Here is a 72089-nt window from a genome sequence, read left to right on the forward strand (position 1 = left end):
TGAATCGGGACTACCTGACGGCAGTCCTTCGCGTAATGCCCCGTCTTGCCACACCTGTGGCACCCACTATCAGCTCGACACACACCAGAATGACCCTTGCCACACTTCCCATAAGTGCGGCTCTGCTGACCCCCGGTCCTAGTATCAGCGGTCTTAGACCGCTTCGGCGCCGGCTGAGACTGTGCCGGGGCCTGCCGCTGCTCCCTCAACTATAGCTCAATCTCTAACTCACGCCGTCTGGCGGCCTTCTGCAACTCTAGAAGAGTATCACATCGCTGGGTGGACACAAACTGACGGATATCCGTCTTGAGCATGCTCAGATAACGGGTCATCTGAGCCTGCTCTGAAGCAAACTCCGGGCAAAACATCGCCCTCTCAGTGAACATACGGGAGATCTCCGTCACCGACTCCCCATCCTGTCTCAAACTCAGAAACTCCTGTGCCAAACGTTCCCGCTCAACCCGCGACATGTAACGGGCGCGAAACATGTCCCTGAACTGCTCCCAAGTAACAGCAGCTCTCTGATCATCAGTGTACGACCCAGTCGCAAGTCTCCACCAGTCCTTGGCCCCAGACCTAAGCAGGTTCAGAGCACACCTGACCTTCTGGTCAGCAGGACACGAGCAGGTGAAGAAACACCCCTCCACATCTGAAATCCATCTCATAGCCTTGATGGGATCCTACGTCCCATCAAAAGCTAGGGCTTTCTTTAGTTATTCATGAAGGGATTTTGGTATGCGAGCTAGATCTGAAGTTGAAACTTCAGATCTGAACCTCTTTTGAGTCCTAAGTCCATAAAGTTTCCAGCTTTTGCAAGGATGAGACTCTCCTATGGTGTAAAGCTCCATTAGAAGCTTAGATTGGTCATTTAGAGCCTTTAGGGCCTTGCATGTGTGTAAAGTTTGCAACTTTACGTGTTAAACATGCCTTAGAAGCTTGGATCTGTAATCTGGAACCTTGGCATGGTTTAAAAAGTGTCTGCATGGATGAAGGTCTGCAAGGACTCGGCGAGTTGCATAGTCAACTCGGCGAGTCATATGAAGATGGTCGTGAACTCGTCGAGTTGATGAACAAACTCGGCGAGTCCGTTGAAGATTGCCTTGAACTCGGAGACTCGTTCGAAGACTCGGCGAGTCGGCTAGGGTTTCTCCCAATTCTTGGACACGTATGAACTCGGCGAGTTAAAGGGGAACTCGACGAGCCAATCAAGGATTTCACGACTTCTCGAGTTCAGGAAGGACTCGACGAGTCGGTGAACTGCACTCGACGAGTCGAGTCAACATGGACTGTTGACTTTGACTGTGGACTTTGACTTTGACCAAGAGTCAACCAGTTGACTTCTGAGGGTATTCTGGTAATTTGGAGATTTATGAAAAAGGGTTTTATGGTAACTATAGGTGGTGGAGTTCGTGTTGGTAATCCGGGAGTTGAGCTTTCTAGTTTCAGACGAAAGTTTCAAGGTGAGTTATCCTCACTATACTAAGGGGTCTAAGGCACCAAGGCCGGCCCATTGAATATGTTATTCTAGCAGTGTTAGATGTTGAGTATAAGTTAGTGTTGCATGCTAGTAGTTATGTCAGTTAGGTAGACCTGTAGGACTACCTGTGATGTTATATGATTATTGCATGCTCAGTGGTTATTTGGTATGTTATATGTTATGTGGGATGGGTTTAAGGTTGTACTGCTCCGTGCGGTAGCCAACAGACCTTAGGAGCATTCTAGTTACGGGCTAAAGGGAGACTCGTACTGTGGGCTCGGGAGCATTCCAGTTACGGGCTAAAGGGAGACTCGTACTGTGGGCTCGGGAGCATTCCAGTTACGGGCTAAAGGGAGACTCGTACTGTGGGCTCATGGGTAATCCAGTCTGTAAAGCTGGGGACCCATTACATGTTTTTCAGCTTGTTATGATATGTTTATATGGACTGTATGTGTATCGGTATTTTGGGGGAACTCACTAAGCTCTCGGGCTTACAGTTTCAGTTTATTGTTTCAGGTACATCAGGGGATCGCGGCAAGGCGAAGGCGTGATCGTACAGCTCCTTATGTTTTGTCTATGTTTCTGGGGAAACTCTGATATTATACATTTTGAAAACAAAGTTGTAATGATTATCCCAACCGTCGGGTATTATTAATATTTTTCCTTTTAGACTTCACGTTGAAGGTCTACTCGACGAGTTGGCGCTATGACTCGTCGAGTAGCAGCGGGCCAGGACACGTCAATTAATGAGTGACTCGTCGAGTCGGCATGGGACTCGACGAGTAGGAGCTGGCAGTGAAAACCCTAATTTTCAGGGTTTTTACACCCTATATATTGGACCATTAGCGCCTCCCACTGTCCTCTATCACCCTCTTGAGACCCAGAAACCCTAATTGTTGTGAGTGAGAGCTTGGAGAGTGTTTTGGAGCTTTGGGGAGTGACTTTTGTGAAGGAGACTTGTAGATCAAGAGGCTAGCATCAAGATTTCCGTGTGGATCCAGAGTCTACTTCAGTTTGGGCACGCTTTGGAGGTAACCAACTGTTACCTTAACCTCTTTTTCTTCTAGAATCATTCATATGTGAAAACTAGGGCTTTCTTTAGTTATTCATGAAGGGATTTTGGTATGAGAGCTAGATCAGAAGTTGAAACTTCAGATCTGAACCTCTTTTGAGTCCTAAGTCCATAAAGTTTCCAGCTTTTGCAAGGATGAGATTCTCCTATGGTGTAAAGCTCCATTAGAAGCTTAGATTGGTAATTAGAGCCTTTAGGGCCTTGCATGTGTGTAAAGTTTGCAACTTTACGTGTTAAACATGCCTTAGAAGCTTGGATCTGTAATCTGGAACCTTGGCATGGTTTAAAAAGTGTCTGCATGGATGAAGGTCTACAAGGACTCGGCGAGTTGCATAGTCAACTCGGCGAGTCATATGAAGATGGTCGTGAACTCGTCGAGTTGGTGAACAAACTCGGCGAGTCCGTTGAAGATTGCCTTGAACTCGGCGAGTCGTTCGAAGACTCGGCGAGTCGTCTAGGGTTTCTCCCAATTCTTGGACACGTATGAACTCGGCGAGTTAAAGGGGAACTCGACGAGCCAATCAAGGATTTCACGACTTCTCGAGTTCAGGAAGGACTCGACGAGTCGGTGAACTGCACTCGACGAGTCGAGTCAAGATGGACTGTTGACTTTGACTGTGGACTTTGACTTTGACCAAGAATTGACCAGTTGACTTCTGAGGGTATTCTGGTAATTTGGAGATTTATGAAAAAGGGTTTTATGGTAACTATAGGTGGTGGAGTTCGTGTTGGTAATCCGGGAGTTGAGCTTTCTAGTTTCAGACGACAGTTGCAAGGTGAGTTATCCTCACTATACTAAGGGGTCTAAGGCACCAAGGCCGGCCCATTGGATATGTTATTCTAGCTGTGTTAGATGTTGAGTATAAGTTAGTGTTGCATGCTAGTAGTTATGTCAGTTAGGTAGACCTGTAGGACTACCTGTGATGTTATATGATTATTGCATGCTGAGTGGTTATGTGGTATGTTATATGTTATGTGGGATGGGTTGAGGTTGTACTGCTCCGTGCGGTAGCCAACAGACCTTAGGAGCATTCCAGTTACGGGCTAAAGGGAGACTCGTACTGTGGGCTCGGGAGCATTCCAGTTACGGGCTAAAGGGAGACTCGTACTGTGGGCTCAGGGGTAATCCAGTCTGTAAAGCTGGGGACCCATTACATGTTTTTCAGCTTGTTATGATATTTTTATATGGACTGTATGTGTATCGGTATTTTGGGGGAACTCACTACGCTCTCGGGCTTACAGTTTTAGTTTATTGTTTCAGGTACATCAGGGGATCGCGGCAAGGCGAAGGCGTGATCGTACATCTCCTCATGTTTTGTCTATGTTTCTGGGAAAACTCTGATATTATACATTTTGAAAACAAAGTTGTAATGATTTTTAATGGTTTGAAATGTTTTTAAAAGTTTAAATTGGTTTGAATTTTTGGGTGTTAAAAATTTAGTTATTGTCTTAGACACCTAATCCAACAATAAATCCCTATGAACTTTGGTACAAAAAGAAACCAAACTTAGGATATCTTAAAGTTTTAGGTTGTCGGGCTGTTATAAGGCTGATTGAACCAAAAATGAAGACTTTGGGTGAAAGATGGATTGATTGTATCTTCATTGGATATGCTGAGCATTCCAAGGCTTATAGGTTTTATATTATGGAACCCAATGCATATGTTTCAGTTAATACAGTTATAGAATCTAAAGATGTAATATTTGATTAAATCGTTTTTCATCCATATCTAGACCTAAGGATCTGGTTCCTAGTTCCAGTGGAGCTACTAAGGAAGTTGTACCTAATTAGAATGAATCACCTTAGCTTAAGCAAAAGAAAAAGGAAAGGTAAATCATTTGGTAATGATTTTTAGCTTTACCTAGTTGAGGGTTCTAGAGATGAAATTGCAAATAATTATTCATATTGTTTTAATGTTGAAGAAGATCCTAAAACATTTGATGAAGCAATGAAATCTCAAGATGTTGCTTTCTGGAAAGAAGAAATAAATTATGAGATGGATTCTACTATGGTAAATAATACTTGGGTGTTGTATGATCTACCTTCTGGATGCAAACCTTTGGGTTGCAAGTGGATATTCAAAAGGAAGATGAAAATTAATGGATCAATTGACAAGTTTAAAGCTTTATTGGTTATTCAAGGCTTTAGACAAAGACCTTTCACTAACTACTTTCATACATGTGCTCCAGTTGCTTGTATATTTACCATTAGATTATTAATTACCTTAGTAGCAATTCATAATCTAGTCATTTACTAAATGGATGTTAATATAACATTCTTGAATTGTGATTTGGAGGAGGACATATATGAAACAACTTGATGGTTTATTATGCCTGGAAATGAGCATAAAGTGTGTAAGTTGGTTAAATTGTTGTATGGGTTGAAACAAGTACCAAAATAGTGGCATCAAAAGTTTGATGATGTTGTTTTGTCACATGGTTTCAGGTTGAATCAATCACAAAAGTGTGTGTGTGTGTATATATATATATATATATATATATATATATATATATATATATATATTAAATTTGATGAGTTTGGTAAAGGAATGATCACATGCTTGTATGTAGATGATATGTTGATCTTTGGCACTGATCAAGGGTAAGTTGACTTGACCAAAGAGTTTTTATCATATCAGTTCTCTATGAAGGATATGGGGGAGGCATAAGTGATTCTTGGAATAAGAATCAAATGTGAGAATCAAGGAATCTCAATTTCACAGTCTCATTACATTGAGAAAGTGCTTAAGAAGTTTAATTGTTTAGATTGTTCTCTTGTGAGTACTCATTTTGATCCAAGTATGAAACTTGTGCCAAATACTGTGAAGCAGTTTCACAACTAGAATATTCAAAGGTCATTGGGTGTTTGATGTATGTTATGATCAACACAAGGCCTGATATTGCATTTGTTGTAGGAAAGCTAAGTAGGTTTACTAGCAATCTTGGTTCTCATCATTGGTAAGTAGTAAGGAGGGTGTTGAAGTATCTTAAGAAACCCATGAACTTTGGCTTGACATATGTAGGGTTTCCTTTAGTCATTTAAGGATATTCAGATGCTATTTGGATTACCAACATTGAGTACCGCTCTTCTACAAGTGGTTGGGTGTTTCTTCTTGGTGGAGGTGTCATTTCACGGGCTTTTAAGAAACAAACATGCATCCCAAATTCAACAATGGAATCTGAATTTGTAGCCTTTGTAGCTGCTGGAAAGTAAGCAGAATCGTTGAGGAATTTGATTTATGAAATTCCTTTGTGGCCAAATCCTATATCACCTATTTCTATACATTGTGATAGTGATGCCATCTTTAGGTGTTAGGCACAACATGGTATGTGAGCTCATTACTAATGGTATCATTTATATTGAGTTTGTTTGATCTCAACAAAACTTAGTTGATCACTTGATGAAGGGGTTAGCTAGAGACTTGGTAAAGAAGTCAGTTATTATGACATCCCCAATTTTAAGGCCATTTCAACTTTTTGTTTATGATTTATTTGAAATAGAGTTTATTTATAAATGCAAAATTTGGTTCCGTAAAAGTATTTTTTGAAGAAAATGTTTTTCATTGATTTATTAAAACTTGGGATGTCATAACTGATACAAAACATAAGCATAAACTTTACAGACCTTACAATAATTATACTGATGGCCTAGAACTCCTTGAATCTCTCAACATAGTGTACCTTCAATCCATTAACAGTGATACATAGAAACTGAGTGGGTCAGGTTGGGGAACCTGGTGAGCACATAGGATTTTCAACCCACAAATATATAGTTGTATATTTTATTTTACACAATTAACCCAATTACACATTCCCATTCTTCTCACTCCCTGATCCTAAGATGATGATCGTGATGGACCTATCCTAAAGGATCTCTGTGAGTATATAATATTACTATGGGGGTTCCGTAGCAATATATGTTAATAAGGCAATCCTGAAGAGGAATAGAGTACCCGAATGTTCATCTTTTCTTTTCCCTGAAAAGTATGATCATTAACACCCCAACCGGTGTTCCATCAGACTACCTAGAATAGTTAGTGGTCATCATCTATACTCTATTAGATGACTGGTCCCGGTAGTATAATGTGTGGCCTCTCACCATTACTTTATTTTATTCCCTAAAACTTTTACTACCCAATGTGAATACGATAAAGTAATTTATATAAAATCAAATCATATTATAGCACAAATATCAAGTACACAGATAGCAAGCACATATAACATTTAATATATACTTTATATCTATGTGTAACCTAAAAGTAACTATGCACTCACTTGACTTAGGTGGGTGACTGGTGATCTGGGTAGAGTTTTGCCTAACACCTTAGATGTTTCCTTAACGTGACCTAAGTATGATTAATACATAATCTTAGTTTAATGATCCTGGTTACTAATAGTAGTTTAGATTCATCACTAATCCCAATGTATACATAAAGATCTATCAAATAAGGATCAGTCAGGCATGACAGTTGGGAGGCAGGATCATTTCGGCATAATAGTTTTTCTGAAATCCAACAACCAAGCCAACGTGACCATTTTAGACACCTCTCCCCTAAGTAGATCAATCAATATAATGACTTGGAATTACTGATAAGTCTTATGCATAGGTTCATAATAACGACATATGACTATAAATATAAGTTACACTAAAAACAAAAGAGTGTAGCTTAACTTACATAGGTTTTAGCGAAAAATCGAGAAAATGCACGGCAGGACTCTGAAACCGAAAGCTCTACTTTTTGGACACCTCGACCCCTCAAAACCTTACTAAATACCCTAAGGAACCTCACAAAAATCAGACATAAGAATAGAAGAAAAGTTAGAGAGGTTTGGAGTTGAATTGTGAGGAATGAGCCATGAATTTGGAACTATAAATAGGCAATAAGCAGGTGCACGGTGAGTAGGGCCAATATGCGCGCCTCACATCTTGGCCTGCTGGCTCCCATGCTTGCTTGCCACGTGTCGATGAATCCCTGGTCCACCTCACCCCTTTCTAGAACATGCCATGTTTTGGCATGTCGTTGATCCACGTGTTGGATTTTCATGGTGCCACGTCACCATGTCTCATGCAAAGTTCGGCCATTGACCATGCCACGTGTCGCCTCCAGAACGTGCCACATCATCGCGTACGATTTTCTAGATTTACAAAATGATGTAACTTCTTCATATGAGCTACGTTTTTGGCGTTATTTATATCTCCGTAAAGCTCTCGACGAGATCTACAACTTTCGTTTAGACACCGTCAGCTAACTTTTACTTTATTTTTGAAGTTATATTTTTAACATGCTTAGACTGTTAAAGTCCGTTAAAAATTCATAACTCTCTCATACAATATCCGTTCTCGACTATCTTTATATCGGCGAAATCATATGGGAGAGATCTTCAACTCTCGTTAAGAATGTTTTTCTAACAATCAACCGATCTCTACTTCGGTTTCTAAGTCGTATATTGTTGCGCTAAAACTTCGAAAAATCATAACTTCCCCTTACGAAGTCAGCTTTGGACGTCCTCTATATGAATGCTCTCGGTTTAATGACTACTATGGATTTTGTTTAGATCACTTAGGCTAAAAAGTAATTTATCAAAAATTCACTTTTTATGATACGCAGACATGTGCCATTTTATTCGCGAAACTTCGAATAAGCATAACTTCTTCATATGAAGTCGGATTTTAGCGTTCTTTATATGTACGGAATCCTTATCACATATACTATAACTTATGTTAAGTTTATTTGTCCTAAATAATCTTCTATTAAAAGTCATTTTTAACGCTTATTATCTCTAAATTGACTAGCTCGAATCCGTGGGCGTTACAGTTATAGGGATGTGTTTAAGGCCCACTTGATATATCTATGGGTGAGATACCCAATTCCTTTCTAATACAATGTTAGAAGTTGAATTCAATATGGAAAGCTTGCTTATGGAAATTGGAACACATTTATTTTACTACATCCCAAGGTATGTGATTATAACATGTATAGTTATAGTAGGTTGATTAAGTTCATAATAGTTCTTTTGAAAAAGTGCATTAACAGGTGCATGATATAGAAGGGCTACCTATCAGAGTGCGAAGTATTGTCGCTTGAAGAAGCTTGGGCTAGGCTTTTTATACACTTATGAATGGATAGGGAGACATGGTTGTAATAGTGTCAAGTATGAAACATTAGATATTGTGTTTAACTTATGTGTATGATATCTTCAGTTACTAAAATGAGTTGAAGGCTTCAATCCTTAGGACACCCTAATTCTCGGGTATTTGAAATGTGTATTGTAATAATGCGGAAATTCAATCTTCAAGATATTTTCATTTATGCATGAGTTTGTTTTTGTGCTTGTTTTTGGTTAATGAAGGATTACACTAAAATGGGGCAGGAATGTTAGTGATTTTAGTGTTATCAACATATTTTAGTGTAGTTAATATTGCTAGTGAGACAAGTTGAGTTTTGTTTGCTTTCTGAGATTGGAGGTGTGGGGTGCACACTCAAAAAGTCTAATGTGAACTCAGGTATACGGGGGTCTGAGGGCAGCTCCCTTGGGTATAGGGTTCCAAGGGTAAGAGCCCTTTGCGCTTGGCGGGGTCTAGGGGAAGCGCCCCTAGCAGGGTCCAAGGGGCAGAGCCCCTAACTCATGATGATGTCAGATTCGGTTATGTCTAAATAACCATATTTCAACCATCTTTTTGGCGCCACAAACGGATGTAACCCCCGTAAACCAAACTTCAACCGATTTTCTATTGATATATAAAGTTGATTGAAGTTCCAAAATTCAGTTGGAACATATACAAATGAAAATAGATCATTCAATCTTTATGTCTCTCAAAACGACACATCAAGCAAAGGTATTTTGTGTTTTACAATTCGAATTAGGCCTGTAATTCGAATTGGTTTTGCTCTTGGATTATCTTTTTGCTCTTGGATTATCTCACTTCTCAATCCGTGTAGCCTGGACAATAAGGACGATTTACAAATTTTGGAAAGTGTTTGGAAACACAATCCTTGAATCTATCCGAGTTATATATATTGTTATTATGATTCCTTTATTTTCTAACATAAACTATTTTTTTGTCTTCTCATGCATCATTAATAACTTATGTACAATTAGTTAAATGACTGCAAAATACCCAACATTGGGGATCTTTTTAAGTTCTTTCTTTACCTTCTTTGCAAATAAATTAAAAGCAATACAAAACTTACAAGATTTTATTTACTCAACTAAATTTAAAAGATGTAAAATATATGCAAAATTAAAGTTAGGCTTGACAATTTAGTTGAAGTCCATCATGTGTGCTAAATAACCACATACATTGTTTCCTAAAGGATCACATTCTTCGACAATAGATGGTGTATTATATTGTTTGTTTGTTCTCATGAAATTGTGTCGAAATATAAAAGTAATTTTTCTCACAAGTATTTGGCGAGTTCGTTTGCGATCTAAATTCTAAAATTGATTACACGTAAAATATGTTTGCGAGACCATAATAAGCTAACCTTATGAACCATTGAATTATGGATGCAAAAGAGTCAAGCTACATGTGAGCTATTTGGTATCAACTCGTTAAACGCTCGACTTGATATCGATTTTAAAAGAGTCCAAGTTGAGGTCGAATTTAATATTAGACTTGTTTATTAAATGAGCTCGAGCTCAAGTTTGTGTTATTAAGCTCGATTAGGATCGCGAGCCTATATATAATATAAAATTTTATTTTTATTTTTATATATTAAAATAAATAAATATTTAGTAAACATCATCTTTTGAAATTAAATTATACCACATATGAGCCGAGCCCAAACACATATAATTCTTCACGAGCTGATCTCGAGTTCGATACCATAATAAATGACCTGAACTAAAAGCCCCAAAACATTTAGACGAGCCGAACTCGAGGTTGATCAGGCTCAAGCTCGTCTTGGCTCGTTTACAACCCGTACAATTAATCAATAATTTTCCATGTTACTTCACATAGTTGCATGGTTATTTTCTAGTAGAAGAAGATTGGTGGATTTTCAGTGCAAATCGGCCAAATACAGTCATTTTAATAAAGGGAAATCTTCGATTAAGTCCCAATATTTTTGGTCAAGTTAAGGTTTAATCCCAACATTTATTTTTTGAACAAAAAAATTCCGATTATCTATTTTTATATCATAATCTTTCATTTTATGTTGAAAAAACATAACGATTGTTTCACTAATTTGGGCAAAATATAAAATAATCGGGACTTTTCCTGTTCAAAAAATAAAAATTAAGATTAAACCGTAAACTAGCTTAAAATATTATGACTATCTCAAGGATTTTTCTTTAATAAATATCAAAGATTGTTCTTTAATAAATATCTTATAAAAGATGATGTTTGTAACTTGGTTTGGTGTTTTAAGAAGAATAGGAATATTCTTATAGGTTCTAATTCTTCATTTATAGCTTTGATCCCAAACCTGAATGATCCCAAATTTATTGTTGATTTTAGGCCTATAAGACTTATACGATGTCAATATAAAATCATTGGTAAATTACTTGCAAATCATTTGGCTATGGTTATTGATTCGATAGTAAGTAAGGAACAATCTGCTTTTATTAAAGGTCATCAGATTCTTGATGGTCATTTGATATTAAGTGATATTATTGCGTATTATAAGTGTTGCAAGAAAAAATCTTATGGTTTTCAAAGTGAACTTTGAGAAAGAATATGATTCCCTTTCCTGGGATTTTCTTTTTCAAGTCATGAATAAGATGGGTTTCACTGAAGTTTGGTGTGATTGGGTTAAAGCGACGTTGATTTCCTCTAGAGCTTCAATTCTTGTGAACGGGACCCCTACTGAGGAATTTCAAGTTCAACGAGGTCTTAGGCAGGGAGACCCTCTATCTCCTATTCTTTTTGTTATGGCTATGGAATGTTTTCATTTAGGTTTGTATGAAGCTAGCAGATCTCGAATTTTCAAAAGAGTTTCGATTGGAAATTCTGAATTGGAAATTTCTCATATTTTATACACTGATGATGCTATCCTTTTATGTGATTTGGAGGTGGATAACGCTAGAAAAACTATGAGTATGCTTTCAGCCTTTCAGCTTGCTTCTGGTCTAAAAATTTACTTATCTAAAAGTAAGTTATCAGGGATTGGAGTGGATTTTGATTGCGTTCAAATGGTTGTTGGAATGATAGGGTGTAGTGCTATCCGTTTTCCTTTTTTATACCAGTTGGAGGTAATATGAATAAGATGGCATCCTAGAATTTTCTAATTGACAAATTTGTGCGGAAATATTCTTCTTCGAAAGCTAAACTTCTTTCCATTGACAGTCGTTTGACTTTACTTATGTTCTTGATGGGCAGTATGGACATATATCCAATGTCTATTTGTAAGGTCCCTTATTCGGTTCTTAAAGTTCTTGAAGTGTTACGTGCCGGATTTTTTTGGGGTGCAGACATTGGTGAAAAGAAAATACATTGGATCTCTTGGAATCACGTTCTTAACTCTAATGAATCAGGAGGGTTAGGGATTAGCAGCTTGGTTGCTTTTGATAGAGCTTTACTTTACCGGTGGAAATGGTGTTTTTTATAATTCTTGGATTCTTTGTGGGCTAAGGTGGTGTATAGTTTACATTTTTATATAACATGGGATGTGGTTGGATCTAATTGATTTGGGGCGTTTAGTCCCCGGGTGAATATGAGTAAATGCATTCATTATTTGAAAATGAAAGGTTTTAATCTTGATGATTATTATGTTAAAAAAGTGAGCAATGGGCTAGCTACTAGTTTTTGGCTTGATTATTGGACAAGTTTAGGCTTGCTAAAAGATCTTTTTCCGCACGTCTTTGTGCTTGATTCTTCATCAACAACGTGTATTGCTGATAGGAATTCGCCAGAGAAGCTTTTAGCTGCATTTGGTAGATTACCAAGAGTGGGAGCTCCGAAATCTCAATGGAGTGCGTTGTGCTCTTTAATTCATAAGTATGTCTTCATGGAGGTTCCTGATAGATTTGTGTGGGATTTAGAGCTTCATGGTGATTTTTCGGTCTCTTCTACTAGGAAATTCATTGATTCTTGCTTGTTGATTGGCTCTCCTATTGCTACCAGATGGAATCATTTGATCCCAATAAAAGTAAATGTCCTTATTTGGAGAATTGAGCGGGATAAATTTCCTACAAGATTAAATCTTAGAGATAAAGGGATTTATTTAGATTCATTTCTTTGCTCTTTATGTTCGTATGTTGGGGAGTCTACATAACATATTTTCTCTTCGTGTAGCGTTTTAAAGTCGATTTGGAGTATGATTGCAACTTGGTGGAATCTAATTACCCCTCCTAATCTAACCGTGGCTTCAATTTTGTCTTGGGCTGACGTGTTAAAGATTGATCAGAAGTCCAAGTTGAAGTTTGAAGCGGTCATTGATGTTGCTTTTTGGTGTATTTGGAGTTTTCGCAACAAAATCGTTTTCGGAAAGGTAAAGCCTAGAAAAGATGAGTTATTTGATGATATTCGTCATGTTTCCTATTTTTGGATTTCGAATAGAAGTAGGAAAAATATCAAATCAAATAGCACAAAACAAAGTGGAATAACTCTCCAATTTTATTGAGAAAATATAACTCTAAAAACTCAATATTGTTTTCTGCATAGTTCCATGCCTCGGTATATATATATATATATATATATATATATATATATATATATATATTCCAAAACTACCAACTTGTAGAATAAGATTAGGAAACTTAAACCAACTTGCTTAAGCTTCAAGTTTACTTGGACTCCAAGTCCTACATGACTTAGGATTCCAACAATCACCCCCGAATCTCTAAGTCCTTTTAGAGACTTCTTCGATCCCGATCAAGCTTCGCATTTCCTTGAGCTTGGTTCGAGCTAGTGGTTTTGTAAGAATATCCGCCCTTTGTTCTTCACTGATAATGTATTCCACCTCCACCTGATTGTTTTCAACACAATTACGAATAAAGTGAAACCTCGTGTGAATGTGTTTACTCCTTCCATGAAAAACGGGATTCTTCGTTAGTTCGATAGACAACTTGTTATCAGCTCTAAGAACCACTTTCTCTTGCGCCTTATTCATGATTTCTCTAAGCAAATCTTGAAGCCATATTGTTTGACATGCAGTCGTCGTGGCCGCCATGAATTCCGCCTCGCAAGATGATAAAGCAACGATATCTTGCTTTTGCGAACACCATGTAATTGGAGATGACCCGTAGTAGAAAATGTGACCGGTTGTGCTTTTTCCGTCATCCGGGTCAACATTGTGACTACTATCACTATAACCAATAAGTCGCCTTTGTCCCATCCTCTCGTACTTGATTATGTATCCCGTTGTTCCTCGTAAGTACCTTAGAATGTGTTTGATTGCACCACCATGTGATTCTCTTGGACTTTGCATGTATCGGCTAACAACTCCAACCGCATATGCCATATCGGGTCTTGTTTGCAAGAGATATCTAAGACATCCTACCACCTTCCGATATTGTGTCGGGTCGATTTCAGGTTTATCTTTGGCCTTCGACAATTTATTTCCCGGTTCCATTGGAATGTGGGTAGGATTTCAATCATGTAAACCGGCTTCTTTTAGAATGCGTTGAGCATATGCTTCTTGCTTAGTAATCCCTGCTTCCTCTTGCTTAACTTCAATGCCAAGGTAATACGTCAATATTCCAAGATCCGACATCTCAATGTTCTTGGACATCTCTAATTTTAGCCTCTTGATCATGCTCAAATTTGTACCTGTGACAAATAAATCATCAACATAAATTGCTAAAATTAGCAAGTTAGATCCTTCACTTTTCCTGTACACCGATGGTTCTTTCATGCACTTTTGAAATTTCATACTCTTCAAAATCCCGTCAAGCTTCGTGTTCCATGCTCGAGGTGCTTGTCTTAGACCATATAGTGCTTTTGTAAGGCGATATACTTTATTCTCGTTGCCTTTCTTTATATAGCCTTCCGGTTGCGATATGTAAATGGTTTCCTTTAATTCTCCATGTAAGAATGTCGTTTTAACATCTAAGTGGTGAAGCTCCCACCCATGAGTAGCAGCTAGCTAAGGCTATAAGAAATCGGATGGTTTCGATTCGAGCTACCGGTGCAACTACTTCTTAAAAATCAATACCGGGTTGTTGCACCTACCCTTTAGCAACCAACCTTGCCTTGTATTTATTAATGGTGCCGTCTGCAGTTTTCTTCAATTTGAACACCCACTTGAGTCCAATTGGCTTCACCTCCATAGGCTTGTTCACGATAGTTAAAGTATTATTCTTGTTTATCGAATTAATTTCCGCATCCATGGCTTTAACCCACTCTGGTTCTTTCTTCGCTTCTTCAACCGATACCGGCTTGTCATTGGTTGTTAGAAGGAGTTGTTCGAGATTATCAAGATCAAGCTCATAATCTTGAAATCGTCTTGGAGGTACTCTTGTTCTCGAGGGCCTTTAGTTTGCAGTTCCTTGTTGAACATTATTATTAACCGGACTTGGTTGTTCATTTGGATCATTATTTACACCGTTTCCTTGGTTGTTGTTCGTCTCGTCTCTCGGATAGTCCCATGGTATTATTAATGAGCCCGGTTCTTCAATGTTGGTTCCTGTTTCTTTAAACCAATCCCACCCTTTGGTTTCATCAAAAATAACATCTCGACTTACGATTATTTTGTGTCATTGGGTTAAATAATCGATAAGCTTTCGTACCCGGTTCGGAACCAACATGCAGTAGTGGTTTTGATCTTGCATCCAACTTCTTTAGATTAACCGGTTCAACTTTTGCATGTGCTAGACACCCAAATATACGGACATTTTCTAAATTCGGTTTTCTTTTATACAACTTTTCGTATGGAGTTGTATCACCAAGGACTCTTGTGTAAACGCGATTGATTAGATTTGTAGAGTGATTTACCGCTTCTCCCCATAAGTAGTTTAGAACATGCATTGCCTTCATTATACTTCGTGTCATGTCCATAAGTGTTCGGTTTCCGCGTTCCACAATTCCCTTCTGTTGTAGAGAGTATGGGGCGGTAACACTACTACAAAACCGATAATAGAGTACTGTTAAAATAGGTATTATAATACGGTTATGTGGCCGTATTCTAAGGGGGGAGTTTCCTATTTGAAGCTTTAATAGAGTACGGTTATACAACCATACTCTATAAGTACAATAGAATACTGTTCTTTATAAACAACCGTATTTTATAACTAGAAAATTTATTAAAAAAAATAGATTGCAGTTTTGTGTGGCTGAGACATGTTACTGAGTTTGGGCTTGTGATCACTATCTATCAAATTGATTCAAGCTTCATACCTGAAGAGAACTAAGTCCCGCTCAGAAAATAATAGGAATAATCAAGCCATAATCATAACTAAATTGACAGATCTTACTGCAAGATTGAAGCAACTGGAAAATTCAAATTGGATGTAAATGTTAAAGTTAGATGATTGTTGGCTTGTCGCAAAGCAAAATTTACACTTCATTGTACCACAATTAAGGTTGCAATTTCATCAGATCAATGTAAGCAACAAGGGTAACTAGAAATTCTAATCTATCTATGCTAATCTACAGCTTCAGGCATTCCTTGGATAAGAATTTGAGATTTCAATGATGTGTTATGTTGGTCGCTCTCTTTAAGTCATTCCAATTTCCTTTCTGAGATTAAGTCCCTTGCTTCATCATAACATAAATCATTCAGCCATATAATTAAAGTCACCTTAAAAGAAAACCATATATGCCTCATATATCGTTGACAAACCATCATCCAGATACTATTAAGAGCAACACCGGTTAAAATAAAAACATGTCAATGAAAGAATGTACCCACATATGCTACACAAAGAATTTGAATCGAAGATCACAGTCTGCATGCCTAAATGATCCACATCCAAAGGGAGTTGTTTCCGACCATCCTAAAGAGAATCAAGATATCTCGGGAAGCGGAAGAGACTGCTTAGGATGAATGTCTGGGTAACAAAGACGAGGAGGTGTAGTCAAGGAGATAACTCAATGTAAAATAAAAAATAAGTTGAGCACGCAAAAAAGTAAGATAAGAATAGGAATGGTAGCATACTTACCCGCCGAAGTAAAAGACATTGCCCGAAATATACATAATCAAAATTGTAATTGCAACGATTTCCGGCCTCTTGATCTGTAGAAAAGTGATAATTCACAAACCACATAATCTGAATTTGGCGATTGTGGTCCACAGACCCTTAACAAATCTCATCCTGAACATTAAATTGAAACTATATGTCATGTTTTAAGTAAGCTAAAACAAAGATTACCTTAGCTTCCCCTCATTTTTTAATCAAAACCACATGATAATGCATGCCTCCATTACCTCCAACAAACACCAGATTAACTATTACTTTTAGAGAAAAGACTTCCTGCAGCCATAGTGAAGGAAATTGATAATATAATAAAGAGATAACATCTCACAAAGTGGAATTGAACAACTTTTTGATTAGGCTTTTCTTCCTGTAATAGTTGATCTGCAACAAAACAGCCACACAAGCTAACGACATATATAGACATTATATCAAACAGTTGGTCTACAATAAAGCAACTGCAAATACTTTATGCACAATATCTTTGATTTTTTCCCTTATCTTGGTTGACTAATGAACCTGAAGTGAATCAAAAGGAAACCAAGAACAAGTTCAAAATTGAAAAATGAGTACTAATTCCATGAAACAGTATTTTAGACGTTACCCACATCGATCGAGAAGAAGGTCCGATCAGTGGTTCCATCTCTATTATTCACCCCCAGATATGCATTGTCGCCGTTAATGATCAAAAGTTCCTAAACGAACCATGGATTTTAGTGCAAATGAGGGGGGATAGACGATAGTTGATGAAGGAAGAACCCTAAACAAACCCCTATGCGTTTGAGTAAATATTTGAGAGTGGGGGTTAGGATGTGGGTAGGGAGCGGGAAAATGAAACTTTGCTTTAGTGGGAAATTGAAAATTTCATTTTAAACGCTAAGAAAATATGGCTAACCTAACCAGCCGTTTTTATGTAGTTTTTCTAGATAAACACCAAATATATTACTATCCTTTGTTTCTCAACCATACTTTATGTCCTTCCCGAAACCCATTTCTGATTATATAATACCGAATCCATTATAACAGTATTATATTTAGAGTTTTCTATTAGCCCTTTTGTAGTAGTGTAAGGTGGCGTTTGACTCCGTTTTGATCACAAAAAGAATTAAACTCGAGAGAAGTAAACTCACCTCCTCGATCATTTCTAAACACTTTCAAAGGCTTTCCAATTTCATTCTCCACCAAAGCTTTAAATTTTTTGAAGTGTGTAAACGCGTCACTCTTTTCTTTCATGAGATAAATCCACATAAATCGTGAAAAATCATCAATTAGTGTAAAAATATACCGATTTTGACCCTTGGTTACCGGCGTGACCGGACCGCATAAATCACCATGAACTAGTTCCAATGGTCTTTTTGCTTTGTATGTTGTCATAGTCGGGAATGACTTTCTTGTTTGCTTGCCCACCAAGCAAGACTCACACAATTGATTCTCGTGATCAAATTTGGGTAACCCTTTGACTAAACCTTTCTTGAACATCCTTTTCATTGACTCGAAATTGATGTGCCCAAGTCTCGCATGCCATCGTCATGTATCTTCACTTAGTCTTGAATGAAGGCAGATAGGTACAACAATTTGTAATTTTATTTTATAGAGGCGGTTTGGAATTCTTTGTACCTTCATTAATAAGCAATTATCGGCATCGTGCATGGTCAAATAGTAGTCTTTCATTCGAATATCACACCAGGCTTCGGTTGCTTGTCCGAGACTAATAATATTGTTCTTGAGATCCGATATGTAGTAAATCTCCGTCATCAGCCTTTGTTGACCCCTCTTGCCTTGGAAAAGTATAACACCTTTTCCTTTGATTTTTACACACGAATTATCTCCAAATTTAACCCTCCCGGTTATGCCTTCATCAAATTCGGAGAAAAATGACCGATTTCCCGTCATGTGATTGTTTGCCCCAATCCAAGTACCACACATCGTTGTCTTGTGAGTCGTATCGAGACGGTATCACCTTTTCTTCGTTTAAAAATACGGTCTCGTCGGTATCGTAATATTCGGCAAAATTACTTTCTTGTAAGTTTTTAATTCGATCCGGACATTGAGATGCGAAGTGGCCCGGTTTATCGCACCGGTAATAAATAATTTTGGACCGGTCTTTTTTTGGTTTGTGGTTCGGATCAGAATTAGAATTGGGCTTCCCACCTTGGGCTTGTGTTGAATTTTTTGATTTATTTCTGTATGGGTTGTGATTGGATTTGGGCCCATTTGAACTTTTTGATCCAGCTGACCCAGATCCGGATCCGTCTCTTTGATTATACCCACCCGATCCACCAGCCCCTTTCCATTTGCCCTTCGTCGCTCCATGGTTCTTCCGATTCGAGCTTCCATCATGGTCGACGAACAGAGCCCTCGTCTGATCCTCACCACCGATCTCGTCCTCCCTAATCCGCTCCTCATATGCCTTAAGTCTTCCCACAACATCCTCGAAGCCGATTGTCTTCAAGTCCAGTACTTGTTCCAAGGAAGCGACAATATGGATGAAGTTTCTCGGTACCGATTTTAGAAATTTCTTGACCATCTTGTATTCTTCAACCGATTCACCAAGGGATGCTACTTCAGATGCGATTCTAGCTAGTTTCCTTGCAAACGAGTCGATCGATTCCGAGTCAGTCATCCTCAATTGGTCGAATTCTGCCATCAAGGTTTGTAACCTTGCCTCCTTTACACGATCTGCACCTACATGACTTGTTTTGATTGCTTCCCAGAGTTGTTTTGCAATTTCCACATCGCCGATCTGCATAATCAGGGATTCAGGGATTGCCTGATACAAAAGCCCCATTGCCAGGTAGTTTTTCTCTTCATTCTCTTCTGTTCTTGGGTCAATTATACTCCATGCCTTATGAATTCTTAGCACAACCTTCATACGCAGGGAGAAAACTGTGTAATTTATGGAATTAAGCATGGTACATTGAACTAACGTTGATCCAATTTCCTTCACACTCACCGGAGCAGGTCCTCCGTCTCCCCCTGCATCAGCCATGTTGACCTGACTCGTCATGTAAGTCCCCAAAATGCTTGTGTATTAATCAGATCCAATTGATGGTGCGGAATCCCAATCAATTGGATGATGTCATATCAAATAGAAGAGAAGAATAACTTGAATCTTCAATGTATTGAATAGATTGGAATGATGCTCCTTTACATGAGATTCACACACACAAAACCTCTCTCTAGTTTCTCTCTCTAGAATACCTTACCCCCTCTTGTTCATTCTCTACTCCTCACCCCTTACACCTATATTTATATGGAACATGGTCCGAACACAGTTCACGGTCGTGATTGGGTTTACGGCCGTAAACCCGTTTACGGCCGTAAACACCTACCTAGCCGTAAACACATAAAATATTACATAAAAATACAATTTGCTAGAAAAGTAAAGTATAAACCATATTTTGACCCAACAATCTCCCCCTTGGTTTATAGCTTTCTTTTCTTTTCTTAAATGACCCAACAAACTCCCCCTTGGTTTATAGCTTTCTTTTCTTAATTGACCCAACAAGCTCCCCCTAAAAAGTAGCTGGCTTTTCTTGTCAATCTTCATCGAGAGCTTGGCTTCAGCATTAATCTTCAAATTCTTCACAACTTCAAGATGAACTTGATGAATCTTCAATGAATGACTTCATCTTGAGCAGTTGGGCTTTTCTTCAGAATTTGACATTGAACGCACATTGGGTGAGGAGGCTTCTTGTACTGATTCTTGAAAGATAGCACTTTCAGCTTGAGAATCTTCAGAGAGAACATCAGAGAGAACAAATCTTCTGGATCACTTCAGCAGGTTCAAGATAGCAGCAGACTGATTGAGGAGGCTTCAATGCAATCCGTCACATAATCTTCAATTTCTTAATTTTCTGATTTTTGTTTGGTTTTTAAATTTTTTTTAATTCTCCCCTAATTTTTAAATTAGAAGAACACTATGAACAAACTTAACAAAAACAAAAATAATAGCTAACTTTAAGAGTGATTTGGGATCAAAGTTTTTAGACAGCCTTTATCCGTTTATCAGTACCTTTCCCTTCATGAATAGATCTGGTCAATCGCCGGTATTGTGGTCCACTTAAACACGAGAGATTGTGACAAAATTAGGACATACTATAAGTGACAAGACAATGTGATCCTAAGTTCCTAGATAATATTCCTTAAGGACCATTCAACTGACGACGACCAAAGATATTGTTGTCCACCTAAATTGAGCAGCGAGATCTACAGACAACCTAGTGATTGTTCAATTTTAAATGTACTAGAACATGTTTCCCGCTTCCTGACATACCCCAATAATCAGGAACTTCCAAAGTACTCCTTACTTTAGGTGAGCAGACAATTATTATGAGAGAAGTCAGATTTAGAGTGCATATGCTATACACCCAGGTCGGATCTCTTCCAATCTCGTAGAGGGTGAAACATATGACTAACCAGATTTAGAGGGATTAAGAAGTAGAATGGTGCATATGTTGTGTACCAGGTCGGATGTATTTCAATCACGCAAAGGAGACAGCATATGACTAACAGACAGGAAGAATTGCATAGATAGAAAATGCAGAGAAATAGAATTACATATGTCACAGTCCAGGTCGGATGTATTTCAATCACGCAGAGGAGGCAACATATGACTAACAGAAAGAAAGCAAGAAAATAATTTCCTACAGACCTACTTTATCGGAATTCCCCAGTCGCCCCATCAATACCGGAATTAAGGACAAAGTCCGTACATCGAGGAAGAGTTAAACCACAGTTCTAGATACAGATTATTTTAGTGTAACCGGTGGATTATCATGTATATCTCCCTGCTCAACCTATCTGAGCGTCGTATTGTCAGGCTAAATGGATCTATCTAGGTCAAGATTTTTCAAGTCTCTAGATTCTTTAAGTTCATTAATGCCTAGTCAAGTCCATTTTAATCTTTCGTGCCTACCAGCGCATCGAACACAGAGCCTAGACAATTCAGATTCAGTCCCTTACACAGATTCAGATTGCCTGTTATCACATGATTATATCACTTCCCAAAACATCTCCCTCAAGCACATTTCATTAACACCATATTTTTGGATTTTCTGATTTTCTAATGTTTTTGGATTTTTGAGATTTTCAATTTTTTTGTTTAGTTTTTATTTCTCCCCCTAAATTTGTGCATAGGAGAGAAACGAAAGTAAATGCGCAAATTTAAACTATCCTAAAACAAAAATTAGTCTTTAAAGCGAACCAGCTTAACAAAAAACTCAGGAGTATAGATAAGAAAACTCAAACCGTAACTCACCGATTGAATTTGCATCCAGAAGGTCTGAGAACAGCACGCGTAATCTCAGAACAGATCCGAAAATTCTTCATGTCATTAAGCACTAACCCCGTTTGTGATCTCTTCCTTTCTTCCTTTCCCGCAAAGGACGCATACTCTCAAATAATGTTCTGAGTGTTGTATAGTTGAGAGATGCCTCCTATCATGTGCCTGGAACAACCACTACCAACAAACCGAAGTCTGATGATATGCCTTCATAGGTGCTCCGACACAGAGCGGGATTAGTTGGTCTTTGGAACCCAGTCCATTTTGAAACTGGGTCGACCTTTGTCATCTACGCAAGATACATTCTCCCATGACATGTCCTGTTTATCACAAACAGAAGATGTAGAAATATTAGAGTCATTAGTTGATTTGGGAGATTGAACCTTCGAAACGCATTTGTAGTTGGGTTTAACCCATTTCTTTTTAGATATGATGGGTGGCTCAGTACTTGCTTTTGAGCTTGATGTCGGCCGTTGAGATGACTTTGACCTAACCGGTCTTTGTTTCACTGGAGCATCTCTTGGATTGGGCTTCTTGGCCGACATTTCCTTCTTGCCCTTGGGATTCGGATTCTTGGCCTTCTGCGCGTTCCAGTCATCCCGACTCAGCAATTTGTAGCAAGTTGTGGAGTTAGGCCAATGTGGTTTATGTGTTGTTCAGATGATAAGCTAATATAAACTTCATCATAACAACTTGGCAAGGAGTTTCAGACCATGTCAATGGCCAACTCCTCGTCAAAATGCACATTGAGCTTAACAAGGCACTCCACGTATCTTTGCATTCTCTACACGTTATTGCAGACAGACTCTCCCTATTTCATCTTGCAAGCCATGAGGAACTTGACCACTTCAAATTTCTCTTGACGAGCTCTCTTGTGGTACTTTTCCACAAGGTCATTGTTCATCTCAAATGGCTAGTAGTCCCCATAGAACCTTTGCAGTTCAGCTGTCATTGTGGCGACCATGATGCACATAACTTTTGTTGCATCGTCGTCGTGTTTCTTGTAGGAGGCTAGTTGTTCTAGAGTAGATTTGGCTTCACCGATTTCAATGAGTTCCTTTCCAAGGACATATTCTTTGCCCTCGAATCGAAGATCCATCTTGATATTGCGCATCAAATCATTATAGTTGGTGCCATCAAATGTCACTTTGGATACGATAGAGAGTAGGTAGAAACCCGAGTTGTGGGTTGACGATGAGGGAGCAGAAGCATCACCAGGAGTAGACATCTATATAGAGAATAACAGTTTTAGTTAGATGACAATAATCCTTAATATTTTAACCCATAATACATGATTATGGCTAGGATCCAAAATAAAATTTCACAACTAAGAATAGGGATGCCGTAATCTTATTGCGAATTTTATGAAGGTAGGTAAAGGTAATTTACCAATTTCAAACTATGAAATTCCTAGATCTTTTGAGATTCATTGAGTCTATCAATGTCATGTTTAATATCAAATTATGCTCTTCTATTTGTGACTGGGATACTGAGGATCACAAACAAGATGTGAATAACCATACAAATATGTTTAGCATTCTCGATGTCATTTATCATCTCGTATTAATGTGCCGGTTAACCACACGCGCTCCATTAATCAACGATAAGTTTCAAGATACCCATTATTTCTCTTTATAGTCACTATTAGTGTGTCGGTTAACCATACACGCTCCACTAACTACTATAAAGCATAATGTGTTATTTTATGGATTAACATACTTTTCACATTTTTTCTAAAGTAACTAAGAGTGGGATTTAAAAAAACAATTTAGTTACTTTTATATCATTATACTTATTAATGAAGTTATTTGTCATATCAGATCCGTTCTGATAATGACCCTCCACCAAACAAGGAAACGGTGGGTAAGAGTGGACACCCATTCAACTACCATTTTATAGACAGTTTCCTTATACCCCTTTATAGTTCAATTTTCTGAATGAGGCATACTAGCGATTCTACTGACTAAATCTTATACATATAATAATTAACTTTTAATATATTAAATATAAGGTGTATTTTAAAAACTTTTCAAAATACTAGGTTTAAATTAAATTTTCAAAATTTTCAAAATTAATTTAATTTAAAATAAACCAATTATGTTTTAATCATTATCTTTTAATTAATCAAATAATTAAATGTAATTGAAACATAAGGATAATTCACAAATTCAAGATACAGATATCTAATTACTAAGATAATTATTCAGATTTACATACAATTAAAAAACATTATCTAAAGTAATTATTCTAATCAATTTATGAATTAAGAAAAAACAATTTTAGCTGATCTGAGGGTCCACCACGTCATGGCAGACAATTTCCATGTCGTGGTCGAACGAAAAAAGATGTGTATTCGAAGATCACCATGTCTTGGCAGAAGAACACCATGCCATGGTGTTGCAACAGAATGGCGATTTTGTTTTTCCTCATTTGGGTTTTGTTCAAGTTCAAGCAATGTGCATTCAATAGTTAGACAACCATACGCTATGATACCACTGATGGGTTTTACATGCATTAACGCGGATAAACCCTTAACACTTAAGGGTACATGCAACCTATTAGATCTAGTCATCACTCTATTCGTGTAACGTGCTATTGAACAACAAGAACCCTATAACCCTAGGTATTTTCAAAATTAAAAAGAGAAAAAAATACATTTTTTATTGTTGTAGCAAACATTCAAAACAATCCTTCTCGTAGTTGCTTGGAAACTAGCACTACAAATGGCGTGCCTCTGATGGTTCACACCCAACATTAGCAACTAGGAAACTTGAAGAGATGATAGGGGAGAGACAAAAATTTGGCTATCTCTTTGTAAGGAGGAGTGGTTGAAATTTATGAATCCAGGGAGGTGTTTATATAGCTTAAGGAAACTTGGGGCCAAAGCTAGGGTTTTTGGGATAAGGCCTAGATTAATTAATATAATAATCAAGTTGCATTAACTTCTTATCCTTACCCTATGGACGAAAATTCTAGGCTTACCCTAGCCACTTTTTTTCCACTTCATTCCATGAGGTTCTACAGCCTTCCTTCTTCAACTTTCAATAAATAACCAAACAGTCTCTGCACTTTTAATTAATCCAATTAATCCCAAAATTAATTCTAATTAATTTCTGATTAATTTTTAATTAAATATTACTATTTCTAATTAATATATTATTGCCATAATATATCAACAAATTCATTTATTTCTATTTATTAATCATATAATAAACAAATAAATTAGTCTCTCTCTCTCTCTAAAAGTCATCCTATCCAATTACTAGGTTTGAGGTCAACCCAAAATGACTTTGCCAATAGTTCAAGATTATACTAATTTTGTAACACCCAAAAATTCAAACCAATTTAAACTTTTAAAAACATTTCAAACCATTAAAAATCATTACAACTTTGTTTTCAAAATGTATAATATCAGAGTTTTCCCAGAAACATAGACAAAACATGAGGAGCTGTACGATCACGCCTTCGCCTTGCCGCGATCCCCTGATGTACCTGAAACAATAAACTGAAACTGTAAGCCCGAGAGCTTAGTGAGTTCCCCCAAAATACCGATACACATACAGTCCATATAAACATATCATAACAAGCTGAAAAACATGTAATGGGTCCCCAGCTTTACAGACTGGATTACCCCTGAGCCCACAGTACGAGTCTCCCTTTAGCCCGTAACTGGAATGCTCCCGAGCCCACAGTACGAGTCTCCCTTTAGCCTGTAACTGGAATGCTCCTGAGCCCACAGTACGAGTCTCCCTTTAGCCCGTAACTGGAATGTTCCTAAGGTCTGTTGGCTACCGCACGGAGCAGTACAACCTCAACCCATCCCACATAACATAAAACATACCACATAACCACTGAGCATGCAATAATCATATAACATCACAGGTAGTCCTACAGGTCTACCTAACTGACATAACTACTAGCATGCAACACTAACTTATACTCAACATCTAACACTGCTAGAATAACATATTCAATGGGCCGGCCTTGGTGCCTTAGACCCCTTAGTATAGTGAGGATAACTCACCTTGCAACTGTCGTCTGAAACTAGAAAGCTCAACTCCCGGATTACCAACACGAACTCCACCACCTATAGTTACCATAAAACCCTTTTTCATAAATCTCCAAATTACCAGAATACCCTCAGAAGTCAACTGGTCAACTCTTGGTCAAAGTCAAAGTCCACAGTCAAAGTCATCAGTCCATGTTGACTCGACTCGTCGAGTGCAGTTCATCGACTCGTCGAGTCCTTCCTGAACTTGAGAAGTCGTGAAATCCTTGATTGGCTCGTCGAGTTCCCCTTTAACTCGCCGAGTTCATACGTGTCCAAGAATTAGAAGAAACCCTAGCCGACTCGCCGAGTCTTCGAACGACTCGCCGAGTTCAAGGCAATCTTCAATGGACTCGCCGAGTTTGTTCATCAACTCGACGAGTTCACGACCATCTTCATATGACTCGCCGAGTTGACTATGCAACTCGCCGAGTCCTTGCAGACCTTCATCCATGCAGACACTTTTTAAGCCATGCCAAGGTTCCAGATTACAGATCCAAGCTTCTAATGCATGTTTAACACGTAAAGTTGCAAACTTTACACACATGCAAGGCCCTAAAGGCTCTAAATGACCAATCTAAGCTTCTAATGGAGCTTTACACCATAGGAGAGTCTCATCCTTGCAAAAACTGGAAACTTTATGGACTTAGGACTCAAAAGAGGTTCAGATCTGAAGTTTCAACTTCAGATCTAGCTCTCATACCAAAATCCCTTCATGAATAACTAAAGAAAGCCCTAGTTTTCACATATGAATGATTCTAGAAGAAAAAGAGGTTAAGGTAACAGTTGGTTACCTCCAAAACGTGCCCAAACTGAAGTAGACTCTGGATCCACATGGAAATCTTGATGCTAGCCTCTTGATCTACAAGTTTCCTTCACAAAAGTCACTCCCCAAAGCTCCAAAACACTCTCCAAGCTCTCACTCACAGCAATTAGGGTTTCTGGGTCTCAAGAGGGTGATAGAGGACAGTGGGAGGCGCTAATGGTCCAATATATAGGGTGCAAAAACCCTGAAAATTAGGGTTTTCACTGTCAGCTCCTACTCGTCGAGTCCCATGCCGACTCGACGAGTCACTCATTAATTGACGTGTCTTGGCCCGCTGCTACTCGACGAGTCATAGCGCTAACTCGTCGAGTAGACCTTCAACATAAAGTCTAAAAGGAAAAATATTAATAATACCTGACGGTTGGGATGTTACAATTCTCCCCCACTTGACTTAGACTTCGTCCTCGAAGTCAGCTGTAGCGAATAACTCCGGGTAATGCTCCCGCATCTCAGCCTCCGACTCCCACGTCCACTCGGATACCCTCCGATGCTCCCATTGTATCTTTACCAACGGAACCTCCTTGTTGCGCAGGACTATCACTTTTCTTTCCGAAACGGAAATCGGCCTCTCAATATAATTCAGGCGCTCATCAACCTGAATGTCATCCAGTGGCACCACTGCCTCCGGGTCCACAATGCACTTTCGCAACTGCGAAACGTGGAAAGTACTGTGGATCCGACTAAGCTCCTCCGGCAGCTCTAGTCTGTAAGCCACCTTCCCAACCATGACAATGATCCTGAACGGACCAATATATCGGGGACCCAATTTTCCCCTCTTCCTGAAGCGGGTCACACCCTTCCAGGGCAAGACCTTCGGGAGTACCATGTCAACGACCTGAAACTCTAACTCGGATCAGCGTCGGTCAGCGTACCTCTTCTGCCGAATCTGAGCGATCTGCAGCCGCTGTCTAACCTGCTGAATCTTCTCGGTAGTCTGCAAGACCACCTCCGTCCGACCCATCACCCTGTGACCAACCTCACCCCAACAAACCGGGGTGCGACATCTCCGCCGATACAACAGCTCGAATGGCGGGGCGCCAATGCTGGAATGATAGCTGTTGTTGTAGGCGAACTCTGCAAGCGGTAGGTGGGAATCCCAGCTCCCACCGAAATCGATGATACACGCCCTCAACATATCCTCGTGGGTCTGAATGGTCCGCTCGCTCTGACCATCAGTCTGCGGATGGAAGGCTGTGCTGAAGTGCAACCGTGTGCCCAGCTCCTCGTGAAACTTCTGCCAGAAGCGGGAGGTAAACCTGACATCCCGATCAGAGACAATGGAAACGAGAACCCCATGGCGAGACACGATCTCGCAAACGTACATGTCGGCCAATTTTTCGGCCGATGAGCTCTCCCGTATGGCCAAGAAATGGGCACTCTTGGTCAATCGATCCACGATAACCCATATAGCATCAAACCCCTTTGCCGTCCTCGGCAACTTGGTAATAAAATCCATCGTGATATGTTCCCATTTCCACATGGGGATCTCCAGGGGCTGCAGCTTGCCATGCGGCCTCTGATGCTCGGCCTTGACCATCCTACAGGTCAAGCACCTCTCGACGTACCAAGAGATTTCTCGCTTCATGCACGGCCACCAATAGCTCAAACTCAAATCCCGGAACATCTTGGTGGCCCCGGGGTGAAGAAAGAAATGAGACTTATGAGCCTCCTCCATAACCGTCTGCCTAACCCCGCCAGACATCGGAACCCAAACCCGACCGCATCGGGTCAATAATCCCCGACTATCCTGCTCAAACCGTGTATTCTCACCCTTGATCCTCTCCAGCTTCCAATTCTTCGGTCGCATGCCCTCAACATGGGCATCTCTGATCAGACTCACAAGCGGGGAGTCCACTGTTATCCTCATACATACCGCTGGGGTGGAAGACCCAGCTGACTTGCGGCTCAAAGCATCTGTAACCACGTTCGCTTTACCAGGGTGGTAAAGGATCTCGCAATCGTAGTCCTTGACTACATCCAACCACCTGCGCTGCCTCATGTTCAGGTTCGGCTGATCCATGATATGTCTCAAGCTCTTGTGATCCGTGTAAATGGTACAACGGACCCCATAAAGGTAATGTCTCCATATCTTTAGGGCGAATACCACCGCCCCCAACTCCAAGTCTTGCATAGGGTATCTTGTCTCATGCGGCTTCAATTTCCGGGACGCATAAGCTATCACTCATCCTTTCTGCATGAGGACCACCCCTAACCCTGTGATGGATGCATCACAGAACACCACAAAATCCTCAACTCCCTCCGGGAGTGTCAAGAGTGGGGCCTCGCACAAACGTTGTCGGAGGGTCTCAAACGCCCTCTGCTGCTCAGGGCCCCACCGGAAATCCACCCCCTTCCTCGTCAGACGAGTGAGGGGTACCGCAATCTTGAAGAAGTTCGGTATGAATCTCCGGTAGTACCTTGCCAATCCCAAAAAGCTCCTGATGTCTGAGGGAGATTTCGGAACCTCCCACTGCATAACCGCCTCGATTTTGGCCGGATCGACCAAAATCCCCTCTTGGTTAACGAGATGTCCGAGGAATTGGACCTCTCGTAGCCAAAACTCACACTTCGAGAACTTGTCGTACAGCCGTTCTCGTCTCAAAACTCCCAACAACTCCCGCAGATGCTCCTCATGCTGCTCTCGGGTCTTGGAATACACCAAGATATCATCTATAAACACTATGGACGAGCGATCGAGCATCGGTTTACAGACCCGATTCATCAGGTCCATGAACACCGCTGGCGCGTTGGTGAGCCCAAACGGCATCACCACGAACTCGTAATGTCTATAACGAGTTCGAAACGCGGTCTTCTCCACGTCCTCATCTCTGACCCTGACATGATGATACCCAGACCTCAAGTCTATCTTGGAAAACCAAGATGCACCCTGCAACTGATCGAAGAGATCGTCTATCCTCGGGAGTGCGTAATGGTTCTTCACCGTTAATTTATTCAACTCCCGGTGCAACTGATCGAAGAGATTGTCTATCCTCCGGAGTGGGTAATGGTTCTTCACCGTTAATTTATTCAACTCCCGGTAGTCAATGCACATCCGGTGCGAACCGTCCTTCTTCCGGATAAAAAGAATAGGTGCTCCCCATGGAGAACTGCTCGGAAAATGAACTGCTTGCCTAGCAGTTCCTGTAGCTATGACGACAGCTCCTGCATCTCTGGCGGTGCCAATCGGTACGGCGCCTTAGCGATAGGGGCCGCACCTGGCACCAGGTCGATCCTGAACTCGACCTGTCTCTCCGGAGGTATCCCTGGCAACTCCTCCGGAAACACATCTGCAAATTCCCTGACCACCGATACATCTGAAACCGAAATCTGATCCCTGACCCGCGTATCTACCACATACGCTAGATAACCCGCACACCCGTGCTGAATGTACTGCCGAGCCCTGGCAGCTGAACAAAACCCGGACCCCACTCTGGTGCCCTCGCCATATACAATCAGTTCTCCCCCACTTGTGGTTCGAACTACCACTCGCTGGCCCCCGCAATCAATCATAACACCGAACCGACTAAGCCAATCCATGCCTACAATCACGCACACCTCCCCCACGGGGATCAGAATCAAATCTATCGGAAAGGAGACCCTGAAAATCTCCAAATCACACCCTCGATAAACTGAAGAAGCAGAAACCCCGTGTTCGTTGGCGATAGACACTCGCAATGGACACTCTAACTCGCCTACTGGCACACTGAACTCCCTACTAAACGACTGAGATACGAAGGACCGACTCGCCACCGAGTCAAATAAGACCAAAGCAGGCAAAGAGTTCACTAAAAACGTACCTAATCACAGGTACAACAGATAAGTATACAGCAGATATAGAAAATGAGATAAAGGATAGAAACATACCAGCAACCACATCTGGTGCTGCCCTGGCCTCCTCTACGGTCAACTGGAAAGCACGACCCTGAGCCTTCGGAGGCTCTGCCCTGACTGGTCTCCCATCCGTGATCCTCAAGGTAGTCGGTGCTGGAGCATGCGCCGACTTGGCGGCTAGCAACGGACAGTTGGTCTTAATGTAGTCAACCTGATTGCAGTGATAACATAACCTCATACCCTGAATCGGGACTACCTGACGGCAGTCCTTTGCGTAATGCCCCGTCTTGCCACACCTGTGGCACCCACTATCAGCTCGACACACACTAGAATGACCCTTGCCACACTTCCCACAAGTGCGGCTCTGCTGACCCCCTGTCCTAGTATCAGCGGTCTTAGACCGCTTCGGCGCCGGCTGAGACTGTGCCGGGGCCTACCGCTGCTCCCTCAACTATAGCTCAATCTCTAACTCACACCGTCTGGCGGCCTTCTGCAACTCTAGAAGAGTATCACATCGCTGGGTGGACACAAACTGACGGATATCCGTCTTGAGCATGCTCAGATAACGGGTCATCTGAGCCTGCTCTGAAGCAAACTCCGGGCAAAACATCGCCTTCTCAGTGAACATACGGGTGATCTCCGTCACCGACTCCCCATCCTGTCTCAAACTCAGAAACTCCTGTGCCAAACGTTCCCGCTCAACCCGCGACATGTAACGGGCGCGAAACATGTCCCTGAAATGCTCCCAAGTAACAGCAGCTCTCTGATCATCAGTGTACGACCCAGTCGCAAGTCTCCACCAGTCCTTGGCCCCAGACCTAAGCAGGTTCAGAGCATACCTGACCTTCTGTTCAGCAGGACACGAGCAGGTGAAGAAACACCCCTCCACATCTGAAATCCATCTCATAGCCTTGATGGGATCCTACGTCCCATCAAAAGCTAGGGCTTTCTTTAGTTATTCATGAAGGTATTTTGGTATGCGAGCTAGATCTGAAGTTGAAACTTCAGATCTGAACCTCTTTTGAGTCCTAAGTCCATAAAGTTTCCAGCTTTTGCAAGGATGAGACTCTCCTATGGTGTAAAGCTCCATTAGAAGCTTAGATTGGTCATTTAGAGCCTTTAGGGCCTTGCATGTGTGTAAAGTTTGCAACTTTACGTGTTAAACATGCCTTAGAAGCTTGGATCTGTAATCTGGAACCTTGGCATGGCTTAAAAAGTGTCTGCATGGATGAAGGTCTGCAAGGACTCGGCGAGTTGCATAGTCAACTCGGCGAGTCATATGAAGATGGTCGTGAACTCGTCGAGTTGATGAACAAACTCGGCGAGTCCGTTGAAGATTGCCTTGAACTCGGAGACTCGTTCGAAGACTCGGCGAGTTGGCTAGGGTTTCTCCCAATTCTTGGACACGTATGAACTCGGCGAGTTAAAGGGGAACTCGACGAGCCAATCAAGGATTTCACAACTTCTCGAGTTCAGGAAGGACTCGACGAGTCGGTGAACTGCACTCGACGAGTCGAGTCAACATGGACTGTTGACTTTGACTGTGGACTTTGACTTTGACCAAGAGTTAACCAGTTGACTTCTGAGGGTATTCTGGTAATTTGGAGATTTATGAAAAAGGGTTTTATGGTAACTATAGGTGGTGGAGTTCGCGTTGGTAATCCGGGAGTTGAGCTTTCTAGTTTCAGACGACAGTTTCAAGGTGAGTTATCCTCACTATACTAAGGGGTCTAAGGCACCAAGGCCGGACCATTGAATATGTTATTCTAGCAGTGTTAGATGTTGAGTATAAGTTAGTGTTGTATGCTAGTAGTTATGTCAGTTAGGTAGACCTGTAGGACTACCTGTGATGTTATATGATTATTGCATGCTCAGTGGTTATGTGGTATGTTATATGTTATGTGGGATGGGTTTAAGGTTGTACTGCTCCGTGCGGTAGCCAACAGACCTTAGGAGCATTCCAGTTACGGGCTAAAGGGAGACTCGTACTGTGGGCTCGGGAGCATTCCAGTTACGGGCTAAAGGGAGATTCGTACTGTGGGCTCGGGAGCATTCCAGTTACGGGCTAAAGGGAGACTCGTACTGTGGGCTCATGGGTAATCCAGTCTGTAAAGCTGGGGACCCATTACATGTTTTTTAGCTTGTTATGATATGTTTATATGGACTGTATGTGTATCGGTATTTTGGGGGAACTCACTAAGCTCTCGGGCTTACAGTTTCAGTTTATTGTTTCAGGTACATCAGGGGATCGCGGCAAGGCGAAGGCGTGATCGTACAGCTCCTTATGTTTTGTCTATGTTTCTGGGGAAACTCTGATATTATACATTTTGAAAACAAAGTTGTAATGATTATCCCAACCGTCGGGTATTATTAATATTTTTCCTTTTAGACTTCACGTTGAAGGTCTACTCGACGAGTTGGCGCTATGACTCGTCGAGTAGCAGTGGGCCAGGACACGTCAATTAATGAGTGACTCGTCGAGTCGGCATGGGACTCGACGAGTAGGAGATGGCAGTGAAAACCCTAATTTTCAGGGTTTTTACACCCTATATATTGGACCATTAGCGCCTCCCACTGTCCTCTATCACCCTCTTGAGACCCAGAAACCCTAATTGTTGTGAGTGAGAGCTTGGAGAGTGTTTTGGAGCTTTGGGGAGTGACTTTTGTGAAGGAGACTTGTAGATCAAGAGGCTAGCATCAAGATTTCCGTGTGGATCCAGAGTCTACTTCAGTTTGGGCACGCTTTGGAGGTAACCAACTGTTACCTTAACCTCTTTTTCTTCTAGAATCATTCATATGTGAAAACTAGGGCTTTCTTTAGTTATTCATGAAGGGATTTTGGTATGAGAGCTAGATCAGAAGTTGAAACTTCAGATCTGAACCTCTTTTGAGTCCTAAGTCCATAAAGTTTCCAGCTTTTGCAAGGATGAGATTCTTCTATGGTGTAAAGCTCCATTAGAAGCTTATATTGGTAATTAGAGCCTTTAGGGCCTTGCATGTGTGTAAAGTTTGCAACTTTATGTGTTAAACATGCCTTAGAAGCTTGGATCTGTAATCTGGAACCTTGGCATGGTTTAAAAAGTGTCTGCATGGATGAAGGTCTGCAAGGACTCGGCGAGTTGCATAGTCAACTCGGCGAGTCATATGAAGATGGTCGTGAACTCGTCGAGTTGGTGAACAAACTCGGCGAGTCCGTTGAAGATTGCCTTGAACTCGGCGAGTCGTCTAGGGTTTCTCTCAATTCTTGGACACGTATGAACTCGGCGAGTTAAAGGGGAACTCGACGAGCCAATCAAGGATTTCACGACTTCTCGAGTTCAGGAAGGACTCGACGAGTCGGTGAACTGCACTCGACGAGTCGAGTCAACATGGACTGATGACTTTGACTGTGGGCTCGGGAGCATTCCAGTTACGGGCTAAAGGGAGACTCGTACTGTGGGCTCGGGAGCATTCCAGTTACGGGCTAAAGGGAGACTCGTACTGTGGGCTCATGGGTAATCCAGTCTGTAAAGCTGGGGACCCATTACATGTTTTTCAGCTTGTTATGATATTTTTATATGGACTGTATGTGTATCGGTATTTTGGGGGAACTCACTACGCTCTCGGGCTTACAGTTTTAGTTTATTGTTTCAGGTACATCAGGGGATCGCGGCAAGGCGAAGGCGTGATCGTACATCTCCTCATGTTTTGTCTATGTTTCTGGGAAAACTCTGATATTATACATTTTGAAAACAAAGTTGTAATGATTTTTAATGGTTTGAAATGTTTTTAAAAGTTTAAATTGGTTTGAATTTTTGGGTGTTAAAAATTTAGTTATTATCTTAGACACCTAATCCAACAATAAATCCCTATGAACTTTGGTACAAAAAGAAACCAAACTTAGGATATCTTAAAGTTTTAGGTTGTCGGGCTGTTATAAGGCTGATTGAACCAAAAATGAAGACTTTGGGTGAAAGATGGATTGATTGTATCTTCATTGGATATGCTGAGCATTCCAAGGCCTATAGGTTTTATATTATGGAACCCAATGCATATGTTTCAGTTAATACAGTTATAGAATCTAAAGATGTAATATTTGATTAAATCGTTTTTCATCCATATCTAGACCTAAGGATCTGGTTCCTAGTTCCAGTGGAGCTACTAAGGAAGTTGTACCTAATTAGAATGAATCACCTTAGCTTAAGCAAAAGAAAAAGGAAAGGTAAATCATTTGGTAATGATTTTTAGCTTTACCTAGTTGAGGGTTCTAGAGATGAAATTGCAAATAATTATTCGTATTGTTTTAATGTTGAAGAAGATCCTAAAACATTTGATGAAGCAATGAAATCTCAAGATGTTGCTTTCTGGAAAGAAGAAATAAATTATGAGATGGATTCTACTATGGTAAATAATACTTGGGTGTTGTATGATCTACCTTCTGGATGCAAACCTTTGGGTTGCAAGTGGATATTCAAAAGGAAGATGAAAATTAATGGATCAATTGACAAGTTTAAAGCTTTATTGGTTATTCAAGGCTTTAGACAAAGACCTTTCACTAACTACTTTCATACATGTGCTCCAGTTGCTTGTATATCTACCATTAGATTATTAATTACCTTAGTAGCAATTCATAATCTAGTCATTTACTAAATGGATGTTAATATAACATTCTTGAATTGTGATTTGGAGGAGGACATATATGAAACAACTTGATGGTTTATTATGCCTGGAAATGAGCATAAAGTGTGTAAGTTGGTTAAATTGTTGTATGGGTTGAAACAAGTACCAAAATAGTGGCATCAAAAGTTTGATGATGTTGTTTTGTCACATGGTTTCAGGTTGAATCAATCACAAAAGTGTGTGTGTGTGTGTGTATATATATATATATATATATATATATATATATATTAAATTTGATGAGTTTGGTAAAGGAATGATCACATGCTTGTATGTAGATGATATGTTGATCTTTGGCACTGATCAAGGGTAAGTTGACTTGACCAAAGAGTTTTTATCATATCAGTTCTCTATGAAGGATATGGGGGAGGCATAAGTGATTCTTGGAATAAGAATCAAATGTGAGAATCAAGGAATCTCAATTTCACAGTCTCATTACATTGAGAAAGTGCTTAAGAAGTTTAATTGTTTAGATTGTTCTCTTGTGAGTACTCATTTTGATCCAAGTATGAAACTTGTGCCAAATACTGTGAAGCAGTTTCACAACTAGAATATTCAAAGGTCATTGGGTGTTTGATGTATGTTATGATCAACACAAGGCCTGATATTGCATTTGTTGTAGGAAAGCTAAGTAGGTTTACTAGCAATCTTGGTTCTCATCATTGGTAAGTAGTAAGGAGGGTGTTGAAGTATCTTAAGAAACCCATGAACTTTGGCTTGACTTATGTAGGGTTTCCTTTAGTCATTTAAGGATATTCAGATGCTATTTGGATTACCAACATTGAGTACCGCTCTTCTACAAGTGGTTGGGTGTTTCTTCTTGGTGGAGGTATCATTTCACGGGCTTTTAAGAAACAAACATGCATCCCAAATTCAACAATGGAATCTGAATTTGTAGCCTTTGCAGCTGCTGGAAAGTAAGCATAATCGTTGAGGAATTTGATTTATGAAATTCCTTTGTGGCCAAATCCTATATCACCTATTTCTATACATTGTGATAGTGATGCCATCTTTAGGTGTTAGGCACAACATGGTATGTGAGCTCATTACTAATGGTATCATTTATATTGAGTTTGTTTGATCTCAACAAAACTTAGTTGATCACTTGATGAAGGGGTTAGCTAGAGACTTGGTAAAGAAGTCAGTTATTATGACATCCCCAATTTTAAGGCCATTTCAACTTTTTGTTTATGATTTATTTGAAATAGAGTTTATTTATAAATGCAGAATTTGGTTCCGTAAAAGTATTTTTTGAAGAAAATGTTTTTCATTGATTTATTAAAACTTGGGATGTCATAACTGATACAAAACATAAGCATAAACTTTACAGACCTTACAATAATTATACTAATGGCCTAGAACTCCTTGAATCTCTCAACATAGTGTACCTTCAATCCATTAACAGTGATACATAGAAACTGAGTGGGTCAGGTTGGGGAACCTGGTGAGCACATAGGATTTTCAACCCACAAATATATAGTTGTATATTTTATTTTACACAATTAACCCAATTACACATTCCCATTCTTCTCACTCCCTGATCCTAAGATGATGATCGTGATGGACCTATCCTAAAGGATCTCTGTGAGTATATAATATTACTATGGGGGTTCCGTAGCAATATATGTTAATAAGGCAATCCTGAAGAGGAATAGAGTACCCGAATGTTCATCTTTTCTTTTCCCTGAAAAGTATGATCATTAACACCCCAACCGGTGTTCCATCAGACTACCTAGAATAGTTAGTGGTCATCATCTATACTCTATTAGATGACTGGTCCCGGTAGTATAATGTGTGGCCTCTCACCATTACTTTATTTTATTCCCTAAAACTTTTACTACCCAATGTGAATACGATAAAGTAATTTATATAAAATCAAATCATATTATAGCACAAATATCAAGTACACAGATAGCAAGCACATATAACATTTAATATATACTTTATATCTATGTGTAACCTAAAAGTAACTATGCACTCACTTGACTTAGGTGGGTGACTGGTGATCTGGGTAGAGTTTTGCCTAACACCTTAGATGTTTCCTTAACGTGACCTAAGTATGATTAATACATAATCTTAGTTTAATGATCCTGGTTACTAATAGTAGTTTAGATTCATCACTAATCCCATTGTATACATAAAGATCTATCAAATAAGGATCAGTCAGGCATGACAGTTGGGAGGCAGGATCATTTCGGCATAATAGTTTTTCTGAAATCCAACAACCAAGCCAACGTGACCATTTTAGACACCTCTCCCCTAAGTAGATCAATCAATATAATGACTTGGAATTACTGATAAGTCTTATGCATAGGTTCATAATAACGACATATGACTATAAATATAAGTTACACTAAAAACAAAAGAGTGTAGCTTAACTTACATAGGTTTTAGCGAAAAATCGAGAAAATGCACGGCAGGACTCTGAAACCGAAAGCTCTACTTTTTGGACACCTCGACCCCTCAAAACCTTACTAAATACCCTAAGGAACCTCACAAAAATCAGACATAAGAATAGAAGAAAAGTTAGAGAGGTTTGGAGTTGAATTGTGAGGAATGAGCCATGAATTTGGAACTATAAATAGGCAATAAGCAGGTGCACGGTGAGTAGGGCCAATATGCGCGCCTCACATCTTGGCCTGCTGGCTCCAATGCTTGCTTGCCACGTGTCGATGAATCCCTGGTCCACCTCACCCCTTTCTAGAACATGCCATGTTTTGGCATGTCGTTGATCCACGTGTTGGATTTTCATGGTGCCACGTCACCAAGTCTCATGCAAAGTTCGGCCGTTGACCATGCCACGTGTCGCCTCCAGAACGTGCCACATCATCGCGTGCGATTTTCTAGATTTACAAAATGATGTAACTTCTTCATATGAGCTACGTTTTTGGCGTTATTTATATCTCCGTAAAGCTCTCGACGAGATCTACAACTTTCGTTTAGACACCGTCAGCTAACTTTTACTTTATTTTTGAAGTTATATTTTTAACATGCTTAGACTGTTAAAGTCCGTTAAAAATTCATAACTCTCTCATACAATATCCGTTCTCGACTATCTTTATATCGGCGAAATCATATGGGAGAGATCTTCAACTCTCGTTAAGAATGTTTTTCTAACAATCAACCGATCTCTACTTCGGTTTCTAAGTCGTATATTGTTGCGCTAAAACTTCGAAAAATCATAACTTCCCCTTACGAAGTCAGCTTTGGACGTCCTCTATATGAATGCTCTCGGTTTAATGACTACTATGGATTTTGTTTAGATCACTTAGGCTAAAAAGTAATTTATCAAAAATTCACTTTTTATGATACGCAGACATGTGCCATTTTATTCGCGAAACTTCGAATAAGCATAACTTCTTCATATGAAGTCGGATTTTAGCGTTCTTTATATGTACGGAATCCTTATCACATATACTATAACTTATGTTAAGTTTATTTGTCCTAAATAATCTTCTATTAAAAGTCATTTTTAACGCTTATTATCTCTAAATTGACTAGCTCGAATCCGTGGGCGTTACAGTTATAGGGATGTGTTTAAGGCCCACTTGATATATCTATGGGTGAGATACCCAATTCCTTTCTAATACAATGTTAGAAGTTGAATTCAATATGGAAAGCTTGCTTATGGAAATTGGAACACATTTATTTTACTACATCCCAAGGTATGTGATTATAACATGTATAGTTATAGTAGGTTGATTAAGTTCATAATAGTTCTTTTGAAAAAGTGCATTAACAGGTGCATGATATAGAAGGGCTACCTATCAGAGTGCGAAGTATTGTCGCTTGAAGAAGCTTGGGCTAGGCTTTTTATACACTTATGAATGGATAGGGAGACATGGTTGTAATAGTGTCAAGTATGAAACATTAGATATTGTGTTTAACTTATGTGTATGATATCTTCAGTTACTAAAATGAGTTGAAGGCTTCAATCCTTAGGACACCCTAATTCTCGGGTATTTGAAATATGTATTGTAATAATGCGGAAATTCAATCTTCAAGATATTTTCATTTATGCATGAGTTTGTTTTTGTGCTTGTTTTTGGTTAATGAAGGATTACACTAAAATGGGGAAGGAATGTTAGTGATTTTAGTGTTATCAACATATTTTAGTGTAGTTAATATTGCTAGTGAGACAAGTTGAGTTTTGTTTGCTTTCTGAGATTGGAGGTGTGGGGTGCACACTCAAAAAGTCTAATGTGAACTCAGGTATACGGGGGTCCGAGGGCAGCTCCTTTGGGTATAGGGTTCCAAGGGTAAGAGCCCTTTGCGCTTGGCGGGGTCTAGGGGAAGCGCCCCTAGCAGGGTCCAAGGGGCAGAGCCCCTAACTCATGATGATGTTAGATTCGGTTATGTCTAAATAACCATATTTCAACCATCTTTTTGGCGCCACAAACGGATGTAACCCCCGTAAACCAAACTTCAACCGATTTTCTATTGATATATAAAGTTGATTGAAGTTCCAAAATTCAGTTGGAACATATACAAATGAAAATAGATCATTCAATCTTTATGTCTCTCAAAACGACACATCAAGCAAAGGTATTTTGTGTTTTACAATTCGAATTAGGCCTGTAATTCGAATTGGTTTTGCTCTTGGATTATCTTTTTGCTCTTGGATTATCTCACTTCTCAATCCGTGTAGCCTGGACAATAAGGACGATTTACAAATTTTGGAAAGTGTTTGGAAACACAATCCTTGAATCTATCCGAGTTATATATATTGTTATTATGATTCCTTTATTTTCTAACATAAACTATTTTTTTGTCTTCTCATGCATCATTAATAACTTATGTACAATTAGTTAAATGACTGCAAAATACCCAACATTGGGGATCTTTTTAAGTTCTTTCTTTACCTTCTTTGCAAATAAATTAAAAGCAATACAAAACTTACAAGATTTTATTTACTCAACTAAATTTAAAAGATGTAAAATATATGCAAAATTAAAGTTAGGCTTGACAATTTAGTTGAAGTCCATCATGTGTGCTAAATAACCACATACATTGTTTCCTAAAGGATCACATTCTTCGGCAATAGATGGTGTATTATATTGTTTGTTTGTTCTCATGAAATTGTGTCGAAATATAAAAGTAATTTTTCTCACAAGTATTTGGCGAGTTCGTTTGCGAGCTAAATTCTAAAATTGATTACACGTAAAATATGTTTGCGAGACCATAATAAGCTAACCTTATGAACCATTGAATTATGGATGCAAAAGAGTCAAGCTACATGTGAGCTATTTGGTATCAACTCGTTAAACGCTCGACTTGATATCGATTTTAAAAGAGTCCAAGTTGAGGTCGAATTTAATATTAGACTTGTTTATTAAATGAGCTCGAGCTCAAGTTTGTGTTATTAAGCTCGATTAGGATCGCGAGCCTATATATAATATAAAATTTTATTTTTATTTTTATATATTAAAATAAATAAATATTTAGTAAACATCATCTTTTGAAATTAAATTATACCACATATGAGCCGAGCCCAAACACATATAATTCTTCACGAGCTGATCTCGAGTTCGATACCATAATAAATGACCTGAACTAAAAGCCCCAAAACATTTAGACGAGCCGAACTCGAGGTTGATCAGGCTCAAGCTCGTCTTGGCTCGTTTACAACCCGTACAATTAATCAATAATTTTCCATGTTACTTCACATAGTTGCATGGTTATTTTCTAGTAGAAGAAGATTGGTGGATTTTCAGTGCAAATCGGCCAAATACGGTCATTTTAATAAAGGGAAATCTTCGATTAAGTCCCAATATTTTTGGTCAAGTTAAGGTTTAATCCCAACATTTATTTTTTGAACAAAAAAATTCCGATTATCTATTTTTATATCATAATCTTTCATTTTATGTTGAAAAAACATAACGACTGTTTCACTAATTTGGGCAAAATATAAAATAATCGGGACTTTTCCTGTTCAAAAAATAAAAATTAAGATTAAACCGTAAACTAGCTTAAAATATTATGACTATCTCAAGGATTTTTCTTTAATAAATATCAAAGATTGTTCTTTAATAAATATCTTATAAAAGATGATGTTTGTAACTTGGTTTGGTGTTTTAAGAAGAATAGGAATATTCTTATAGGTTCTAATTCTTCATTTATAGCTTTGATCCCAAACCTGAATGATCCCAAATTTATTGTTGATTTTAGGCCTATAAGTCTTATACGATGTCAATATAAAATCATTGGTAAATTACTTGCAAATCATTTGGCTATGGTTATTGATTCGATAGTAAGTAAGGAACAATCTGCTTTTATTAAAGGTCATCAGATTCTTGATGGTCATTTGATATTAAGTGATATTATTGCGTATTATAAGTGTTGCAAGAAAAAATCTTATGGTTTTCAAAGTGAACTTTGAGAAAGCATATGATTCCCTTTCCTGGGATTTTCTTTTTCAAGTCATGAATAAGATGGGTTTCACTGAAGTTTGGTGTGATTGGGTTAAAGCGACGTTGATTTCCTCTAGAGCTTCAATTCTTGTGAACGGGACCCCTACTGAGGAATTTCAAGTTCAACGAGGTCTTAGGCAGGGAGACCCTCTATCTCCTATTCTTTTTGTTATGGCTATGGAAGGTTTTCATTTAGGTTTGTATGAAGCTAGCAGATCTCGAATTTTCAAAAGAGTTTCGATTGGAAATTCTGAATTGGAAATTTCTCATATTTTATACACTGATGATGCTATCCTTTTATGTGATTTGGAGGTGGATAACGCTAGAAAAACTATGAGTATGCTTTCAGCCTTTCAGCTTGCTTCTGGTCTAAAATTTTACTTATCTAAAAGTAAGTTATCAGGGATTGGAGTGGATTTTGATTGCGTTCAAATGGTTGTTGGAATGATAGGGTGTAGTGCTATCCGTTTGCCTTTTTTATACCAGTTGGAGGTAATATGAATAAGATGGCATCCTAGAATTTTCTAATTGACAAATTTGTGCGGAAATATTCTTCTTCGAAAGCTAAACTTCTTTCCATTGACGGTCGTTTGACTTTACTTATGTTCTTGATGGGCAGTATGCACATATATCCAATGTCTATTTGTAAGGTCCCTTATTCGGTTCTTAAAGTTCTTGAAGTGTTACGTGCCGGATTTTTTTGGGGTGCAGACATTGGTGAAAAGAAAATACATTGGATCTCTTGGAATCACGTTCTTAACTCTAATGAATCAGGAGGGTTAGGGATTAGCAGCTTGGTTGCTTTTGATAGAGCTTTACTTTACCGGTGGAAGTGGTGTTTTTTATAATTCTTGGATTCTTTGTGGGCTAAGGTGGTGTATAGTTTACATTTTTCTATAACATGGGATGTGGTTGGATCTAATTGATTTGGGGCGTTTAATCCCCGGGTGAATATGAGTAAATGCATTCATTATTTGAAAATGAAAGGTTTTAATCTTGATGATTATTATGTTAAAAAAGTGAGCAATGGGCTAGCTACTAGTTTTTGGCTAGATTATTGGACAAGTTTAGGCTTGCTAAAAGATCTTTTTCCGCACGTCTTTGTGCTTGATTCTTCATCAACAGCGTGTATTGCTGATAGGAATTCGCCAGAGAAGCTTTTAGCTGCATTTGGTAGATTACCAAGAGTGGGAGCTCCGAAATCTCAATGGAGTGCGTTGTGCTCTTTAATTCATAAGTATGTCTTCATGGAGGTTCCTGATAGATTTGTGTGGGATTTAGAGCTTCATGGTGATTTTTCGGTCTCTTCTACTAGGAAATTCATTGATTCTTGCTTGTTGATTGGCTCTCCTATTGCTACCAGATGGAATCATTTGATCCCAATAAAAGTAAATGTCCTTATTTGGAGAATTGAGCGGGATAAATTTCCTACAAGATTAAATCTTAGAGATAAAGGGATTTATTTAGATTCATTTCTTTGCCCTTTATGTTCGTATGTTGGGGAGTCTACATAACATATTTTCTCTTCGTGTAGCGTTTTAAAGTCGATTTGGAGTATGATTGCAACTTGGTGGAATCTAATTACCCCTCCTAATCTAACCGTGGCTTCGATTTTGTCTTGGGCTGACGTGTTAAAGATTGATCAGAAGTCCAAGTTGAAGTTTGAAGCGGTCATTGATGTTGCTTTTTGGTGTATTTGGAGTTTTCGCAACAAAATCGTTTTCGGAAAGGTAAAGCCTAGAAAAGATGAGTTATTTGATGATATTCGTCATGTTTCCTATTTTTGGATTTCGAATAGAAGTAGGAAAAATATCAAATCAAATAGCACAAAACAAAGTGGAATAACTCTCCAATTTTATTGAGAAAATATAACTCTAAAAACTCAATATTGTTTTCTGCATAGTTCCATGCCTCGGTATATATATATATATATATATATATATATATATATATATATATATATATATATATATATATATATATATATATATATATATATATATTCCAAAACTACCAACTTGTAGAATAAGATTAGGAAACTTAAACCAACTTGCTTAAGCTTCAAGTTTACTTGGACTCCAAGTCCTACATGACTTAGGATTCCAACAATCACCCCCGAATCTCTAAGTCCTTTTAGAGACTTCTTCGATCCCGATCAAGCTTCGCATTTCCTTGAGCTTGGTTCGAGCTAGTGGTTTTGTAAGAATATCCGCCCTTTGTTCTTCACTGATAATGTATTCCACCTCCACCTGATTGTTTTCAACACAATTAGGAATAAAGTGAAACCTCGTGTGAATGTGTTTACTCCTTCCATGAAAAACGGGATTCTTCGTTAGTTCGATAGCCGACTTGTTATCAGCTCTAAGAACCACTTTCTCTTGCGCCTTATTCATGATTTCTCTAAGCAAATCTTGAAGCCATATTGTTTAACATGCAGTCGTCGTGGCCGCCATGAATTCCGCCTCGCAAGATGATAAAGCAACGATATCTTGCTTTTGCGAACACCATGTAATTGGAGATGACCCGTAGTAGAAAATGTGACCGGTTGTGCTTTTTCCGTCATCCGGGTCAACATTGTGACTACTATCACTATAACCAATAAGTCGCCTTTGTCCCATCCTCTCGTACTTGATTATGTATCCCGTTGTTCCTCGTAAGTACCTTAGAATGTGTTTGATTGCACCACCATGTGATTCTCTTGGACTTTGCATGTATCGGCTAACAACTCCAACCGCATATGCCATATCGGGTCTTGTTTGCAAGAGATATCTAAGACATCCTACCACCTTCCGATATTGTGTCGGGTCGATTTCAGGTTTATCTTTGGCCTTCGACAATTTATTTCCCGGTTCCATTGGAATGTGGGTAGGATTTCAATCATGTAAACCGGCTTCTTTTAGAATGCGTTGAGCATATGCTTCTTGCTTAGTAATCCCTGCTTCCTCTTGCTTAACTTCAATGCCAAGGTAATACGTCAATATTCCAAGATCCGACATCTCAATGTTCTTGGACATCTCTAATTTTAGCCTCTTGATCATGCTCAAATTTGTACCTGTGACAAATAAATCATCAACATAAATTGCTAAAATTAGCAAGTTAGATCCTTCACTTTTCCTGTACACCGATGGTTCTTTCATGCACTTTTGAAATTTCATACTCTTCAAAATCCCGTCAAGCTTCGTGTTCCATGCTCGAGGTGCTTGTCTTAGACCATATAGTGCTTTTGTAAGGCGATATACTTTATTCTCGTTGCCTTTCTTTATATAGCCTTCCGGTTGCGATATGTAAATGGTTTCCTTTAATTCTCCATGTAAGAATGTCGTTTTAACATCTAAGTGGTGAAGCTCCCACCCATGAGTAGCAGCTAGCTAAGGCTATAAGAAATCGGATGGTTTCGATTCGAGCTACCGGTGCAACTACTTCTTAAAAATCAATACCGGGTTGTTGCACCTACCCTTTAGCAACCAACCTTGCCTTGTATTTATTAATGGTGCCGTCTGCAGTTTTCTTCAATTTGAACACCCACTTGAGTCCAATTGGCTTCACCTCCATAGGCTTGTTCACGATAGTTAAAGTATTATTCTTGTTTATCGAATTAATTTCCGCATCCATGGCTTTAACCCACTCTGGTTCTTTCTTCGCTTCTTCAACCGATACCGGCTTGTCATTGGTTGTTAGAAGGAGTTGTTCGAGATTATCAAGATCAAGCTCATAATCTTGAAATCGTCTTGGAGGTACTCTTGTTCTCGAGGGCCTTTAGTTTGCAGTTCCTTGTTGAACATTATTATTAACCGGACTTGGTTGTTCATTTGGATCATTATTTACACCGTTTCCTTGGTTGTTGTTCGTCTCGTCTCTCGGATAGTCCCATGGTATTATGAATGAGCCCGGTTCTTCAATGTTGGTTCCTGTTTCTTTAAACCAATCCCACCCTTTGGTTTCATCAAAAATAACATCTCGACTTACGATTATTTTGTGTCATTGGGTTAAATAATCGATAAGCTTTCGTACCCGGTTCGGAACCAACATGCAGTAGTGGTTTTGATCTTGCATCCAACTTCTTTAGATTAACCGGTTCAACTTTTGCATGTGCTAGACACCCAAATATACGGACATTTTCTAAATTCGGTTTTCTTTTATACAACTTTTCGTATGGAGTTGTATCACCAAGGACTCTTGTGTAAACGCGATTGATTAGATTTGTAGAGTGATTTACCGCTTCTCCCCATAAGTAGTTTAGAACATGCATTGCCTTCATTATACTTCGTGTCATGTCCATAAGTGTTCGGTTTCCTCGTTCCACAATTCCCTTCTGTTGTGGAGAGTATGGGGCGGTAACACTACTACAAAACCGATAATAGAGTACTGTTAAAATAGGTATTATAATACGGTTATGTGGCCGTATTCTAAGGGGGGAGTTTCCTATTTGAAGCTTTAATAGAGTACGGTTATACAACCGTACTCTATAAGTACAATATAATACTGTTCTTTATAAACAACCGTATTTTATAACTAGAAAATTTATTAAAAAAAATAGATTGCAGTTTTGTGTGGCTGAGACATGTTACTGAGTTTGGGCTTGTGATCACTATCTATCAAATTGATTCAAGCTTCATACCTGAAGAGAACTAAGTCCCGCTCAGAAAATAATAGGAATAATCAAGCCATAATCATAACTAAATTGACAGATCTTACTGCAAGATTGAAGCAACTGGAAAATTCAAATTGGATGTAAATGTTAAAGTTAGATGGTTGTCGGCTTGTCGCAAAGCAAAATTTACACTTCATTGTACCACAATTAAGGTTGCAATTTCATCAGATCAATGTAAGCAACAAGGGTAACTAGAAATTCTAATCTATCTATGCTAATCTACAGCTTCAGGCATTCCTTGGATAAGAATTTGAGATTTCAATGATGTGTTATGTTGGTCGCTCTCTTTAAGTCATTCCAATTTCCTTTCTGAGATTAAGTCCCTTGCTTCATCATAACATAAATCATTCAGCCATATAATTAAAGTCACCTTAAAAGTAAACCATATCTGCCTCATATATCGTTGACAAACCATCATCCAGATACTATTAAGAGCAACACCGGTTAAAATAAAAACATGTCAATGAAAGAATGTACCCACATATGCTACACAAAGAATTTGAATCGAAGATCACAGTCTGCATGCCTAAATGATCCACATCCAAAGGGAGTTGTTTCCGACCATCCTAAAAAGAATCAAGATATCTCGGGAAGCGGAAGAGACTGCTTAGGATGAATGTCTGGGTAACAAAGACGAGGAGGTGTAGTCAACGAGATAACTCAATGTAAAATAAAAAATAAGTTGAGCACGCAAAAAAGTAAGATAAGAATAGGAATGGTAGCATACTTACCCGCCGAAGTAAAAGACATTGCCCGAAATATACATAATCAAAATTGTAATTGCAACGATTTCCGGCCTCTTGATCTGTAGAAAAATGATAATTCACAAACCACATAATCTGAATTTGGCGATTGTGGTCCACAGACCCTTAACAAATCTCATCCTTAACATTAAATTGAAACTATATGTCATGTTTTAAGTAAGCTAAAACAAAGATTACCTTAGCTTCCCCTCATTTTTTAATCAAAACCACATGATAATGCATGCCTCCATTACCTCCAATAAACACCAGATTAACTATTACTTTTAGAGAAAAGACTTCCTGCAGCCATAGTGAAGGAAATTGATAATATAATAAAGAGATAACATCTCACAAAGTGGAATTGAACAACTTTTCGATTAGGCTTTTCTTCCTGTAATAGTTGATCTCCAACAAAACAGCCACACAAGCTAACGACATATATAGACATTATATCAAACAGTTGGTCTACAATAAAGCAACTGCAAATACTTTATGCACAATATCTTTGATTTTTTCCCTTATCTTGGTTGACTAATGAACCTGAAGTGAATCAAAAGGAAACCAAGAACAAGTTCAAAATTGAAAAATGAGTACTAATTCCATGAAACAGTATTTTAGACGTTACCCACATCGATCGAGAAGGAGGTCCGATCAATGGTTCCATCTCTATTATTCACCCCCAGATATGCATTGTCGCCGTTAATGATCAAAAGTTCCTAAACGAACCATGGATTTTAGTGCAAATGAGGGGGGATAGACGATAGTTGATGAAGGAAGAACCCTAAACAAACCCCTATGCGTTTGAGTAAATATTTGAGAGTGGGGGTTAGGATGTGGGTAGGGAGCGGGAAAATGAAACTTTGCTTTAGTGGGAAATTGAAAATTTCATTTTAAACGCTAAGAAAATATGGCTAACCTAACCAGCCGTTTTTATGTAGTTTTTCTAGATAAACACCAAATATATTACTATCCTTTGTTTCTCAACCATACTTTATGTCCTTCCCGAAACCCATTTCTGATTATATAATACCGAATCCATTATAACAGTATTATATTTAGAGTTTTCTATTAGCCCTTTTGTAGTAGTGTAAGGTGGCGTTTGACTCCGTTTTGATCACAAAAAGAATTAAACTCGAGAGAAGTAAACTCACCTCCTCGATCATTTCTAAACACTTTCAAAGGCTTTCCAATTTCATTCTCCACCAAAGCTTTAAATTTTTTGAAGTGTGTAAACGCCTCACTCTTTTCTTTCATGAGATAAATCCACATAAATCGTGAAAAATCATCAATTAGTGTAAAAATATACCGATTTTGACCCTTGGTTACCGGCGTGACCGGACCGCATAAATCACCATGAACTAGTTCCAATGGTCGTTTTGCTTTGTATGTTGTCATAGTCGGGAATGACTTTCTTGTTTGCTTGCCCACCAAGCAAGACTCACACAATTGATTCTCGTGATCAAATTTGGGTAACCCTTTCACTAAACCTTTCTTGAACATCCTTTTCATTGACTCGAAATTGATGTGCCCAAGTCTCGCATGCCATCGTCATGTATCTTCACTTAGTCTTGAATGAAGGCAGATAGGTACAACAATTTGTAATTTTATTTTATAGAGGCGGTTTGGAATTCTTTGTACCTTCATTAATAAGCAATTATCGGCATCGTGCATGGTCAAATAGTAGTCTTTCATTCGAATATCACACCAGGCTTCGGTTGCTTGTCCGAGACTAATAATATTGTTCTTGAGATCCGGTATGTAGTAAATCTCCGTCATCAGCCTTTGTTGACCCCTCTTGCCTTGGAAAAGTATAACACCTTTTCCTTTGATTTTTACACATGAATTATCTCCAAATTTAACCCTCCCGGTTATGCCTTCATCAAATTCGGAGAAAAATGACCGATTTCCCGTCATGTGATTGTTTGCCCCATTATCCAAGTACCACACATCGTTGTCTTGTGAGTCGTATCGAGACGGTATCACCTTTTCTTCGTTTAAAAATACGGTCTCGTCGGTATCGTAATATTCGGCAAAATTACTTTCTTGTAAGTTTTTAATTCGATCCGGACATTGAGATGCGAAGTGGCCCGGTTTATCGCACCGGTAATAAATAATTTTGGACCGGTCTTTTTTTGGTTTGTGGTTCGGATCAGAATTAGAATTGGGCTTCCCACCTTGGGCTTGTGTTGAATTTTTTGATTTATTTATGTATGGGTTGTGATTGGATTTGGGCCCATTTGAACTTTTTGATCCAGCTGACCCAGATCCGGATCCGTCTCTTTGATTATACCCACCCGATCCACCAGCCCCTTTCCATTTGCCCTTCGTCGCTCCATGGTTCTTCCGATTCGAGCTTCCATCATGGTCGACGAACAGAGCCCTCGTCTGATCCTCACCACCGATCTCGTCCTCCCTAATCCGCTCCTCATATGCCTTAACTCTTCCCACAACATCCTCGAAGCCGATTGTCTTCAAGTCCAGTACTTGTTCCAAGGAAGCGACAATATGGATGAAGTTTCTCGGTACCGATTTTAGAAATTTCTTGACCATCTTGTATTCTTCAACCGATTCACCAAGGGATGCTACTTCAGATGCGATTCTAGCTAGTTTCCTTGCAAACGAGTCGATCGATTCCGAGTCAGTCATCCTCAATTGGTCGAATTCTGCCATCAAGGTTTGTAACCTTGCCTCCTTTACACGGTCTGCACCTACATGACTTGTTTTGATTGCTTCCCAGAGTTGTTTTGCAATTTCCACATCGCCGATCTGCATAATCAGGGATTCAGGGATTGCCTGATACAAAAGCCCCATTGCCAGGTAGTTTTTCTCTTCATTCTCTTCTGTTCTTGGGTCAATTACACTCCATGCCTTATGAATTCTTAGCACAACCTTCATACGCAGGGAGAAAACTGTGTAATTTATGGAATTAAGCATGGGACATTGAACTAACGTTGATCCAATTTCCTTCACACTCACCGAAGCAGGTCCTCCGTCTCCCCCTGCATCAGCCATGTTGACCTGACTCGTCATGTAAGTCCCCAAAATGCTTGTGTATTAATCAGATCCAATTGATGGTGCGGAATCCCAATCAATTGGATGATGTCATATCAAATAGAAGAGAAGAATAACTTGAATCTTCAATGTATTGAATAGATTGGAATGATGCTCATTTACATGAGATTCACACACACAAAACCTCTCTCTAGTTTCTCTCTCTAGAATACCTTACCCCCTCTTGTTTATTCTCTACTCCTCACCCCTTACACCTATATTTATAGGGAACATGGTCCGAACACAGTTCACGGTCGTGATTGGGTTTACGGCCGTAAACCCGTTTACGGCCGTAAACACCTACCTAGCCGTAAACACATAAAATATTACATAAAAATACAATTTGCTAGAAAAGTAAAGTATAAACCATATTTTGACCCAACAATCTCCCCCTTGGTTTATAGCTTTCTTTTCTTTTCTTAAATGACCCAACAAACTCCCCCTTGGTTTATAGCTTTCTTTTCTTAATTGACCCAACAAGCTCCCCCTAAAAAGTAGCTGGCTTTTCTTGTCAATCTTCATCGAGAGCTTGGCTTCAGCATTAATCTTCAAATTCTTCACAACTTCAAGATGAACTTGATGAATCTTCAATGAATGACTTCGTCTTGAGCAGTTGGGCTTTACTTCAGAATTTGACATTGAACGCACATTGGGTGATGAGGCTTCTTGTACTGATTCTTGAAAGATAGCACTTTCAGCTTGAGAATCTTCAGAGAGAACATCAGAGAGAACAAATCTTCTGAATCACTTCAGCAGGTTCAAGATAGCAGCAGACTGATTGAGGAGGCTTCAATGCAATCCGTCACATAATCTTCAATTTCAGCTTCACCTTGCTTCTGGGGTTGAAAGATTGAATGTCGAAAGAATAATCTTCATTTCTTGCTCCTTCGAATGAGAATTCTTCGATGATCACGGATGAAGCCTTGGCTCAGAAATCTTCGACACAAACTCCATGAGTTTCATCTTCACCTGAATTCACTTTTCAAGACAAAACAAAACTAAAAGAAAACTTAGCACACAAATTAAAACAGAAACAAAAATATTTTTGGATTTTTCATATTTTCTGAAAAAGAAATAAAACAGAAATAACACTATTTTTGGATTTTTTAATTTTGTGATTTTTGTTTGGTTTTTAAATTTTTTTTAATTCTCCCCTAATTTTTAAATTAGAAGAACACTATGAAGAAACTTAACAAAAACAAAAATAATAGCTAACTTTAAGAGTGATTTGGGATCAAAGTTTTTAGACAGCCTTTATCCATTTATCAGTACCTTTCCCTTCATGAATAGATCTGGTCAATCGTCGGTATTGTGGTCCACTTAAACACGAGAGATTGTGACAAAATTAGGACATACTATAAGTGACAAGACAATGTGATCCTAAGTTCCTAGATAATATTCCTTAAGGACCATTCAGCTGACGACGACCAAAGATATTGTTGTCCACCTAAATTGAGCAGCGAGATCTACAGACAACCTAGTGATTGTTCAATTTTAAATGTACTAGAACATGTTTCCCGCTTCCTGACATACCCCAATAATCAGGAACTTCCAAAGTACTCCTTACTTTAGGTGAGCAAACAATTATTATGAGAGAAGTCAGATTTAGAGTGCATATGCTATACACCCAGGTCGGATCTCTTCCAATCTCGCAGAGGGTGAAACATATGACTAACCAGATTTAGAGGGATTAAGAAGTAGAATGGTGCATATGTTGTGTACCAGGTCGGATGTATTTCAATCACGCAAAGGAGACAGCATATGACTAACAGACAGGAAGAATTGCATAGATAGAAAATGCAGAGAAATAGAATTGCATATGTCACAGTCCAGGTCGGATGTATTTCAATCACGCAGAGGAGGCAACATATGACTAACAGAAAGAAAGCAAGAAAATAATTTCCTACAGACCTACTTTATCGGAATTCCCCAGTCGCCCCATCAATACCGGAATTAATGACAAAGTCCGTACATCGAGGAAGAGTTAAACCACAGTTCTAGATATAGATTATTTTAGTGTAACCGGTGGATTATCATGTATATCTCCCTGCTCAACCTATCTGAGCGTCGTATTGTCAGGCTAAATGGATCTATCTAGGTCAAGATTTTTCAAGTCTCTAGATTCTTTAAGTTCATTAATGCCTAGTCAAGTCCATTTTAATCTTTCGTGCCTACCAGCGCATCGAACACAGAGCCTAGACAATTCAGATTCAATCCCTTACACAGATTCAGATTGCCTGTTATCACATGATTATATCACTTCCCAAAACATCTCCCTCAAGCACATTTCATTAACACCATATTTTTGGATTTTCTGATTTTCTAATGTTTTTGGATTTTTGAGATTTTCAATTTTTTTGTTTAGTTTTTATTTCTCCCCCTAAATTTGTGCATAGGAGAGAAACGAAAGTAAATGCGCAAATTTAAACTATCCTAAAACAAAAATTAGTCTTTAAAGCGAACCAGCTTAACAAAAAACTCAGGAGTATAGAGAAGAAAACTCAAACCGTAACTCACCGATTGAATTTGCATCCAGAAGGTCTGAGAACAGCACGCGTAATCTCAGAACAGATCCGAAAATTCTTCATGTCATTAAGCAGTAACCCCGTTTGTGATATCTTCCTTTCTTCCTTTCCCGCAAACGATGCATACTCTCAAATAATGTTCTGAGTGTTGTATAGTTGAGAGATGCCTCCTATCATGTGCCTGGAACAACCACTACCAACAAACCGAAGTCTGATGATATGCCTTCATAGGTGCTCCGACACAGAGCGGGATTAGTTGGTCTTTGGAACCCAGTCCATTTTGAAACTGGGTCGACCTTTGTCATCTACGCAAGATACATTCTCCCATGACATGTCTTGTTTATCACAAACAGAAGATGTAGAAATATTAGAGTCATTAGTTGATTTGGGAGATTGAACCTTCGAAACCCATTTGTAGTTGGGTTTAACCCATTTCTTTTTAGATCTGATGGGTGGCTCAGTACTTGCTTTTGAGCTTGATGTCGGCCGTTGAGATGACTTTGACCTAACCGGTCTTTGTTTCACTGGAGCATCTCTTGGATTGGGCTTCTTGGCCGACATTTCCTTCTTGCCCTTGGGATTCGGATTCTTGGCCTTCTGCGCGTTCCAGTCATCATGGTCTGAACGTGACCTTGAGGGGTTTCTTTTGGAGTATCTCCCTCTTGGCGCGTTCTGCCACCCTTGTGCGTAGTAGGGAACGTATGCTCGATTTGGACAGTTTCGGGCAATATGTCCAGGTGTTCCACAGTGAAAACAAGTCTTTTTCTTCACTGGGAAGTTGTTTCTTCCTGCCCCTGGTGGCGTAACCTTGCCTTGTTTCTTGCTTTTCCCACACGCACAGTTGCAGCATGCATTCTGTTTAACTTGATTTGGTGGCCTGTACTTCTCAACAACAGGTTGATTAGAAGCAATTGAGTTCGAAGCAACAGATTCAGAGCTCAAGGAGATGTTGGTTTGTTCAATGGTTTTCTCCTTGTTCTCATCTTCTGCTACTTTACTATCAGACACACTCTCTTCAGCTGCTTGCTTGGATTGATTTAAGGATTGATCTGCAGGGGAAGTAGAAACGTTAGTATTTTCAACATTAATAAATCCTCCTGAAACAAAACCAGATGGCTTGCCATAAACCATGAATGGTTCGTTGGCAATCTCCTCTTTAAACAAAGGTTGATACTGATATGTATGATTAAAAGGAGGAGGTACATTATCGTATCCTAAACCCTTTGACTGATTATGTTTAAATTGCATGCAATGGTCTATCATGTTGACAACTACTTCGCTTGATACATCAAACTTTTTAAAATCAAAATTTGCAGTTTCAAATTGCTCTTTTAATGTATCAATCTCAGTAATTAACTCAGCATTCTGTCTCTTGATATAATCATAATGTTCACATTTTTCACTGTAGTCTTGCTGAATTCTCTTAAAGTCCTTTATTTTTGTTTCTAATTCAGCCTTCAGGGGTTTCTGTCCTTTCCTGAGTTGATATCCTTCATATCTCAGGTCCTCAACTTCTCTTTTTAATAAATCAATTTGTTCCCGAAGAAATTTAATCGTATCTTCACTAGATAGTGTACATGAAACTTCATTGACCGGGATGTTTGCGGAACTTATTGTTTTTCCACACTTCAAAGCGTCAAGTTCTTCAATTACAGCAGCAAGACTAAGACGATTGAGATCTTTTGTCTTCTTGATGACAGCCACGTTCATATCCCATAACTTCGGAAGTGCATTCAGCAGCTTTTTGTTTATCTCAGATTTGGTTAAGAAGATCCCAGCTATATTCATCTCAGTAGTAAGTGTAGTAAATCGCTGCAACTAAGCTTCAAGGGTTTCTCCAGGGATATAGTTGAACATGTTGAATTTTTGTCTTAACATATCCTGACTCTCTTTCATGTCTTCGTAGACCTCAAAAGCCATTAAAAGCACAACTAGAAGCCAAAATCAAACTTAAAAATCAAACTTAAATTTAAAAATGCCCTTTGACTATAAACCTCAAAAGTCAACCTTAAAAGTCAAATTTAAAAAGTCAAACTCAAAAGTCAAACTTAAAAGTCAAACCGAAAAGCTAAATTTGAAAATTTAAAAGTTAAATGAGAAAGTTAAAGTTTAAAGTCAAAGGTCAAATTTTAAAAGTCAAAGTCAAAATTTTAAGTCAAAAGTCAAAAATTAAACACTAAAATTTTTGGTTGAAATTGGAATTTAAAATTAGAAGAAATTGAATTTTTGGGCAGAAAGTGTTAAATTTGCAAAAATAAGGAATCGAAGGTATTGTATTTGAGTTAAAATTCGAAGGTTTGAAACAAGATTCAGCTTAGCCCAACTGGTAAGGCACGGAAGAGGAAGGAATGGGAGACCTGGGTTCTATCCCCGGCAACTACAAAGCATCTCCCCTTTTTTTTAGTGTATGCGAGGCGAAGATGCTGCTGCGAGGACGAGGACGATGACGCGATGCGAGGACGTGCGAGGATCAACTCCGAAGCGAAGACCGAGGCTGCTGGACCGCAAACTCCGAGGACCGGCCGTAAACTCCGGCGACCGTAAACTCCGGCCGCAAACTCCGGTGACCGTAAACTGTTTCCGGCCGTAAACTCCGGCGACCATAAACTGTTTCCGGCCGTAAACTCCGGGAAACCCTAGCCGTAAACGTCGCCGCCGACCGTAAACCCTTCAAAGACCGTAAACTCTTCCCAGATTACGTGAAAAACAGCGTTTTTCACCTCTTTTTGCTCCAAAACTCGATCAAAAACTCGTTTTTATGAAAAACGCGAAGAACAAACCCCCCTTAATTTTCAGAAATCTATCCAAAAACGCAAGAATCCTTCAAAAATAAGATCAAATAAGTTCCAGATCTGACAAAAATGACTGATACAACCAAGCTCTGATACCAATTGTAAGTCCCCAAAATGCTTGTGTATTAATTAGATCCAATTGATGGTGCGGAATCCCAATCAATTGGATGATGTCAGATCAAATAGAAGAGAAGAAGAGAAGAATAACTTGAATCTTCAATGTATTGAATAGATTGGAATGATGCTCATTTACATGAGATTCACACACACAAAACCTCTCTCTAGTTTCTCTCTCTAGAATACCTTACCCCCTCTTGTTCATTCTCTACTCCTCACCCCTTACACCCATATTTATAGGGAACATGGTCCGAACACAGTTCATGGTCGTGATTGGGTTTACGGCCGTAAACCCGTTTACGGTCGTAAACACCTACCTAGCCGTAAACACATAAAATATTACATAAAAATACAATTTGCTAGAAAAGTAAAGTATAAACCATATTTTGACCCAACAATCTCCCCCTTGGTTTATAGTTTTCTTTTCTTTTCTTAAATGACCCAACAAACTCCCCCTTGGTTTATAGCTTTCTTTTCTTAATTGACCCAACAAGCTCCCCCTAAAAAGTAGCTGGCTTTTCTTGTCAATCTTCATCGAGAGCTTGGCTTCAGCATTAATCTTCAAATTCTTCACAACTTCAAGATGAACTTGATGAATCTTCAATGAATGACTTCATCTTGAGCAGTTGGGCTTTACTTCAGAATTTGACATTGAACGCACATTGGGTGATGAGGCTTCTTGTACTGATTCTTGAAAGATAGCACTTTCAGCTTGAGAATCTTCAGAGAGAACATCAGAGAGAACAAATCTTCTGGATCACTTCAGCAGGTTCAAGATAGCAGCAGACTGATTGAGGAGGCTTCAATGCAATCCGTCACATAATCTTCAATTTCAGCTTCACCTTGCTTCTGGGGTTGAAAGATTGAATGTCGAAAGAATAATCTTCATTTCTTGCTCCTTCGAATGAGAATTCTTCGATGATCACGGATGAAGCCTTGGCTCAGAAATCTTCGACACAAACTCCATGAGTTTCATCTTCACCTGAATTCACTTTTCAAGACAAAACAAAACTAAAAGAAAACTTAGCACACAAATTAAAACAGAAACAAAAATATTTTTGGATTTTTCATATTTTCTGAAAAAGAAATAAAACAGAAATAACACTATTTTTGGATTTTTTAATTTTCTGATTTTTGTTTGGTTTTTAAATTTTTTTAATTCTCCCCTAATTTTTAAATTAGAAGAACACTATGAAGAAACTTAACAAAAACAAAAATAATAGCTAACTTTAAGAGTGATTTGGGATCAAAGTTTTTAGACAGCCTTTATCCGTTTATCAGTACCTTTCCCTTCATGAATAGATCTGGTCAATCGTCGGTATTGTGGTCCACTTAAACACGAGAGATTGTGACAAAATTAGGACATACTATAAGTGACAAGACAATGTGATCCTAAGTTCCTAGATAATATTCCTTAAGGACCATTCAGCTGACGACGACCAAAGATATTGTTGTCCACCTAAATTGAGCAGCGAGATCTACAGACAACCTAGTGATTGTTCAATTTTAAATGTACTAGAACATGTTTCCCGCTTCCTGACATACCCCAATAATCAGGAACTTCCAAAGTACTCCTTACTTTAGGTGAGCAAACAATTATTATGAGAGAAGTCAGATTTAGAGTGCATATGCTATACACCCAAGTCGGATCTCTTCCAATCTCGCAGAGGGTGAAACATATGACTAACCAGATTTAGAGGGATTAAGAAGTAGAATGGTGCATATGTTGTGTACCAGGTCGGATGTATTTCAATCACGCAAAGGAGACAGCATATGACTAACAGACAGGAAGAATTGCATAGATAGAAAATGCAGAGAAATAGAATTGCATATGTCACAGTCCAGGTCGGATGTATTTCAATCACGCAGAGGAGGCAACATATGACTAACAGAAAGAAAGCAAGAAAATAATTTCCTACAGACCTACTTTATCGGAATTCCCCAGTCGCCCCATCAATACCGGAATTAAGGACAAAGTCCGTACATCGAGGAAGAGTTAAACCACAGTTCTAGATATAGATTATTTTAGTGTAACCGGTGGATTATCATGTATATCTCCCTGCTCAACCTATCTGAGCGTCGTATTGTCAGGCTAAATGGATCTATCTAGGTCAAGATTTTTCAAGTCTCTAGATTCTTTAAGTTCATTAATGCCTAGTCAAGTCCATTTTAATCTTTCGTGCCTACCAGCGCATCGAACACAGAGCCTAGACAATTCAGATTCAGTCCCTTACACAGATTCAGATTGCCTGTTATCACATGATTATATCACTTCCCAAAACATCTCCCTCAAGCACATTTCATTAACACCATATTTTTGGATTTTCTGATTTTCTAATGTTTTTGGATTTTTGAGATTTTCAATTTTTTTGTTTAGTTTTTATTTCTCCCCCTAAATTTGTGCATAGGAGAGAAACGAAAGTAAATGCGCAAATTTAAACTATCCTAAAACAAAAATTAGTCTTTAAAGCGAACCAGCTTAACAAAAAACTCAGGAGTATAGAGAAGAAAACTCAAACCGTCACTCACCGATTGAATTTGCATCCAGAAGGTCTGAGAACAGCACGCGTAATCTCAGAACAGATCCGAAAATTCTTCATGTCATTAAGCAGTAACCCCGTTTGTGATATCTTCCTTTCTTCCTTTCCCGCAAACGATGCATACTCTCAAATAATGTTCTGAGTGTTGTATAGTTGAGAGATGCCTCCTATCATGTGCCTGGAACAACCACTACCAACAAACCGAAGTCTGATGATATGCCTTCATAGGTGCTCCGACACAGAGCGGGATTAGTTGGTCTTTGGAACCCAGTCCATTTTGAAACTGGGTCGACCTTTGTCATCTACGCAAGATACATTCTCCCATGACATGTCTTGTTTATCACAAACAGAAGATGTAGAAATATTAGAGTCATTAGTTGATTTGGGAGATTGAACCTTCGAAACCCATTTGTAGTTGGGTTTAACCCATTTCTTTTTAGATCTGATGGGTGGCTCAGTACTTGCTTTTGAGCTTGATGTCGGCCGTTGAGATGACTTTGACCTAACCGGTCTTTGTTTCACTGGAGCATCTCTTGGATTGGGCTTCTTGGCCGACATTTCCTTCTTGCCCTTGGGATTCGGATTCTTGGCCTTCTGCGCGTTCCAGTCATCATGGTCTGAACGTGACCTTGAGGGGTTTCTTTTGGAGTATCTCCCTCTTGGCGCGTTCTGCCACCCTTGTGCGTAGTAGGGAACGTATGCTCGATTTGGACAGTTTCGGGCAATATGTCCAGGTGTTCCACAGTGAAAACAAGTCTTTTTCTTCACTGGGAAGTTGTTTCTTCCTGCCCCTGGTGGCGTAACCTTGCCTTGTTTCTTGCTTTTCCCACACGCACAGTTGCAGCATGCATTCTGTTTAACTTGATTTGGTGGCCTGTACTTCTCAACAACAGGTTGATTAGAAGCAATTGAGTTCGAAGCAACAGATTCAGAGCTCAAGGAGATGTTGGTTTGTTCAATGGTTTTCTCCTTGTTCTCATCTTCTGCTACTTTACTATCAGACACACTCTCTTCAGCTGCTTGCTTGGATTGATTTAAGGATTGATCTGCAGGGGAAGTAGAAACGTTAGTATTTTCAACATTAATAAATCCTCCTGAAACAAAACCAGATGGCTTGCCATAAACCATGAATGGTTCGTTGGCAATCTCCTCTTTAAACAAAGGTTGATACTGATATGTATGATTAAAAGGAGGAGGTACATTATCGTATCCTAAACCCTTTGACTGATTATGTTTAAATTGCATGCAATGGTCTATCATGTTGACAACTACTTCGCTTGATACATCAAACTTTTTAAAATCAAAATTTGCAGTTTCAAATTGCTCTTTTAATGTATCAATCTCAGTAATTAACTCAGCATTCTGTCTCTTGATATAATCATAATGTTCACATTTTTCACTGTAGTCTTGCTGAATTCTCTTAAAGTCCTTTATTTTTGTTTCTAATTCAGCCTTCAGGGGTTTCTGTCCTTTCCTGAGTTGATATCCTTCATATCTCAGGTCCTCAACTTCTCTTTTTAATAAATCAATTTGTTCCCGAAGAAATTTAATCGTATCTTCACTAGATAGTGTACATGAAACTTCATTGACCGGGATGTTTGCGGAACTTATTGTTTTTCCACACTTCAAAGCGTCAAGTTCTTCAATTACAGCAGCAAGACTAAGACGATTGAGATCTTTTGTCTTCTTGATGACAGCCACGTTCATATCCCATAACTTCGGAAGTGCATTCAGCAGCTTTTTGTTTATCTCAGATTTGGTTAAGAAGATCCCAGCTATATTCATCTCAGTAGTAAGTGTAGTAAATCGCTGCAACTAAGCTTCAAGGGTTTCTCCAGGGATATAGTTGAACATGTTGAATTTTTGTCTTAACATATCCTGACTCTCTTTCATGTCTTCGTAGACCTCAAAAGCCATTAAAAGCACAACTAGAAGCCAAAATCAAACTTAAAAATCAAACTTAAATTTAAAAATGCCCTTTGACTATAAACCTCAAAAGTCAACCTTAAAAGTCAAATTTAAAAAGTCAAACTCAAAAGTCAAACTTAAAAGTCAAACCGAAAAGCTAAATTTGAAAATTTAAAAGTTAAATGAGAAAGTTAAAGTTTAAAGTCAAAGGTCAAATTTTAAAAGTCAAAGTCAAAATTTTAAGTCAAAAGTCAAAAATTAAACACTAAAATTTTTGGTTGAAATTGGAATTTAAAATTAGAAGAAATTGAATTTTTGGGCAGAAAGTGTTAAATTTGCGAAAATAAGGAATCGAAGGTATTGTATTTGAGTTAAAATTCGAAGGTTTGAAACAAGATTCAGCTTAGCCCAACTGGTAAGGCACGGAAGAGGAAGGAATGGGAGACCTGGGTTCTATCCCCGGCAACTACAAAGCATCTCCCCTTTTTTTTAGTGTATGCGAGGCGAAGATGCTGCTGCGAGGACGAGGACGATGACGCGATGCGAGGACGTGCGAGGATCAACTCCGAAGCGAAGACCGAGGCTGCTGGACCGCAAACTCCGAGGACCGGCCGTAAACTCCGGCGACCGTAAACTCCGGCCGCAAACTCCGGTGACCGTAAACTGTTTCCGGCCGTAAACTCCGGCGACCATAAACTGTTTCCGGCCGTAAACTCCGGGAAACCCTAGCCGTAAACGTCGCCGCCGACCGTAAACCCTTCAAAGACCGTAAACTCTTCCCAGATTACGTGAAAAACAGCGTTTTTCACCTCTTTTTGCTCCAAAACTCGATCAAAAACTCGTTTTTATGAAAAACGCGAAGAACAAACCCCCCTTAATTTTCAGAAATCTATCCAAAAACGCAAGAATCCTTCAAAAATAAGATCAAATAAGTTCCAGATCTGACAAAAATGACTGATACAACCAAGCTCTGATACCAATTGTAAGTCCCCAAAATGCTTGTGTATTAATTAGATCCAATTGATGGTGCGGAATCCCAATCAATTGGATGATGTCAGATCAAATAGAAGAGAAGAAGAGAAGAATAACTTGAATCTTCAATGTATTGAATAGATTGGAATGATGCTCATTTACATGAGATTCACACACACAAAACCTCTCTCTAGTTTCTCTCTCTAGAATACCTTACCCCCTCTTGTTCATTCTCTACTCCTCACCCCTTACACCCATATTTATAGGGAACATGGTCCGAACACAGTTCATGGTCGTGATTGGGTTTACGGCCGTAAACCCGTTTACGGTCGTAAACACCTACCTAGCCGTAAACACATAAAATATTACATAAAAATACAATTTGCTAGAAAAGTAAAGTATAAACCATATTTTGACCCAACAATCTCCCCCTTGGTTTATAGTTTTCTTTTCTTTTCTTAAATGACCCAACAAGCTCCCCCTTGGTTTATAGCTTTCTTTTCTTAATTGACCCAACAAGCTCCCCCTAAAAAGTAGCTGGCTTTTCTTGTCAATCTTCGTCGAGAGTTTGGCTTCAGCATTAATCTTCAAATTCTTCACAACTTCAAGATGAACTTGATGAATCTTCAATGAATGACTTCATCTTGAGCAGTTGGGCTTTTCTTCAGAATTTGACATTGAACGCACATTGGGTGAGGAGGCTTCTTGTACTGATTCTTGAAAGATAGCACTTTCAGCTTGAGAATCTTCAGAGAGAACATCAGAGAGAACAAATCTTCTGGATCACTTCAGCAGGTTCAAGATAGCAACAGACTGATTGAGGAGGCTTCAATGCAATCCGTCACATAATCTTCAATTTCAGCTTCACCTTGCTTCTCGGGTTGAAAGATTGAATGTCGAAAGAATAATCTTCATTTCTTGCTCCTTCGAATGAGAATTCTTCGATGATCACGGATGAAGCCTTGGCTCAGAAATCTTCGACACAAACTCCATGAGTTTCATCTTCACCTGAATTCACTTTTCAAGACAAAACAAAACTAAAAGAAAACTTAGCACACAAATTAAAACAGAAACAAAAATATTTTTGGATTTTTCATATTTTCTGAAAAAGAAATAAAACAGAAATAACACTATTTTTGGATTTCTTAATTTTGTGATTTTTGTTTGGTTTTTAAATTTTTTTTAATTCTCCCCTAATTTTTAAATTAGAAGAACACTAAGAAGAAACTTAACAAAAACAAAAATAATAGCTAACTTTAAGAGTGATTTGGGATCAAAGTTTTTAGACAGCCTTTATCCGTTTATCAGTACCTTTCCCTTCATGAATAGATCTGGTCAATCGTCGGTATTGTGGTCCACTTAAACACGAGAGATTGTGACAAAATTAAGACATACTATAAGTGACAAGACAATGTGATCCTAAGTTCCTAGATAATATTCCTTAAGGACCATTCAGCTGACGACGACCAAAGATATTGTTGTCCACCTAAATTGAGCAGCGAGATCTACAGACAACCTAATGATTGTTCAATTTTAAATGTACTAGAACATGTTTCCCGCTTCCTGACATACCCCAATAATCAGGAACTTCCAAAGTACTCCTTACTTTAGGTGAGCAAACAATTATTATGAGAGAAGTCAGATTTAGAGTGCATATGCTATACACCCAGGTCGGATCTCTTCCAATCTCGCAGAGGGTGAAACATATGACTAACCAGATTTAGAGGGATTAAGAAGTAGAATGGTGCATATGTTGTGTACCAGGTCGGATGTATTTCAATCACGCAAAGGAGACAGCATATGACTAACAGACAGGAAGAATTGCATAGATAGAAAATGCAGAGAAATAGAATTGCATATGTCACAGTCCAGGTCGGATGTATTTCAATCACGCAGAGGAGGCAACATATGACTAACAGAAAGAAAGCAAGAAAATAATTTCCTACAGACCTACTTTATCGGAATTCCCCAGTCGCCCCATCAATACCGGAATTAAGGACAAAGTCCGTACATCGAGGAAGAGTTAAACCACAGTTCTAGATACAGATTATTTTAGTGTAACCGGTGGATTATCATGTATATCTCCCTGCTCAACCTATCTGAGCGTCGTATTGTCAGGCTAAATGGATCTATCTAGGTCAAGATTTTTCAAGTCTCTAGATTCTTTAAGTTCATTAATGCCTAGTCAAGTCCATTTTAATCTTTCATGCCTACCAGCGCATCGAACACAGAGCCTAGACAATTCAGATTCAGTCCCTTACACAGATTCAGATTGCCTGTTATCACATGATTATATCACTTCCCAAAACATCTCCCTCAAGCACATTTCATTAACACCATATTTTTAGATTTTCTGATTTTCTAATGTTTTTGGATTTTTGAGATTTTCAATTTTTTTGTTTAGTTTTTATTTCTCCCCCTAAAATTGTGCATAGGAGAGAAACGAAAGTAAATGCGCAAATTTAAACTATCCTAAAACAAAAATTAGTCTTTAAAGCGAACCAGCTTAACAAAAAACTCAGGAGTATAGAGAAGAAAACTCAAACCGTAACTCACCGATTGAATTTGCATCCAGAAGGTCTGAGAACAGCACGCGTAATCTCAGAACATATCCGAAAATTCTTCATGTCATTAAGCACTAACCCCGTTTGTGATATCTTCCTTTCTTCCTTTCCCGCAAAGGATGCATACTCTCAAATAATGTTCTGAGTGTTGTATAGTTGAGAGATGCCTCCTATCATGTGCCTGGAACAACCACTACCAACAAACCGAAGTCTGATGATATGCCTTCATAGGTGCTCCGACACAGAGCGGGATTAGTTGGTCTTTGGAACCCAGTCCATTTCGAAACTGGGTCGACCTTTGTCATCTACGCAAGATACATTCTCCCATGACATGTCCTGTTTATCACAAACAGAAGATGTAGAAATATTAGAGTCATTAGTTGATTTGGGAGATTGAACCTTCGAAACCCATTTGTAGTTGGGTTTAACCCATTTCTTTTTAGATCTGATGGGTGGCTCAGTACTTGCTTTTGAGCTTGATGTCGGCCGTTGAGATGACTTTGACCTAACCGGTCTTTGTTTCACTGGAGCATCTCTTGGATTGGGCTTCTTGGCCGACATTTCCTTCTTGCCCTTGGGATCTGATGGGTGGCTCAGTACTTGCTTTTGAGCTTGTGAGTTTGATCTCTCTTTGTTGGTTGACATTGCTTTTTGAAGGTAAGTAAAGTCTTTATATACAACTGGGACATTGTGGATAATGTGAAAAGTATGTTTTTACAAGCTCTGTTAATATTGGAAATTTAATTTTTAATTTTTTAATATAAAAGTTTACTATTAGAATTGGTTTATGCTCAAATCCTTATTGTTCAATATATCTTCAAAATATTACCATTTTTATCACATATGAACCGTCTATCAACATCAATGTTGTTGGAATTGAATTTTTTTTATTTGGTATCAAATACTCTGAAAGATGCTTTAAATTTGGAAAAGAATGCTGGAAATATACCATTTCTTTATGTATTTTGATTTTCGTTTTCTAAAGGACAAGATGTCAATACTTTGTTATATTGTTACAGAAAAATGAAAATGAAGGTGGAAAAGATGCCATGAGGTAACTACTTTCTGCTACAAATCTCAGATTTCCATGCCTAAACTCCCAAGCTGTTCTAATCATTTACTTTGAATTTTGATGCCCTTTATATTGACCATATTCATCATGTGTGTACTTAGGTTTTCTGAATTTAGGTGTATTCGTATGATTTTTAGTGAAAAATGATGTTGTGTTTTTGTTGCAGCAGCAGATGATGAACATAAATAAGAAGGTGGTGGGTTTGTGAGTAAAGGTTTGGATTTGTCTACTTCACCACACCAAATAAGTAAAGCTAACATCTTTTTTTGCTCTGATGCTTAGAGTCTCTGGTTCGATCTATTGATTTTATCCTTTAGTTATCGATTTGTCTTCTCATAAAAGTTTTCATCTTGTACATGATGAACTATGAAGTCACTGTTGGCTAAATCTTCTTGACCACCTTCACCCCCATCTCACTTCATCTTGCCACCGTTCACAACCACCATCTCTCTTTAACAGCCAACGAAATCTATGTTGCTTCAGGTTTCCAATTTCTCTCAAATGTTCTCAATATCTCCTTTTGCTCATGAAATTTATGGTAACTCAATTTAGGTTCTCAATTTAGATTGTTTCATATAAAAGTTTCTTTTAATATACTGTTTTGTGGCTTGCATGCTTTATTGTTGGTGGCTCATGTGTTTCTCCGGTATGTTTGGAGAAGTAATAATGAGAAATCTTCATTGACTAGGTCTGGGACAGAAGGAAGAGGAAGGACCACATGAAACTATTGGGCTGAATAACAATGAAAATGAGTAAATCTCTATGAACTTTCATCTCCATTAGTCTTTTCTCCTTTTTTTTCATCAATTTACTTTTTCACTAGCTATTTTTTATTTGGTTTTAGGTTTATGAAGAAGAAGCAGATCTAAAGAATAAGCAATCCTAGAGAAGAAGCAGACATGTACTCTGAAACTCTGTCTTTTCCTAGGGTTTACCCCAAAATGATCAAATCACAGTTTTTATGTTTGTATAGGAAAAAGGAACGGGTTAGATGATGCTTTTACTCAGTTTAAGTTATTTAAGTTGGGATTTAGTTTACAAACTGATAACTAAATAAACATGATTTTTTTATTTTATTTCCATGTTAATTTTGGTTTTAAGAGGTTTCTGCAAATTCTTCATCATTATGTGCATATTGAAAACCACCCATGCTTTTCCTTTGTACGTTTATGTGCTTTGTAAGTTTGTGTGTGTCTATGTATATGTGTTTTATGTATAATGTAAGGTTTGCATTCTCTGTCAAATGGTTTTGGCTTGAATATTAAGATCTACAAGGCATACATAACAGATGTTTTTTGTGTTGAAAGTTTAATTGTAGACATGAGGAATACGACGAGTCAATACTTAATAATAAATATAGACTTTAAAACATTTTTTTTTTAAATTTTACTATTGATAAGTTACTTTGGATCAGTCATTTAATATTTTTATATTACATGTATTGAAAGGTACTCATGTTTCTTTTCTATGTTGATATGTGACAGTGGATGACATTGTAGAAAGAGGGAGTTGCTCTGAAGTTATTAGAATCCTTTTTATCTTTTATGCGTGGGAAGAAAAACTTCAGGAAGAAGTTCACAGTAGATTGATTTGCTTAATGTAACAATTGTAGGGTATTTAACCATTTATTATCTTGGTATTGAATTATTTTATCTTCTTTGTGTGTATCAAATGAAAGAAATAAAGAAGAAAGCATTTGCTTAATTCAAAGAAACGAGAATGCATATTTAAATTTTTATTAATACTTTTGTTGGATTTCAAAGAATAAAGCATTTGTTTAATTTAAAGAAACGAAAAGTAAAGTTGTATATCACCATTGGTCAAGAAAAGTTGAAGGCTACTGCTAAATAAATATATTACAGAAAAAGTATTGTAGTGTATTAAAAGAAAATTTTGAAATGTAGTTATTTCGGGACAAAATAACAAAAATAAGAAGAAAAACATGATAGAATAGCATAAGAATTAATAATATAATAACGTATTCATATTCATATATTTGTTTACAATAAAGTACATATTCTTTATTAAAAAGAATAATAAATAAGACAATATTATCGTTTAATAACGTTTTTTTTTGTCTACTATGCTCATGGTAATGTAAACTTTAAGCTTGAACGATAAAACAATGATATGATCATTCACATGTTTATTAATATTATTATTATTATTATTATTATTATTATTATTATTATTGCATGAAATGGAAATATACATTGATTATTTTTTAGTTTTCTATTACTTGGTATGATTTTTCCATAAAGGACAATGTACTTTGATTTTTGTTTTGTTTTCTGCCACCTGTATGGATTTGTGTGTGAAAAGGGCAATGTACTCAATAACTTGTAAACATTTGAATAAATATTTCAGGTACTTTTGAGATGTTTAACATATTTCATTTTAGCCAAGTTTATAAAATATATACAGTTGCCTTATTGAAAGTAACTTGTGTTCCATGAAATATAACATGTTTTCGAATGTAATTAATTTTCAAAACTAATTATTTGCATGACCAACTTTATGTGGCAATATCCATAGATATATTATGTGTCAATACAAAAATATCGGTGAAATATGACGAACAATTCAATGGCAGTGAACTCTATATACCAAATGTGGTCTATAAAGATATGTTGAACGATTAATAATGTACGATCAATAATATGTTCGTACATATTTGTAAACAATCTGAACTCTTCGTTTTTTATTCTTACTGATTTCGTGTTTGCTAGCATAACTCTTATTGATAATTATTTAAATGTAGTAAACTGTTTGCACAACAGATTAACCGCCTCTAGAAACTAATTTCTGAAAATACTATTAGCATCTGTCGTTTGGCACGGGTAAACGGCTAGTATATATATATATATATATATATATATATATATATATATATATATATATATATATATATAACTACCAACTTGTAGAATAAAATTAGGAAACTTAAACCAACTTGCTTAAGCTCCAAGTTTACTTGGACTCCAAGTCTACACGACGGATTCCAACAAAATAATTTGTCTTTGGGTTTCTTGGTTAATTTCTTCTTATATAACTTGAACCTTTTTGTTTTGTATCTTCTTGTTAAAGTTTTAATGAATAATCACTCATAAAAAAAATGAATAATCACTCATAAATCATAATAAACCAAAAGAATGTAGAGAGGCATTTCAATATCTCTAGTTTACCGATAAACAAAAGATAAGCATGTGCTAGAAGTTACAATTTTTTTATTATTATTTTCCTTTTGTCAAATGTAAAAGTGTAAGCCTTATCACGGTGACATTGAATTTAATCATTAAAAATGAGTTTACGTAAAAATATATATTTAAAGATGCCAAATATTAACCCAAACTCTCCTTTCACTTTCAACGTGTCACATTCAACCGTATGGTTTTCTTTTGCATCCAAATTAATTAGGCTAAGGTCGTCTTTATTCTTCAACCATTTTTGTCATTTTATCTGATGAAGTAAAGTATTTTTTTATAAATATTATTTTCTTAATATATGTATATTTCAAACCATATACCTCGAACATCCCAACTTCAAAACTTACGTATACTAAATTAATGTTATTTACACAATTTAATAAGATTAGATTATCTGGTCTATTAAATAAAACAATTTGTTATTTATTATTAAGAATTTATTTATCATATATAAGTAATATTAAAAGACAAAACTGCACAAATAGTTCTTATGGTTTATCGAAATTTTGTCACTTTGGTCCAAAAATGTTTGTACTTACACCAGAGGTCCAAAATTTTCTTTTTGTTGTAAGTTTGATTCAATTTGTTTGAAAATATTTATAATGATGGATTTGCCCTTATTCTTTTCTTTTTGCTTTTCTTTTTGCTTGATTTTATGATTAAAAACTAAAAATAAAAAGAAAGAAAAATATAATTCCATCACCCACATGCATCCTAAATTAGACAAACATCATCTCTCTCTCTTCCCGTTGGAGATAATCATTGTCGGAGATCTTCTTCATTGATGGTTTTCGGACTACCACCATTATCTATTGTTGACGGAGCCGCACCTTTGCCGAAGCACCACCATCTGCACACCTATTATGGATATGGAAACGCAAAGAACGGAAGCGACGTATTAGTTCTGGGTCTAGAAAGATGATTTTGCATAGGTTTTCAGATCAAGAAGGGCGACAACGCGATGGTTAGAGTTTCTACTACCAGAGAAGACAAATCAAGAATGGCAGAGTACGATTCTGACCTCCGTCAGCGAGAAGGGCGGTGACGGCTCTAGGGGTTTTTGCAGATCTTGAAAAATTCGAACGGTTGTGTGTATTCGTTTTAGGTTCATCAGTGTGGTTTAAAAATCTGTATTTATGTCGATTTCTGGATTTTGTATATGAGAAGACTAGGGTTTTACAAATCTGGTAATTAGTTCTTGTGATTTTACAAATCATGTAATCAGACGTTATTGTGGGTTTACAAATCTGATTGTTATTCTTGTTTAGAAATCTAATTGTTTAGGTGTTTTGGAGTGTTTGTGTGTCCATTTATGTTGACCTTGTTAAATCTGAGTTTTATGTGACATGTTTGATCTTCAAATGTTTAAGAAAGTTGTATGTGTGTGTGTTTGTGTTAGAAGTTGGTTCAAATCTTTATATGGTTCCCTGGTCATCATCTTGACCATCTTTGTATATGTGTGTATAAATTAGGAAGAGAGATAGATGGTGAGACTTCACAAATATGATAATTTTAAGTTTGAGTTGCAGATCCAAAAAATTTTGTTTGAGTTCATCAGATGGTAGTGACCGGTTGTGGTGGAAGCGGTGGTGACCAGTGGTGCGATGTCATTGACCGGTGGTGGTGGTGGTGGTCTTTTGAAGTAAGCATTTTAAGAGAGAAAGAAAAACAAGTAGTAGGATGGGTTTTAGTTTTGTTTTATTTATAATTGTTTTTAATTGTTGTTATACTAGAAAAATGGAAAATAAAATAATGAGGGGCAAAATCATCATTATAAAAAAGTTCAAATCAAATTGGAACAAACTCGCAACAAAATGAAAAGTTTGGACCTCTAGTGTTAGTCCAAACCTTTTCGGACCAAAGTGACAATTTTCAGCTAACCACATGGACCATTTGTGCAATTTTGTCATATTAAAATTAGTATGTAACAAAGTATTATAAGGAATAAATTACAGTTTTGGTCCATGTAGTTTACACATATCTATCTAAGTTTTCAAAAAGCGATATGGCTCATCCATGTTGTTTTCTAAAAGTTGCATGCTTGTCCATGACGTTATTACCATCTAAAAACCTCCGTTAAAAGACATCATGACTTTGTCTTTTCACTTTCTCTTCCTACTCTTAACGAATTACCATCATTACAACTCTTAATTATGTATATGACTTACACTGTCACTCCTTAATATAAAGTTCATCGTCTTTCAATGAAAAAAAGTCATTCATCTTCTTCATCCAGATATTTGTGTTCATCAACAACAGTGCAATCAGAAAAAGCAAGAAATCAAGATGTTCTAACCCACAATGTGAAATTTTTTAAGTTCATCAACTGTTGTGGATACGAATGAGGTTTAAAGTAATATACTGAACGTATTTTGAGCTTAAAACCTTGAAACTAGGGGGTTAACTTGTTTTCTTTTTGTTTTACATATGGTCTTCTAAATTCGATAACAATGAGAATCTATCATGGTGTGGTTTTCCCCAAAGTCCCTGGAAGAAAGTATGAACACGGAAAGGTAACATGAACTCAATATGATTGACGAGTTCTCCAAAGTCCTAAACATGCATGGACTATGTTAATACTCATGAGTTCCCTATACATGAACTTAATGTAATGATGAAATAAACTGGGTATATTAAACATGAATCAAGGATTATTACTTTTGATGCCTAAAGTTAAGTTAACTTTTGACTTTTACCACTTGAGAACAACCAAGATGTGATAAAATTTTCTAGGTATGTTACCAAGTGTAAGGAGATCGGGTTTATATTTAACATAGAAAAAACACACTTACATGCTTACTTTATGTCACTTGTTATAAAGTGATCATCGAGGAGATAGAAGAGTCACATCCCCTGAATACACTAGAACCAAGAAAAAGAATAAGAAAGAAATAATCTTCATTTATTATCGACACCTAGTTAGTCAATTAAATGTCAAATAAGCCCATCAATGGCGTTTTTCACGCTTTGAAACCAAACGTCTAACCCCAAGTCATAGCCATTACAAATGTAATGCCGATTTTCAACCCAAATTTTTCATTTTTATGAATATAAATATAAGCTACACTTAAAGCATAGTAAGTATAACCTGACTTACAAAGAGTTTCTCATGAAACCGGGAATTATACGGGTAGAAATCTGATTCGTGAGTTTCTATTCACCGACTATCTAACACCACAGGGCTTCGCTGAAGACTAAAACTAAGGGAAATCTAGAGCTAAAGCAACAAGAAATTTGATCGAGAGAGAGAGAGAGAGAGAGAGAGAGAGAGAGAGAGAGAGTTGTAAGAATGGTATGGAGGGAAAGAATGGGATATGCAGCCTTTATATAACCAACTAGGCGTAATCTCGCGCGTTGTGCATTAATACAATTATACAGTTAAAATAGTTGTGGATAAAATTTTAAATCAACAACGAAGACAAGAATTTGAATACTAGAGTACAAATATAGTCAAAATAAAAAATAACTATTTGCACAAAATTGTTTAATGTATAAATTTGTACTTCATAAATTATAATATAAAACAAAAATTACAGTTGAACCCCACGAGTTTCGTTTGTTGAAAATGATTGATATATCGTTATTAAAAAACTATAAAAATGCATATTTCTCAATGAAATTGACCAAAAATTAACATACATTTCTTTTGGATAAGAAACGTAGGAAAAAAATTATTAATGACCTAGTCTACCATATTTTGATAATAATAATAATAATAATAATAATAATAATAATAATAAAAACTAAATGTATCATGTGTTTATGTAAGATTGCGATAAAAATTCGCATCATAATGAAAATAAAATTATAAGGTCTTAACGTTATATTCTGACTTATACCAACCTTTGTATATTGAAAGTGATAACAAAAAAAATATATTAGTTATCTATATTATAACAATTTAATGATAAATATAATAAATATAGTAACAATAGGGATGATGTAGCCTTCTTGTTGAGTTCGTGAAAGTTGTTATATATATATATATATATATATATATATATATATATATATATATATATATATATATATATATATATATTTCCTAAAAAAAACTAATTTACAAATCTAAAAAATAGATTTAGATTTTTTTATTACATCCAATTACTTTTAAAAAAATACAAAAGAATAAAAACTTTAACTATTTTTATGAATAATTAATTTCAAAATTATTTATTTGAAATATCAACCATTCTTTTTAATCTAACACTATGCAATTTATATACTTTTATGTTACTATTACCTATTGTCAGTTAATTTTCAACCATT

The 72089-nt window shown here is 37.9% G+C and overlaps 3 protein-coding genes and 1 pseudogene across 3 annotated transcripts; 1 reads left to right on the forward strand and 3 right to left on the reverse strand.

The window, feature by feature from the left end:
• Positions 1-18482: 18482 nt before the first annotated feature.
• LOC145114000 (uncharacterized) lies at positions 18483-19613 on the reverse strand. The gene has a single exon (XM_079050025.1). It carries the CDS (start codon positions 19611-19613, stop codon positions 18483-18485), a length of 1131 nt encoding a protein of 376 aa, XP_078906151.1.
• A 22087-nt stretch (positions 19614-41700) lies between these two features.
• Positions 41701-43193, forward strand: LOC145114001 (uncharacterized). Its single transcript, XM_079050027.1, has 3 exons — positions 41701-42171; positions 42330-42516; positions 42667-43193. Exons 1-3 carry the CDS (start codon positions 41701-41703, stop codon positions 43191-43193), a joined length of 1185 nt encoding a protein of 394 aa, XP_078906153.1.
• Positions 43194-44105: 912 nt separating this feature from the next.
• LOC145114002 (secreted RxLR effector protein 161 pseudogene) lies at positions 44106-44534 on the reverse strand (annotated as a pseudogene).
• Positions 44535-45435: 901 nt separating this feature from the next.
• Positions 45436-50085, reverse strand: LOC145114003 (uncharacterized). Its single transcript, XM_079050028.1, has 4 exons — positions 48712-50085; positions 47062-47135; positions 45691-46022; positions 45436-45593 (listed from the first exon to the last, which is right to left on the reverse strand). Exons 1-4 carry the CDS (start codon positions 50083-50085, stop codon positions 45436-45438), a joined length of 1938 nt encoding a protein of 645 aa, XP_078906154.1.
• Between the last annotated feature and the right edge of the window lie 22004 nt (positions 50086-72089).

This window comes from Lactuca virosa, chromosome 5 (assembly GCF_052849685.1).
Source record: "Lactuca virosa cultivar CGN04683 chromosome 5, Lactuca_virosa_CGN04683_v6, whole genome shotgun sequence".
NCBI lineage: Eukaryota > Viridiplantae > Streptophyta > Magnoliopsida > Asterales > Asteraceae > Lactuca > Lactuca virosa.

Bases quoted from the DNA above. Each gene is read 5' to 3' on its own strand.
- LOC145114000 (XM_079050025.1), bottom strand. From the start codon at position 19,613: ATGGCTGATGCAGGGGGAGACGGAGGACCTGCTCCGGTGAGTGTGAAG.
- LOC145114001 (XM_079050027.1), top strand. From the start codon at position 41,701: ATGGGTTTCACTGAAGTTTGGTGTGATTGGGTTAAAGCGACGTTGATT. The intron at 42,172-42,329 runs GTAATATGAATA...TCTATTTGTAAG, and splicing joins CTTTTTTATACCAGTTGGAG to GTCCCTTATTCGGTTCTTAA. The intron at 42,517-42,666 runs GTTTTTTATAAT...TGAAAATGAAAG, and splicing joins ACTTTACCGGTGGAAGTGGT to GTTTTAATCTTGATGATTAT.
- LOC145114003 (XM_079050028.1), bottom strand. From the start codon at position 50,085: ATGGCTGATGCAGGGGGAGACGGAGGACCTGCTTCGGTGAGTGTGAAG. The intron at 46,023-47,061 runs GTAAGTATGCTA...TCGGTTTTGTAG, and splicing joins AATGTCTTTTACTTCGGCGG to TAGTGTTACCGCCCCATACT. The intron at 45,594-45,690 runs GTACGAAAGCTT...ATTGGTTTAAAG, and splicing joins GCATGTTGGTTCCGAACCGG to AAACAGGAACCAACATTGAA.